This window comes from Eurosta solidaginis, chromosome X, assembly GCF_040869045.1.
Source record: "Eurosta solidaginis isolate ZX-2024a chromosome X, ASM4086904v1, whole genome shotgun sequence".
Lineage (NCBI taxonomy): Eukaryota > Metazoa > Arthropoda > Insecta > Diptera > Tephritidae > Eurosta > Eurosta solidaginis.
The window spans coordinates 97,127,506-97,189,879 of NC_090324.1; the positions used below are offsets into that span (position 1 = coordinate 97,127,506).

The 62,374-nt window shown below is 39.4% G+C and overlaps 1 pseudogene; it reads right to left on the minus strand.

The window, feature by feature from the left end:
- Nucleotides 1-54,887: 54,887 nt before the first annotated feature.
- LOC137235610 (U6 spliceosomal RNA) lies at nt 54,888-54,981 on the minus strand (annotated as a pseudogene).
- Between the last annotated feature and the right edge of the window lie 7,393 nt (nt 54,982-62,374).

A 62,374-nucleotide genomic window follows, 5' to 3' on the forward strand; every position in this document is an offset into this window, starting at 1 on the left:
ACACGCACACACGGCTGGAGATATTAGGCGGGCAGCAGCTTTCCGTTGCAAGATGACGAGGTGGCGGAGCGGCGGCTAACGGTCGTTGGAATAGAGGAGGTTCGGTAGGGCGGTTGAACGGTCGGGTAACGGACGGGTTGGTACGCCGGCCAACGGTCGTCGTAGCAGCGGCAGGACGGCGGTAGGATGGCGGAGGGCCAACGCTTGTCGTAGCAGCGGCGGGACGGAAGCAGCGGCTTAACGACGGTAGGATGGCGAACGGCCAATGGTCGTCATAGCAGCGGCGGATGAATGGCAATAGGACGGCGAACGGCCAGTGGTTGGTGTGGCAGCGGCGGCACCAGCAAGACGGGATGGGCACGGCGGTAGTAAGGCGGACAAGCAACGGTCGGCGTAGCAGAGGCGGGATGGAAGCAGCGGCGGCACCAGAGGGGCGACGTTGCGACGGCAGTGGTGTTGTGCTACCGAGCGCGTACCAGGGTCGTGGTAAGGGGGGAAGTAGGCTGGCGATGTTGTTTACCTGGACAGCGACGGCTCGTTCCGGGCGGGGTCGGTAGGCGGTAGCGGCGGGATCGGATTGATCGGTAGTCCGCGGGGTCGGCCACCTGGGGAAGAGACTGCGAGGACTGAATTGCAAAAATGCAAATTCGCAGTTTATATGGGTGGTGCCGCAAACTGGTTGAGAAACCAATACACCATTATTGTGACTTTCTTGTGTTGACGGAACACACCATTGGTTTGCTATCAGTCGTGGGTAGCGTGTGGTTATTTAACATAGTGGTTGTTGGCTATGCTATAGAGAAACAAGTACAGGGGGGTTCAGGTTTAAGTGAGTAAGGAAATAAAGGGGGGTGATGTTATTGTAACGCTACGTTACAAAAGGTATAATAATGTGCGCATTCTGTCTAAATTAAACACTTTAAATGATTTTAAAGATCAAGCATAGTTGAAGCAACTTAGTGCAATCCAAAGTGAGTTGTAAAAATGCCAATATAATAGTAGTGCTCTCACTTCAACTGAGCAAACAAAAATATGTTGTTTTAATAAGTGTACTTTGTTGTTTTTGTATTCTTTGACGCGGCAAAACAAAGGCATTACTACATTGTTTCCAATTTGACACTACACGTCGCCAATTTGATAAAATAGAGGAATGTTTTCTACAAAAAATTTTAAAATTGGAAATAAAAGAAACAAATGTAACCATAAAAATAATAGAAAAAGATTTGAAACGCATAAAAGACACGCTAATAGCGGTACTTGGAGAAGAAGATTACAGTAATATCGTAGAGACACGAGATCAATTTATAAAACACATCGGCACTGATATGGAAAAAACTCATCAAAAAAAGCTTCAAGGGCAAATATTTAGCAACATTCAAAAGTTTGGGATCCGATTCAATGAAGACTGGTTCATTAATACTACGAAAATCGAAATACCGCAAGAACATCGTTGGATACTTTCGCTAGGCTACAAATTCTCACTACCGGTTTCAAACAAAAATTTCTCACCATTGCAAGTTATCGCGGAACTGGAACAAGGAGTACAAAAAATCGAAGATGACAGAACTAAGGACAGTGTAAGAAGCCACATCGCAATGAAGATAAATAATTACCAGAGTAGGCGCAACAATAACGCAAAAGATAAACTTTTGCTAAAAACTTTTGAGAACACAAAAGAGTTCATATCTAAATACAAAGATGATATAGTTTTAACTCAGGCTGACAAAGGAAACAAGACAGTCTTGATGTACAAAAATATTTATGAGGAAAAAATGAAAAAATTGTTAGATGACCGTAATGTATACAAAAAGATACAGAAGGATCCCACACAACAGCTTATGAGAAAGAACAACCTAATTATAAATGAAATTTTTAAGCAAAACGAAATCGAGCTAAAACAGAAATTTCAATTATCTAGTGTTGCAGCCATCGCTCCTAGAATATACGGTCTTCCAAAAATACATAAGAAAAACATGCCCTTAAGGCCAATTGTATCGTCGACAAAAGTACCATGCTATAACTTATCTAAGCATATTGGAGTTGTACTGAAGAATATAATATCTGAAGAATATAATATAAAGAATTCATTTCAATTAAAAGAAAATCTCAAAAATATCCATATGGAAGATGACGAAATTCTAATATCTTTTGATGTAGTTTCATTATTTACGAACATCCCAATACATTTAGCAATACAAACAATAATGAAAAAGTGGTCAGAGTTGGAAAAACACACAAAAATTTCAAAGAAACGTTTCCAGACTATACTCGAGTTTTGTCTAAGAGAAAATAATTATTTTATGTACAACTCGAATTTTTATCAGCAAATGTACGGCATGCCCATGGGCAATCCCCTATCGCCAACCATAGCTGACATAGTTCTTGACAAAATACTTGACGACAGCATAGCTGAACTTAAAACCAATGACATATATATCAGATACATAAAAAAGTATGTAGATGATATATTCGCAATTATAAAGAAAAAGGACGCGGAAGACATCTTGAAAATATTGAACGCACAGCATACTAAAATAAAATTCACAATGGAAATAGAACAAGAAAATGAAATAGCCTTCCTAGACCTAAAAGTAATCCATAAAAATAGAAAATGTACAACGAAATGGTACACGAAAACCATTGCATCGGGGAGAATAATTAATTACCATTCGAACCATCCGTGGAAACAAAAGTTAAACACAGCGAAGAACCTAATTAGAAAATCAATATTACTCACTGACCACGAGTTTATGCCAGAAACCAAACAAAAGATTAAAAAAATTTTGTACAACAACAGCTATCCACACAAGCTTATTGACAAATTAATAGAAAATGTAACAAATAAAATTCGCGAAGATAAAAAGGAAACACAAAAATCCGATGAAATTCACCAAAAATACATCGGAGTAACATTTATCCCGGGTTTAACGGACAACCAAAATCTGCATAAAATAATGCAAATTAAAAATGTGAACTATGCACACAAGCCAAACTTCACTCTAAGAAATATTTTTACAAAAACAAAGGATCCGGTGGAAAAAGAGCAACAGAACAATGTAGTATATCAAATAAAATGTAGTGGCAAAGTGGGTGAAAAATGTGATCAATACTATATAGGCACAACAAAACGACAACTGGGTATACGGCTAAATGAACACAGAACAGATGCGAAAAATAAGAAGATGACAACGGCTCTCGCACAGCACCTTACAAAGAGTAACCATACAGCGGATTTTGACCATGCACAAATATTAGACATAGAAAAAAGAGAAAAAACACGTCTAACTTTGGAGAGCTTAAGAATACAACAAAAAATACACCAGGTTATGAATTTCAAAGAGGACGCTAACAATATAAGCAACATCTATACCGCAGTTGTACAAAGAGCAAAGAAACAAGCGCAAATCAGTGCTACTTGATAATATGTAAATATGTATGTGTGTTTTTAAACTGTGATATTACAATTAGTTAAACAATCAATGTAAGTAACAATTGTCAAGATAAAATTTTCATGTTTATTGTTGGATAAAGTAGTTAATGTTTATATATTTGATAAAAAAAAAAATATAAATGAAAGGCGCGATAACCTCCGAAGAGATCTAAGGCCGAGCTTCTCTTCCAATTTGCGTCGTGCTCCTCTTGATTTTCCCTACAAATTGGCCGGACGGGACCTACATGTTTTATGCCGAGTCCGAACGGCATCTGCAAAGCAGATGAGTTTTCACTGAGAGCTTTTCATGGCAGAAATACACCCGGAGTGCTTGCCAAACACTGCCGAGGGGCGACCCCGCTTAGAAAAATTTTCTTCTAATTGAAAAATCTTATTTCTAAAATTTTGATGTTGCTCTGCCCGGGAGTTGAACCCAGGGCATACGGTGTGATAGGCGGAGCACGCTACCATCACACCACGGTGGCCGCCATATATTTGATATATTTTCAAATAAAAACAGCTTTCTGATGATGACGCAGTAAGCGTCGAAACGCGTCAAAGAATACAAAAACAACAAAGTACACTTATTAAAACGACCATAAAAGCTCTACCCAGCAAACCATATAGTTTCAAATTGGTCTAAATAAAAAGAGTAAAAATATGTTCTGTTGCAAGTCCTCTTTCAACTGAACTTCGCATACAACGTCGCTTACATGCCCTCTGTTGCTCGGACTCAAGAAAATCAGGTGTATAGGCTGATGTTTGTAGAAGAGACAATACAAAAATAATGAAAAATGCTGCTACTCTTGTTCAAACTTCCATTCCTCCATCTTCTCATGTTCTCAAGCATCAGCAGTTGCTGATAGCGATGATAAAAAGGAAGCTTGTGAGAATCGTAAACAAGGCACACCTACTAGTACTACACGGTCTTCGCAGGCATTAAGCTCTGATGCTTCTTCTGGTGTTTCTACGGCTACTGATTCTCGCATAAAAATGCAAATACCATCACGTGTGCTAATGCTGCTGCAATAGTTTTATCTGGCAACCCCAAGCGGAAAACTGGCTCTAATAACATAAGAGTTCTCAAACCCCCATTTTTGTTGGGTAAATGACAACAACGAGCTTAATGTATTATCATAGTTTTAATGGCAACGTATTTCACCTTTCGCTAATTGACATATTATCATATGTTGCGAAGCATGCTCAAATTGATTATTATTTTAACTTGCTGTCTTCCGGTCGAGTTGTTATTTATGTGAAATGTATAGTTTACAAGTTATTTCATATTAAATTATTATGCATAGAAAACTAGCAAATTTGAAAAAATAGTTCATACGGTCTATAGCCCACTATTTCAAAACTCCATGGGGGTTTATCTTCAGCGATCCACACATTTAAGACTCGTTTTCTACTTTTTGTTGTTTTTGTTACTTACCAATGTCAATAAGGTACGCCAATCAGGTGCTATTAACTCATTAGATGAGGGTTTTTGTTGCAGCATCTATAAGTTTTCTTTCAGCCCTTGCTTTTTGACTTATTTTGTTTTGTTGATTTTCCGACAGGGTAGATTTTGGAACGATTTTCCATCATCTCTTGTCAAATTTGGTTTGGGGTTGTGCCATCATCAGTGTCGATTTTCATTCTGATCTGTTGTTCTAATTTGTTTTATATTAATAGTTCGTAGGTACATGAGCAGGTATTGTCAAAATGCGTGTTTGTGTTTATTTATGTGTATGCGCTGTGTGTTCATTCAGAACCGAGCGTGGTTTTTACTGATCGAATTGTGTGCCTGACAAAGGCAGGTAAAAGTCACAAATTCTATTCGTTTGATCTTCTTTGTTCGTTTGTTGCTTTGGTGCGTTTATTGTTTTGCGTTTATTTGTTGTTGTATGTTTGTCTGTTGTACCTGTGTGATTACTTTGTTTCTTGTAAACAAGGTTAGAAGGCTCAAACATTGTGTCAGAAATTGTGTTTATCTATTCGTTGCTATTATTATATACTGTTCTCTCCCACGAATATTTTCGAAAAAATATATATAATATGCGATACATTTTCATCTAAAAAACCCGTTTTATTTTAAGTTGGACAATTTTGTGATTCTAAATATATTAACTCATTTCTGACCTGACCTCGAGCAACTTGCTTACATTTACTTGCAGCAGGTACGTGCTGCAATTGTATACAGCCAACGCCTGCCTGTGTATGCATGCATGGCCAACTTAACTGCAACATATATACATATGTATATGTACATGTAAACAAACCTACTAATCCCTTAGCAGGTAGCTAGTGTTTGTGTTTTACCAAATCATTATTGTAGTACAATAGGCACTAGAATACAGATAAAAAATAATTTATATTTTTTTAGTTATTTTTAAAATGTATTTACATATATTATTGAAAATAAAATGGGAATGCACACTTCAAAACCGTCGTAAGAAAATATGTATATGTGTATCCGTGTTTAGATACTACATGTAACAATATAAAAATGTTCGCACTCGAAAATAGAATTTAATAATTTCTAATAATATAGGATTTAATAATTCATAATAAGTTATAAATTATAATACTTATTTTTGTAAAATTAAGATTTTACAAGTTATTTTTATATTATTATATTTTATTATTATAAGTAGAAAATGAGCAAGGTTTATTGAACGTATTCGGTCTAATATATAAACAAACTTATACAATAACAATTTTACAAAAATAACAAACTAAATGTATGATAAGTACCTAATATTTGACGAATTTAATAATATTGAAGTTAAAATACGGAAAACCATATGTGTACATGGGGGCAGCTGTCGATGTCTTACATATGAGTTCCATAAATAAATATATTGTATCTAAATTTGTATATTCAATTATTATATGTGCAATTATATACAAACCTCATTATCTTTGTTGATTTTAAATAGCTAAAGTCGGCATTTGTTGCAAATTCGTTGTTCCATCGCTTTTTTTGTTGCAGGAATATCCAGCCTCAATAAGTGGTTTTTTTTTACTTTTCTCAGAGTCCCGTAGTTTTTGGTGTTTGAGTACGGAGACAAATCAAATGCATTAAAACATTTAACTTTCGGAATTTCCCTAATAATATCTATTTAAAACTCGCAATAATAAAACAAGAACTTTCTAAATTAAGGAAATGAACGACGTCTTTACATTGAAATAAAATTTAATTCTGTTTTCTATTTACAATCTTACATCTACTTATACTAATTCTGACATAAATAATAATTTCGTAAAAATGGCTACCTGCTAAGTAATTAGTAGGTTTATTTACAAGAACATATCCATATGTATGTATGTTGTAGTTAAGCTGGCCATGCATGCATAGACATGCAGGCGTTGGCTGTATACAATTGTAGCACGTACCTGCTGCAAGTAAATGTAAGCAATTTGCTCGAGGTCAGGTCAGAAATGAGTTAATATCTTTTGAACCACAAAATTGTCCACCTTAAAATTAAACGCGTTTTTAGATGAAAGTGTATCGCATATTATATATATTGTTTCGAAAATATTCGTGGAGGAGAACAGTATGTAATAATAGCAACGAATAGATAAACACAATTTCTGACACAATATTTGAGCCTTCTAACCTTGTTTACAAGAAACAAAGTAATCACACAGGTACAACAGACAAACATACAACAACAAATAAACGCAAAACAATAAACGCACCAAAGCAACAAATGCACAAAGAAGATCAAACAAATAGAATTTGTGACTTTTACCTGCCTCTGTCAGGCACACAATTCGATCAGTAAAAACCACTCTCGGTTCTGAATGAACACACAGCGCATACACATAAATAAACACAAATACGCATTTTGACAATACCTGCTCATGTACCTACGAACTATTAATATAAAACAAATGAGAACAACAGATCAGAATGAAAATCGACACTGATGATGGCACAACCCCAAACCAAATTTGACAAGCGATGATGGAAAATCGTTCCAAAATCTACCCTGTCGGAAAATCAACAAAACAAAATAAGTCAAAAAGCAAGGGCTGAAAGAAAACTTATAGATGCTGCAACAAAAACCCTCATCTAATGAGTTAATAGCACCTGATTGGCGTACCTTATTTACATTGGTAAGCAACAAAAACAACAAAAAGTAGAAAACGAGTCTTTAATGTGTGGATCGCTGAAGATAAACCCCCATAGGGTTTTGAAATAGTGGGCTATAGACCGTATGCACTATTTTTTCAAATTTTCTAGTTTTCTATGCATAATAATTTAATATGAAATAACTTGTAAACTATACATTTCACATAAATAACAACTCGATCGGAAGACAGCAAGTTAAAATAATAATCAATTTGAACATGCTTCGCAACATATGATAATATGTCAATTAGCGAAAGATGAAATACGTTGCCATTAAAACTATGATAATACATTAAGCTCGTTGTTGTCATTTACCCAATTAAAATGGAGGTTTGAGAACTCTTATGTTATTAGAGCCAGTTTTCCGCTTGGGGTTGCCAGATAAAACTATTGCAGCAGCATTAGCACACGTGATGGTATTTGCATTTTTATGCGAGAATCAGTAGCCGTAGAAACACCAGAAGAAGCATCAGAGCTTAATGCCTGCGAAGACCGTGTAGTACTAGTAGGTGTGCCTTGTTTACGATTCTCACGAGCTTCCTTTTGATCATCGCTATCAGCAACTGCTGATGCTTGAGAACATGAGAAGATGGAGGAATGGAAGTTTGAACAAGAGTAGCAGCATTTTTCATTATTTTTGTATTGTCTCTTCTACAAACATCAGCCTATACACCTGATTTTCTTGAGTTCGAGCAACAGAAGACATGTAAGCGACGTTGTATGCAAAGTTCAGTTGAAAGAGGACTTGCAACAGAACATATTTTTATTTGCTCAGTTGAAGTGAGAGCACTACTATTATATTGGCATGTTTAGCACTCACTTTGGATTGCACTAAGTTGCTTCAACTGTGGTTGATCTTTAAAATCATTTAAAGTGTTTAATATAGACAGAATGCGCACATTATTATACCTTTTGTAACGTAGCGTTACAATAACATCACCCCTTTTATTTCCTTACTCACTTAAACCTGAACCCCCTGTACTTATTTCTCTATAGCATAGCCAACATCCACTATGGTAAATAACCACACGCTACCCACGACTGATAGCAAACCAATGGTGTGTTCCGTCAACACAAGAAAATCACAATAATGGTGTATTGGTTTCTCAACCAGTTTGCGGAACCACCCATATAAACTGCGAATTTGCATTTTTGCAATTCAGTCCTCGCAGTCTCTTCCCCAGGTGGCCGACCCCGCGGACTACCGATCAATCCGATCCCGCCGCTACCGTCTACCGACCCCGCCTGGAACGAGCCGTCGCTGTCCAGGAAACAACATCGCCAGCCTACTTCCCCCCTTGCCACGACCCTGGTACGCGCTCGGTAGCACACCGCCACTGCCATCGCAACGTCGCCCCTCTGGTGCCGCCGCTGCTTCCATCCCGCCGGTAATAAGCCGACCGTTGCTCGTCCGCCATACTACCGCCGGGCCCATCCCGCCTTGCTTGTGCCGCCGCTGCCACACCAACCACTGGCCGTTCGCCGTGCTATTGCCATTCAGCCGCCGCTGCTATGACGACCATTGGCCGTTCGCCATCCTACCGTCGTTAAGCCGCTGCTTCCGTCCCGCCGCTGCTACGACGACCGTTGGCCGCTTGCCATCCTACCGCCGATAAGCCGCTGCTTCCGTCCCGCCTCTGCTACGACAAGCGCTGGCTGTCCGCCATCCTACCGCCGTCCTGCCGCTGCTACGACGACCGTTGGCCGCTTGCCATCCTACCTCCGATAAGCCGCTGCTTCCGTCCCGCCGCTGCTACGACAAGCGTTGGCTGTCCGCCATCCTACCGCCGTCCTGCCGCTGGTACGACGACCGTTGGCCGCTTGCCATCCTACCGCCGATAAGCCGCTGCTTCCGTCCCGCCGCTGTTACAAAAAGCGTTGGCTGTCCGCCATCCTACCGCCGTCCTGCCGCTGCTACGACGACCGTTGGCCGTTCGCCATCCTACCGCCGTTAAGCCGCTGCTTCCGTCCCGCCGCTGCTACGACAAACGTTGGCTGTCCGCCATCCTACCGCCGTCCTGCCGCTGCTACGACGACCGTTGGCCGCTTGCCATCCTACCGCCGATAAGCCGCTGCTTCTACCCCGCCGCTGCTTCCGTACCACCGTACCAACCCGTTCGTTACCCGACCGTTCAACCGCCCTACCGAACCTCCTCTATTCCACCGACCGTTAGCCGCCGCTCCGCCACCTCCTCATCTTGCAACGGAAAGCTGCTGCCCGTCTAATATCTCCAGCCGTGTGTGCGTGTGTTCTTAACACATAAATATTGTGTGTTTATTCAGTAGGAGTTTGTGGGACCGTTACTCGACTCTAGATTGACTGAGCGTTACCCCAGCCTTAGACAAAACCCACCTCATACTTTCATGAAAATGAAATGGTATATTAATTTCGTCACGAATCCCAAAATTGTAAGTCCTTAAAGGAAAATAGATAGACCCATCATTAAGTATACCGAAATAATCAGAATGAAGAGCTGGGTTTGCGTTAGCCATGTCCGTCTGTCCGTTTGTATGCAAACTAGTCCCTCACTTTTTAAGATATCATGATAAAATTTGGTGAGCGGGTGTATTTGGGTGTCCGATTAGACATTTGTCGGAACCGACCGGATCGGACCACTATAGCATATATCTTCCATATAACCGATTTTTCAGAAAAAGAGGATTTTTGTCACATCTTCCTCAATTTATCAGATTGAAGCTTCAAACTTCACCATACAATTTCGTATATTGCACATATTGTTGTCTGAAAAAATTGATGAGATCGGTCGTATATATAGCATATAGACCAAAACAGATTTTTCAGATAAGAAACTTTTCGTAATTACTTCCCTATTTTAAGATCTAGAGGCTTAAAATTTCAACGAATGCTTACGTATATAGCAAATATTGTTGTCTGAGAAAATCATTAATATCAGTGGTATATATAGTATATATATGGTGGTATATATAGTATATATATTTTTTTCGCAATTCCAGCCCCATTTTAACAGCTATAAGCTTAAAATTCCACCAAATTCTTACGTATGTAGCATATATTGTTGTCTGCAAAAATTATAGAGATCGGTGGTATATATAGTATATATCTCATGCAACTGATTGTTCAGATAAGAAACTTTTCGCAATTTCTACCCCATTTTAACAGCTATAAGCTTCAAATTTCACCGATTGCCTACGTATGTAGTATATATTTTTGTGTGAAAAAATATGATGGTATATATAGTATATATATATATTTTTTTTTGCAATTTGAACCCCATTTTAACAGCTAGGGGCTTCAAATTTCACCAAATGGTTACGTGTATAGCATAAATTGTTGTCTGAAAAAATCATTGAGATCCGTGGTATACATAGTATATATCTCATACAACCGATTGTTCAGATAAGAAACTTTGCGCAATTTATTCCCCATTTTAACAGCTAGAAGCTTCAAATTTCACCAAATGCTTACGTATATAGCATATATTATTGTCTGAAAAAAATCATAGAGATCGGTGGTATATATATTGTAACGAATTTACTGCACATCCCCTTATTTGAAACCTTCTGCTAAGTTCGAATCACTAAACTCTTGAATAAATAACTCCAATATTTAATAATGCAAAATGGCCTTTTTTCAAGTTCTTTACAATAACACTATAACTGATTTTCAAAATAATACTGCTATTGCTCGACAGATAGCGTGCTTAATCTCAACTGATTTTTGATTTCCTCGTTGCATCTTCTAGGCGCTTCTATTCTAGAATCTACTAGTTGGTTATCTGCTATAATTATAACTACAAATGTACGTCTATAGCTCTCATATGCGCGTGTGTTTGTGAGCGACACTTCCACAGTTATAATTGCATATCTCAGATAAGATATCTGCATGTGTTTGTGCGTTGCTTCTCCGCTGCGTGTACGTACATATGTGTAGGAATAATGATTGATTCGTTTATGTAGATACATAATGATTGATTTATGGATGTGCATACAATGCGCTGCTTAGCATCGGCTTAGAGATGGCAGTACCCCTTAGTGGTGCTAATATTCGTAACACTGGCCCCCACCTAAGTCTGATCGTCCCGATCAGACAAATCTCCCGATCTAAACGCCGCTAGCATCTCCAAATGTACCACTCTTCTACTCCGTGGATTGCCAATGGTTTGTATGCGGTAGATGGTATCACTGATCTTCTTTACAACTTTGTACGGGCCTTAACAACTGCACCGAATCTTGGATGGAACACCTTTCCGCCGGTGAGGGTGGTATAACTGTAACAAATCTCCCGCCAAGAAACCTTCCGAATTATATTTCTCATCGTACCTGTGTTTTATCGTATTACTCATTACCCTGGTTCGTTCCTTCACACTTTGTTGTTTGGCCAATGAACTTCTTGATAGAGCTTGCGCTTGACGGATTTGCTTTGCATAATCAGTATCGTTCCGAGGCTTCACAACAGTGGTGTGTCCTGGCTTGAATCCACCCATGCATTCTTTCTGCGAAATTCTTTCCTTCGTTTTAGTGCGTCCGTTAGGGCTTTTCAATGCCAGTGTTTCTCTCACAGGTACCTACGGCTTTGATTTGTTTGACCCATTTGTTCCATCAACCCTTGCTCGATCTACTTTCCTTGACTTTCGTGGTCTCTGTCGAATCTCCTCCACCAGCACTCGCTTATTGCTGAACCCTTTTTCCAAACTGAAGTTAAGTGGCACATCCTGGTTTTTATACTGCATAATCCTTCTCTGCATATCGATCCTGATGTCATATTCAACTAGGAAATCCACTCCCAACATGACTTCATCAACGATCTCTGCCACAACGAATTTGTGTAGAACCATGACCGCCCCAATTAAGACTTCACATACCACTTCTCCCTGGACTTGTTTATACTCGCCAGTAATCGTACGCAATCTTGCTCCAGGTAATGGCTTTACTCTCCTGTTGACCAAATCAGATCGCATCAAGGAATGAGATGCGTCCGCATCGACAGTCAGTACACGTTCTTTACCATCCACATTTCCTCTGACATTAAGACTACTCGATTTTCTTCCAATTTGCGAGACAGATATCACAGGACATTCAACAGTTGGAGCTAGCTCTCGATTTTTACATCTGGCACGCTGTTGCTCATCTCCTCCTCCCCAAGTTGGAACTACCAGGACCGGAGCTGCAATGACGTGCAATGTGACTTGGGTTACCGCACTTGAGACAATTCATAACTCCGGCATTATTCTGTTGTAACCCCTTCAGTGCTTCCAAAATTGTGTCTACCCAATCTGGCCTTTCCACTACCACGCGGTGAGCTTTGTATGCGGGCTTACACAAAAGTGACGCTGTTTCCTGAGTCAGTGCATGGGATACCGTTTCAGCAAATGTTGGCTTTGGGTTCGCGTATGTGGCTCGCTTCGTTTCGACGTCCCGTATGCCGTTAATAAAGCCCTGAATCCTTACCCTTTCAGTGTATTCCACGGGTGCGTCCGCATTTGCAAGATGAGCCAATCTTTCAACATCCGAAGCAAACTCCTGTAATGTCTCATTTGCTTTTTGGTAAGGGTTTTGCAACTCAATTTGGTATATCTGTTTTCTATGCTCACTTCGCTAACGTCTCTCGACAGCGGCCATCAATGCTTCATAGTTGTTCCGCTCTCCTTCGGGAATCGTCTGTAGAATTCCGGCTGCTGGCCCCTTCAGTGCTACGAATAGAGCAGCAACTTCATCTTCAGCATTCCAGTTGTTCACTGCTGACGTCTTCCCAAATTGAAGCTTGAATACCTCGAAGGGAACAGAGCCGTCAAAAGATGGAGTTTTTACATTCGGATTCCTCGCGGGAACAGCTGGGCGATTTAGTTGTAACTGTTGCATAAGGTTTTTCAACGCTTCTATCTCGACATCAGTTTTGTCCTCGAGTTGTAAAATTTTTGCATCCTGCTCTTCCAGTTTCGCAAAGAGCTGCGATGATACCTGTTCCGAAATTTTTATCGACATTCCAGATATACGTGCCTCTTGCGCTTCCAGTTGAGATGACACATATGTCTTCTGTTCTTCCAATTGAGATGACATTTGCGACGCCATTTCAGAAATGCGTGCCTCCTGTGACTCCTGCTGAGATGCCATTGTCGATGTTTGTACAGATATTGCGCTTGTCACTGTCTGCGGTGATTCGTTTTTTTCTTCCGTTTTTGTTGTTGTTTTGTCGCTATCATAATGAAAGACATAATCCTCAGCACTGATGATTCCTTCAAATAGCATAGCTACACTTAGTCGTTTTTGTAGCTGGGATTTATCGCCAAAAGTAGCCAATCCAATGACTTCCAGTTGCTGGATCGTTAATTCACTCAACTTTGCTATGTCCAAGTTGTTTTCGAAGTCTTCGGAATTTATTCAACAATTCCTCTTCTGACACCAATTGTAACGAATTTACAGCAAATCCTCTTATTTGCAACTTTCTGTTAAGTTCGAGTACTAAACTGTTGAATAAATAACTCCAAAATGTAATAATGCAAAAGGGTCTTTATTGAAGTTCTTTACAATAACACTACAACTGATTTTCAAAATAATACTGCTATTGCTCGACAGATAGCGTGCTTAATCGAGACTGATTCTAGCGCCTCTACAGTTGCAGCCTTTTATACTCTTTGGTTTCCTCGTTGCATCTTCTACGCGCTTCTGTTCTAGAATCTACTAGTTGGTTATCTGCTATAATTATAACTACAGATGTACGTGTATAGCTCTCATATGCGCGTGTGTTTGTGAGCGACACTTCCACAATAATAATTGCATGTTTCACATAAGATATCTGCATGTGTTTGTGCGTTGCTTCTCCGCTGCTTGTACGTACATATGTGTAGACATAAGGATTGATTCGTTTATGTAGATACATAATTATTGATTTATGGATGTGCATACAAGGCGCTGCTTAGCATCGGTTTAGAGATGGCAGTACCCCTTAGTGTTGCTTATATTCATAACAATATTATATACCCCATATAAACTGTCATTTTTGCCCCTCTTTTGCGGCTAGAAACTTCAGAATTTATCAAATTTCATCAAATAGTTACGCTTACGTCATATATTGTTGAAATGCGTGAATCGCAGTCATAGTTTTTACATGCAGATCACAAAAAACGTGAAGCTTTGCATCTTCACACAAAGTACCTACCTATTTTTATAACTTTTATGAAAACAAAATGGTATATTTATTTCGTCACGAATCCCAAAATTGTAAGTCCGTAAAGGAAAATAGATAGACCCACCATTAAGTATACCGAAATAATCAGGATGAAGAACTGAGTTGATTTAGCAATGTCCTTCTGTCCGTCTGTCTGTTTGTATTCAAACTAGTCCCTCAATTTTTGAGATATCTTGACAAAATTTGGTGAGCGGGTGCATTTGGGTGTCCGTTAGGCATTTGTCGGAACCGACCGGATTGGACCACTATAGCATATATTCTCCATACAACCGATTTTTCAGAAAAAGAGGATTTTTGTCACATCTTCCTCAATTTATCAGATTGAAGCTTCAAACTTCACCATATGCTTTCGTATATTGCACATATTGTTTTCTGAAAAAATTGATGAGATCGGTCGTATACATAGTATATATCCCTACAACCGATTGTTCAGATAAGAAACTTTTCGTAATTACTGCCCTATTTTAAGAGCTAGAGGCTTCGAATTTCAACGAATGCTTACGTATATAGCATATATTGTTGTCTAAAAAATCATAAAGATCGGTGGTATATATAGTATATATAGTATATATATATATATATTTTCGCAATTTCAGCCCCATTTTAACAGCTGAAAGCTTCAAATTTCACCAAATTCTTACGTATGTAGCATATATTGTTCTCTGAAGAAATCATAGAGATCGGTGGTATATATAGTATATATCTCATTCAACCGATTTGCGAAATTTCTGTCCCATTTTAACAGCTAGAAGCTTAAAATTGCACCAAATACTTACGTATATAGCATATATTGTTGTCTGAAAAAATCGTAGAGATCGGTGGTATACATATTATATACCCCATATAAAGTGTCATTTTTGTCCCTTTTTTACGGCTAGAAGCTTCAAAATTCATCAAATTTCATCAAATAGTTACGCTTACGTCATATATTGTTGAAATACGTGATCGGCAGTTATAGTTTTTACATGCAGACCACGAAAAACGTGAAGCCTTGCATCCTCACACAGAGTACCCATTTTTATACTCAGTTGAGCAGAGCTCGCAGAGTATATTAACTTTGATTGGATAACGGTTGGTTGTACAGGTATAAAGGAATCGACATAGATATAGACTTCCATATATCAAAATCATTAGTATCGAGAAAAAAATTGATTGAGCCATGTCCGTCTGTCCGTCCGTTAACACGATAACTTGAGTAAATTTCGAGGTATCTTGATGAAATTTGGTATGCAGGTTCCTGGGCACTAATATCAGATAGCTATTTAAAATGAACGATATCGGACTATAACCACGCCCACTTTTTCGATATCGAAAATTTCGAAAAATCTAAAAAGTGCGATAATTCATTACCAAAGACGGATAAAGCGATGAAACTTGGTAGGTGAGTTGTACGTATGACGCAGAATAGAAAATTTGTAAAATTTTGCACCATGGGCGTGGACCGCCCACTTTTAAAAGAAGGTAATTTAGAAGTTTTGCAAGCTGTAATTTGGCAGTCGTTGAAGATATCATGATGAAATTTGGCAGGAACGTCACTGCTGTTTCTATATGTATGCTTAATAAAAATTTGCAAAATCGTAGAACGACCACGCTCACTTAAAACAAAAAAAATGTTTTTAAAGTCAAATGGAGAAGAATTTCTGAGCTCTAGGCCACACATATATATGAGTAATAAAAATGCAATGAATTACAATACCATATATGTTGTATTTATTTATTTTGTCGATATTTCGATTTCAATTAGAAATCATCTTCAGGGACTTGTGAATGCACCTTGTCGACATTCACAAGTCCCTGAAGATGATTTCTAATTGAAAACGAAATATCGACAAAATAATTAAATACAACATATATGTTATTGTAATACATTGCATTTTTATTACTCATATATATGTGTGGCCTAGAGCTCGGAAATTCTCCTTCATATAACTTTTGAAAGGCCGAAAATAAAAATAAAAATAAAAAATTTAAAGTCAAATTAAAAAAAAAAAGTTAATATCTTTACATAACTCAGTTCGTATTGGTATAAAAAATGGCCGGAATCCGACTATGACCACGCCCACTTTTTCGATATCGAAAATTACGAAAAATAAAAAAAACTCCCATAATTCTATACCAAATATGAAAAAAGGGATTAAACATGGTAATTGGATTGGTTTATTGACGCAAAATATAACTTAAGAAAAAAACTTTGTAAAATGGGTGTGGCACCTTCCATATTAAGTAAAATAAAATGAAAAAGTTCTGCAGGGCGAGTTCAAAAGCCCTTGGAATCTCAGCAGGAATACTCATCGTCGTATTACATATATAAATAAATTAGCGCGAAAACGCCTTCACATATACAACTACCACCACTCGCTTTTAAAACCCTCATTAATACCTTTAATTTGATGCCCATATCGTACAAACACATTATAGAGTCACCCCTGGTCCACCTTTATGGCGATATCCCGAAAAGGCATCCACCTATAGAAAAAAGGCCCACTCCCTTTTAAAATTCTCATTAACACCTTTCATTTGATACCCATATCGTACAAACTAATTCTAGAGTCACCCCTGGACCACCTTTATGGCGATATCTCGAAAAGGCGTCCACCTATAGAACTAAGGCCCACTCCCTTTTAAAATACTCATTAACACCTTTCATTTGATACCCATATCGTACAAACAAATTCTAGAGTCACCCCTGGTCTACCTTTATGGTGATATATCGAAAAATCGTCCACCTATAGAACTAAGGCCCACTCTCTTTTAAAATACTCATTGACACCTTTCATTTGATACCCATATTGCACAAACGCATTCTAGAGTCACCCCTGGCCCACCTTTATGGCGATATCTCGAAAAGGCGTCCACCTATAGAACTAAGGCCCACTCGCTTATAAAATACTCATTAACACCTTTTATTTGATACCCATATCGTACAAACAAATTCTAGAGTCACCCCAGGTCCACCTTTATGGCGATATCTCGAAAAGGCGTCTACCTATAGAACTAAGGCCCACGCCCTTTTAAAATACTCATTAACACCTTTCATTTGATACCCATATCGTACAAACAAATTCTAGAGTCACCTCTGGTCCACCTTTATGGCGATATCTCGAAAAGGCGAACACCTATAGAACTAAGGCCCACTCCCTTTTCAAATACTCATTAACACCTTTCATTTAATACCCATATTGTACAAACGCATTCTAGAGTCACCCCTAGTCCACCTTTATGGCGATATCTCGAAAAGGCGTCCACCCATAGAACTAAGGCTCGCTCCCTTTTAAAATACTCATTAGCACCTTTCGTTTGATACCCATAATATACAAAGTCATTCTAGAGTCAACCCTGGTTCACCTTTATGGCGATATCTCGAAAAGGCGTCCACCTATAGAACCATGGCCCTCTTAAAATACTCTTTAATACCATCCATTTGATATACATGTCATACAAACACATTCCAGGGTTACCCAAGGTTAATTTTCCTACATGGTGATTTTCCCTTATTTTGTCTCCATAGCTCTCAACTCAGTATGTAATGTTCGGTTACACCCGAACTTAGCCTTCCTTACTTGTCTATTTTATATTTATCTTAAAAATCGTTTAGATATGTTCAAATTTCACCAAATGCTTACGTGTATAGCATATATTGTTGTCTGAAAAAATCAGAGAGATCTGTGATATATATAGTATATATCATATACAGCCGATTGCTCAGATAAGAAACTTTGCGCAATTTCTGTTCCATGTTAACAGCTAGAAGCTTAAAATTTCACCAATTGCTTACGTATATAGCGTATATTATTGTCTGAAAAAATCATAGAGTTCGGTGGTATATATATTATATACCCCATATAAACTGTAATTTTTGCCCCTTTTTTAGGGCTAGAAGCTTCAAATTTCAAAAAATTTAATCAAATTGTTACGTTTACGTCATATATTGTCGAAATACGTGATTAATAGTCATAGTTTTTAAATGCAGACCACAAAAAACCTGAAACTTTGCATCCTCACACAAAGTGCCTACCTATTTTTTATTTTATATTTATCTTAAAAATCGTTTAGGTATGTACATCAGTTCACTATATATTTCTTATCTTATACATCCGATTATTTGGAGATTACGAACGGGATAAGATTATTGTTCAGCCCCATTCATGAAAGGTATGAAGTCTTCGGCACAGCCGAAGATAGTCCCGTCCTTACTTGTTAGCTGTAAGTTCAGCAATCTCTTTGAGCAACGAAAACCGAGTAATTGGCTGCGTGTTATTGTTATTGAAGCTGCCTTCAATATGGCTTCTTTTATCACGCATGTTATCAAAGAAAATTTAGTCAAACCAGTATTTGCACTACTGCACTCTTTGCACGCAAACAATTTGTCAACATCATTCGGACTGGGACCAATGCATTCCAAATGAAAGATGTCTTTGCAATTGTAACATTGCATATATTTACGTAATATATAAAACAAGATTCTGCTTAGCTTTGCAGGTGTGCTTACTTGATGAAACCTGTATTAAAATTTGAAGCAAAACCATTTTATAAAACCAGCCGCACCCGTGCGCATCTTGCGCAACAAAATAAAAAACAGAGTTGCGAGTTATGAAAAGATACAAATTTAATTTTTCATATATAAAAGCTATTTAAACATTGATATTAAAGATTCTCTTTACATATTTAAATATTCTTTACAATACTTCTTTGAATACAATATTAGACGAGAAAATAAATTCATTTGTTATTTTTTATTTGAATGTTTCTTGCACTGAAAGGGTAATATCCTCAAATCGCCTTACTATAGGAAAAGCTTCATATAATTGTCCGTGTGAAAATACAGGGCTAGGCGAATTAAATCCAGCTTAGTCAAAGGTTTGGCCTTGTGCTTTATTAATTGTCATAGCGAAAGCTACTTTTAAAGGTGGTAAGGGATATAGAGATTAAGAAACTCAGTTGGATAAGACTGAACATTATGAGTATCATCGGGCTTAACTGTATCGCAACTTAGATACAAATTTTCAATATATGTGCCCGGCCTATGAAAAGGAGGCTTATGACTCAAAAAAAAAACAGCTGTTAACAGCTGCTTCCGGAATTTCTTTCTTGAGTCATAAGCCACCTTTTCATAGGCAGAGTCAAATATGTATATTAAACTGACCGTATCATTTTTTTTTGGAAATCCACACATTTTCGGGTCTTAAAACATGAGGTTAGGAGTAATGAAAAACGGCGTATTTTTTAACCCGATCCGTTGATGCCTAACCGTGCCCATTATATCCCAAAGTATGAACAACTTTGATTCCAATTTATATAATTTAATTTAATTATTATATTAATTGGATGTCTTCAAACCCAAGTTTATTACTTTTGTAAAATATATATTTTACAAGTTATATTATGTTTAATTATTATACATAGAAAACGAGTAAATTAGAAAAAAAAAAACAAAGTTCATAGACCGTATAGCCGACTACTTCAAAACCCATGATGGTTTACCCCCAGCGATCCACACATTGAAGGCTTGACGTTTAGCACATCAGGACATCAATGCACTTTGCAAGTTTCTGTTTACAACTCGTTTTCTACTGTTTGTTATTTTTACTCTTTACCACTGTCAATTGAGTGCGCCAATCAGGTGCTATTATCTCATTAAACGAGAATATTTGTTACAGCTCATATGGTTTTTCTTTAAGCTCTTGCTTTTGTTAGAATTCCAGGGTGTACAAGACACACTGAGCGCACTAAATTCGGTTGACAAGCATATAAAGTTCACGATAGAGCTCGAAGAAAACGGAAACTTAGCTTATCTTGATTCAATAATCATCAGAAGACAAAATCAATTAAAATTAACGTGGTATCAAAAGCCAACCTCATCTGGACGAATCATCAGCTTCAATTCAAAGCACCCCAAAACGATGATAATGAATACAGCAATGGTCTGTATAAAACGAATGCTACAAATATCTGATGAAATATGCCTCAAAGAGATAAAAACAGAAATAAGATCATTACTAAGAGACAATAATTTTCCGAAGTCGGTTATAAATTCTCTATTAAGGCGATCTTCAACAACAACCCACCAAAATAGCTCAGAAAAAGCGAAAATGCTCAAATCATTAACATATGTACCTGAATTGTCAGAACCTGTAGCGAGAGCTGATGGTTATAATAAAGAAAAGTGAGAATAGCTCACAAACCAATAAATACTTTAAAGAATATATTTAATAGAACTAAACAGAGAATTCCAACACCCGAAAAAAGTAACGTAGTTTACAAAATTCCATGTAACGGTGAAACGTATGAGCCATGTAATTGCATATATGTGGGTACAACAAAAGGAAAGTTAAAAACCAGACTATCACAACACAAGTCAGACTACAAACAGTCCCACAGCACACACTTTCATAAAACAGCCCTTATGTCCCACTGTAAAATTACCGGGCATTCTCCCAACTTTGACAGTTCAACTATACTTGAACAAGAACAAAACTACGGGAAACATTTTACATTGGAAATGCTTCACATAATCAACGTACCTACAAACATACTGTTACGAATATTAGCAAAACTAAGGGGTGCTGCCATCTCTAAGCCGATGCTAAGCAGCGCCTGTTATTATGTCCACACATATGTAGGTACACGCAGCTGAGAGCAACGCACAAGCACAAGCAGATATCTTATCTGAAATGCTCCTAAAGGTATGCAATTGTGATTGGGGAAGTGTCGCTCACACATAGAAGCGCATGGGGTATGAGAGAAGCTATAAAAATTATACATCTGTAGTTGTAGCTGAGAAGTTTATAATTAACTAAGTAAATTCTGGAAGCGCCTAGAAGATGCCACGACGAAATCACAGAGTATAAAAGCATGAGCGGTAGAGGCGCTATGAGCAGGTTCAGTTAAGCACGCTATCTGTCGGGCAATAGATCAGTTTCACTTAAGATATCAGTCAGTTTGGTTACTAAGCAAGCTAATTGCAAAGTATAGTGGAGTTATTTATTCAACAGTTTAGTGATTCGAGCTTAGTAGAAGATTTCAATAAGGGAAATTGCAGTAAATTCATTACAATTGGTGTCAGAAGAGGAATTGTTGAATAAATTCCAGAGAACAATAAGGACATGGCAAAGTTCAGTGAATTGAAGATCCGGCAACTGAAGAAGGAGTTGGAGAGCCATGGATTGAATACAGGCGGTGTTAAACTCGAACTTCAGGCACGGCTACGAGAGGCAATGGAAGCAGAAGGAATTAACGTGGAAGAGTATGTATTTCATCTCGATGTCGACGAGACAACAACAAAAAGTGAAGAGAAAAACGAAACATCGCAGACAGCTACCAGCATAGACTTGAACACATTTTGGCTGCAATATCTGCTCATACATCGACAGTGTCATCTCAACTGGAAGAGCAGAAGACATATATGGCATCCCAGGTGGAGTCACAAGAAACGCGTATGTCAGAAATGTCGAAACAGATAACATGGAAGATTGAAGCACAATTGGATGAACAGAAAACATACATGGCGTCACAAATTGCAAAACAATTAAAAGGGCAAGAGGCACGCATTACACAACAACTCGAAGCACACGAAGAGCGTATCTCAACGAAGCTGGAGGCACAGGAAACAAAAGTCTCATCGCAGCTGGAGGCTTTTAGTGAACGACAAGATAAAATGGAGGCCGAGATGGATGCCTTGAAAGATCATATACAGGAGTTGCAACTTATTCGCCCAGCTGTTTCAGCAAGCAATCCAAAGGTAAAAACACCATCCGTTGACGGTTCTGTTCCTTTCCAGGTCTTTAAGCTTCAGTTTGAGAAGACCGCAGCAGTTAACAACTGGAATACTGAAGATAAAGTTGCAGCTCTATACGTAGCATTGAAGGGGCCAGCAGCCGAAATCCTACAGACGATTCCCGAAGGAGAGCGGAACAACTATTAAGCATTGATGGCGGCTGTCGAGAGACGTTATGGAAGCGAGCATAGAAAACAGATATTCCAAATTGAGTTGCAAAACCGTCACCAAAGAGCGAATGAGACTTTGCAGGAGTTTGCCTCGGATGTTGAAAGATTGGCTCATCTCGCAAATGCGGACGCACCCGTGGAATACACCGAGAGGGTAAAAATCCAGAGTTTTATAAATGGCATACGGGACGCGGAAACGAAGCGAGCTACATACGCAAATCCAAATCTAACATTTGCTGAAATGGTATCGAATGCACTGACTTAGGAAACAGCCTCACTTTTGAGTAAGCCATCGTACAAAGCTCATCGTGTGGATGTGGAAAGGCCAGACTGGGTAGACGCAATTTTGGAAGCATTGAAGGGTACGCAGCAGAAGAATAATGATGCCGTCAAATGCTGTAAGTGTGTAAAGCCAGGGCATATTGCGCGTTATTGCAACACCAACCCTAACAGTTCCAACAATGTGGGTGGTCGTAAACGCAAAGCTGGAGGAGATGAGCAAGAGCGAGTAAGATGTAGAGATCGAGAGCTAGATCCAGCAATTGAATGCCATGTGGTATCGGTGTTGCAAATTGGTAGAAAATCGGGCAGTCTTACCGTCAGAGGGGATGTGGATGGTAAAGAACGTGTACTGAATGTAGATACGGGCGCATCTCATTCCTAGATTCGACCTGATTTGGTCTACAGGAGAGTAAAGTCATTACCTGGAGTAAGGTTGCGTACGGTCATTGGCGAGTATAACCAAGTCCGGGGAGAAGTAATCTGTGAAGTCTCAATTGGGAAGGTCATGGTTTTACACAACTTCGTTGTGGCGGAGATTGTTAATGAAGTTATATTGGGAGTGGATAAAAACACTGGCATTGACAAACCCTAATGGACGCACTAAAATGACTGAACGAATTTTCCAGAAAGAATGCAAGGGTGGTTTCAAGCCAGCGCGCACTACTGTTGTGAAACGTCAAGACAATACTGATGATGCAAAGTCAATCCGTCAAGATCAAGCTCTGCGAAGTAGTTCTTCAATGGCCAAGCAACAGAGTGTGAGGGAACGGCCCAGGTTAATGAGAAGTAAGATGAGACACAGGTATGACAAGATCTTTAATTCGGAAGGTTTCTTGGAGGGAGATTTGGTACTGCTACAATCCTCACCGGCGGAAAGGTGTTCCATCCAAATATCGGTGCAGCTGGGAAGGCCCGTACAGAGTTGTGAAGAGGATCAGTGATGTCATCTACCGCATACAAACAACTGGGAAACCACGAAGTAGAAGAGTGGTCCATTTGGAGATGCTAGCAGCGTTTAGATCGAGAAATTTGTCTGATCGGGACGATCAGACTTAGGTGGAGGGCAGTGTTACGAATATTAGCAAAACTAAGGGGTGCTGCCATCTCTAAGCCGATGCTAAGCAGCGCCTTGCATGCACATCCATAGATCAATCATTATGTATCTACATAAACGAATCAATTATTATGTCCACACATTGTAGGTAAACGCAGCTGAGAGCAACGCACAAGCACATGCAGATATTTTATCTGAAATGCTCCTAAAGGTATGCAATTTTGATTGTGGAAGTGTCGCTAACATATTCAAGAGCATGGGGTATGAGAGAAGCTATAAAAATTATACACCTGTAGTTGTAACTGAGAAACTAATTAAATTCTGGAAGCGCCTAGAAGATGCCACGAGGAAATCACAGAGTATAAAAGCATGAGCGGTAGAGGCGCTATGAGCAGTTTCAGTTAAGCACGCTATCGGTCGGGCAATAGATCAGTTTCACTTAAGCTATCAGTCAGTTTGGTTACAAAGCAAGTTAGTTGCAAAGTATAAGTGTTATTGTGAAGTAATTTAATAAAGGCCATTTTTCCATTATTCAATATTGGAGTTACTTATTCAACAGTTTAGTGATTCGAACTTAGTAGAAGATTGCAATAAGGGAAATTGCAGTAAATTCGTTACAATACGAATGAACTATAAAACGGAAATAGACCACAGCGCACATTTGTACAGGCATTTGTTAGAGAGCAAGCGACAACACACATTAGACGGATCGGATATTTATCATGAATGTGATTTTTTGTTTACAATATTTTTATGTTGTACATTGTTCTATATTGTGATGTTTTTTATGTTGTTAATAGTGTCCTGAGGATGGTTAACGAAACGTTTGTGTTTTAATTTGGACCTTGAGCCGGCAAAAAACATAGATTAAGAAATTCATTTCTTATTTATTATTTTGATTTTTTATAATTAAATGTTTTTTAACGAAGTTATAAATTAAATATTATTACCTTCAAAATAAAACAAAAATGAATAACATACGACGAGGTGAACCAAAGATATAGCATTTTTAATGTGGGCAAGTTTGCTTACCCATTGAATCTGAGCACATGCAGATCCCCGAAAAACATTTTTTTTTTTAGGAAATCCTGATATATGTATTGACTAAAATTGGGAAAATATTCCAACAAATAAATTTTGTGCCTTTTAAAAAAGTGAAATTTTTTTTCTACAAATCCGTACGATTTGTAAAATAATTACCCTTATCCTCGCTTAGATAATGCTAAGGAGACTCTTCTAGCGGCAAATACCTACTTAGAAGACCAATCTAGCGGCAAATACCTACACAGCATGTTGTACCGAAAAGCGGAGACACAACCCTCTGTCGTATGGATGTGTATAACCTATAGCTGAATCGGTTGCGATGAATAGTGGGTACACATCATTTTTAGAAGTGATACATAGAATTAGTGTAGAGGTGAAATGTGCAGTAGTGCAAATACGGGTTTGACTAAATTTTCTTTGATAACATACGTGATAAAAGAAGCCATATTGACATAACAATAACACGCAGCAAATTGCTCGGTTTTCGTTGCTCAAAGAGATAGCTGAACTTAAAGCTAATAATGTGCACATTCTGTCTATACTAAACACTTTAAATGATTTTAAAAATCAAGCATAGTTGAAATATAAGCAACTTAGTGCAATCCAAAGTGAGTGCTAAACATGCCAATATAATAATAGTGCTCTCACTTCAATTGAGCAAATGAAAATATGTATGTTCTGTTGCAAGTCCTCTTTCAACTGAACTTTGCGTACAGCGTCGTTTAGATGCCCTCTGTTAGTCGAACTCAAGAAAATCAGGTGTATAGATTGATGTTTGTAGAAGAGCCAATACAAAAATAATGAAAAATGCTGCTACTGTTGATCAAACTTCCATTCCTCCATCTTCTCATGTTCTCAAGCATCAGCAATTGCTGGTAGTGACGAAAAAAAAGGAAGTTCGTGAGAATCGTAAACAAGGCACACCAACTAGTACTACACGGTCTTCAGAGGCATTAAGCACTGATGCTTCTTCTGGTGTTTCTGCGGCTACCGATTCTCGCATAAAAATGCAAATACCATCACGTGTGCTAATGCTGCTGCAAAAGTTTTATCTGGCAACCACAAGTGGAAAACTGGCTCTAATAACATAAGTGTTCTCATACCCCCATTTTTATTGGGTAAATGACAACAACGAGCTTAATGTATTATCATAGTTTTAATGGCAACGTATTTCATCTTTCGCTAATTGACATATTATCATATGTTGCGAAGCATGCTCAAATTGACTATTATTTTAATTTGTTGTCTTCCGGTCGAGTTGTTATTTATGTGAAATGTATATTTTACAAATTATTTCATATTAAATTATTATGCATAGAAAACTAGCAAATTTGAAAAAAATAGTTCATACGGTTTATAGCCGACTATTTCAAAACCCATGGAGGTTTATCTTCAGCGATCCACACATTCAAGACTCGTTTTCTACTTTTTATTGTTTTTAGTATTTACCAACGTCAATTAAGTGCGCCAGTCAGGTGCTATTATCTCGTTAGATGAGGATTTTTGTTGCAGCATCTATAAGTTTTCTTTCAGCCCTTGCGTTTTGACTTATTTTGTTTTGTTGATTTTCCGTCAGGGTAGATTTTGGAACGATTTTCCGTCATCTCTTGTCAAATTTGGTTTCGGGTTGTGCCATCATCAGTGTTGATTTTCGTTCTGATCTGTTGTTCTCGTTTGTCTAATATTTATAGTTCGTTTCGTGTTTATTTATGTGTATGCGCTGTGTGTTCATTCAGAACCGAGTGTGGAATTTACTGGTCGAATTGTGTGCCTGAAAGAGGCAGGTAAAAGTCAAAAATTCTAGTCGTTTGATCTTCTTTAGGCGTTTGTTGCTTTGGTGCGTTTATTGTTTTGCGTTTATTTGTTGTTGTATGTTTGTCTGTTGTACCTGTGTGATTACTTTGTTTCTTGTAAACAAGGTTAGAAGGCTCAAACATTGTGTCAGAAATTTGTGTTTATCTTTTCGATTATTATTCTACCGTCGAATATTTTCTGTTTGTAGATTTCCAGGTTTTCGATTGCGTTGAGACGTTGGGCTTTAACTTGTATGTGAAGGACGCTGACTGTTTTATGTGATGTGCTGGGTAACATTCTTTTTCGACCATGTGATTCGCGAAGTTGGACTCTGGTATAATTTGTGGATTCCGTGTTTTTTTGCTGTAATCTCGAATGTGTTCTCTCATTCTTAACCCTAGAAAGGTACAAAAGTTTTAACATACGTTGTTGGTAATATACGTAGATTTTACGTACTACACCATTTCCGTGTGTTATTTTAAATAAATGTTTAATAAAAACTTATTTGTCTTCAGTGTTCATTTTATTGAATGAAAATACAAAGTTTTTGGTTTCTTAAACTAGGTTATAGAACTTACATTTTCAGAGGCCGAATTCTGGGCGGACTCCGCGAATTTCATCAATTCCTCTTCAAAGGTATTTTCCTCGATCTCAGGAGAATAGTCTGGATCATCCAAACTATCGTCATTATCAAAATCTACTTCCTCCTCTATTATGTCATCAGTAAAGCTTTCATCGCTGTCAAAATTGTTGAAAAGAGCTTCTATTTCTGTATCCACAAGACAACGGCTTGAGCTTTCCTTTTTTTCTTTTAATTTCAACTGAAATTCACAGGGAACTTAAATTTTATCCACAAATATTTTGACATTATTAGCAATACCACGTCAAACTTACGTTCAGAATTTTACCAGTTATTAGTAAGACTACGTAAAATTTACGTGCACACTTTTTTGAAGCACCAATTAGAGCAAACCGCTAACTGACTAATTATTCACTTGTTTATTTAACACTAAAACAAAGCAAGCACTGCACAGCGCTCAAAGCGATAGGGCATAACGGTAAAATTTAACAGGACTTTTTATGCGACATGCACGTAAAATTTACGTATATTACCCTTCTAGGGTTAATTGCCGTCCTGTTTGTCCTATGTAACTGTGTTGACATCCGCAGGTAAGCTTGTATACGCTGTGGCTGCTAAACTGATCGTCTGAGTTAGCGTTAGTTCTTAGTTTTGGCCCTAGATTGTCGATGTTTTGAACGCCGTGTTAATGTTGTATTTATACTCAGTTGAGCAGAGCTCACAGAGTATATTAACTTTGATTGGATAACGGTTGGTTGTACAGGTATAAAGGAATCGAGATAGATATAGAGTTCCATATATCAAAATCATCAGTATCGAAAAAAAATTTGATTGAGCCATGTCCGTCCGTCCGTCCGTCTGTCCGTTAACACGATAACTTGAGTAAATTTTAAGGTATCTTGATGAAATTTGGTATGTAGGTTCCTGGGCACTCATCTCAGATCGGTATTTAAAATGAACGCAATCAGACTATAACCACGCCCACTTTTTCGATATCGAAAATTTCGAAAAACGGAAAAAGTGCGATAATTCATTACCAAGAACTTATGACGCAGAATAGAAAATTAGTAAAATTTTGGACAATGGGCGTAGCACCGCCCAACTTTAAAAGAAGGTAATTTAAAAGTTTTGCAAGCTGTAATTTGGCAGTCGTTGAAGATATCATGATGAAATTTAGCAGGAACGTTACTCCTACTACTACACGTGTACTAAATAAAAATTAGCAAAATCGGAGTACGAACACGCCCACTTTAAAAAAAAAAAATTTTTAAGTCTAATTTTAACAAAAAATTTTATATCTTTACAGTATATAAGTAAATTATGTCAACATTCAACTCCAGTAATGATATGGTTCAATAAAATAAAAATATAAAAGAAAATTTTAAAATGGGCGTGACTCCGCCCTTTTTCATTTAATTTGTCTAGAATACTTTTAATGCCCTAAGTTGAACAAAAATTTACAAATCCTTCTGAAATTTGGTAGGGGCATAGACCCTATGACGATAATTGTTTTTTGTGAAAATGGGCGAAATCGGTTTAAACCACGCCCAGTTTTTATACACAGCCGACCGTCTGTCCTTAGGCTCGGCCATTAACACGATAAATTGAACAAAAATCGATACATCATTACTAAACTTAGTTCACGTACTTATCTGAACTAGCTTTATCATGGCATAAAACTGGCCAAAATCCGACTATGACCACGCCCAATTTTTCGATATCGAAAATTACGAAAAATGAAAAAAATGCCATAATTCTATACCAAATATGAAAAAAGGGATGAAACATGGTAATTGGATTGGTTTATTGACTCAAAATATAACTTTAGAAAAAACTTTGTAAAATGGGTGTGACACCTACCATATTAAGTAGAAGAAAATGAAAAGTTCTGCAGGCCGAAATCAAAAGCCCTTGGAATCTTGGCAGGAATACTGTTCGTGGTATTACATATATAAATAAATTAGCGGTACCCGACAGATGATGTACTGGGTCACCCTGGCCCACATTTTGGTCGATATATCGAAGGCGCCTTCACATATAAACCCTCATTAATACCTTTCATTTGACACCCATATCGTACAAACATATTCTGGAGTCACCCCTGGTCCACCTCTATGGCGATATCTCGAAAAGGCGTCCACATATAAAACTAAGGCCCACTCCCTTTTAAAAGACTCATTAACACCTTTGATTTGTTACCCATATCCTACAAAAACATTCTGGAGTCACCCCTGGTCCACCTCTATGGCGATATCTCATAAGGCGTCCACCTATAGAACTAAGGCCCACTCCCTTTTAAAATACTCCTTAACACCTTTCATTTGATACCCATATCGTACAAACGCATTCTAGTGTCATCCCTGGTCCACCTTTATGGCGATATCTCGAAAAGGCGTCCACCTTTAAAACTAAGTCCCACACCCTTTTAAATAATCATTAACCCATTTCATTAGATACCCATATCATACAAACGCATTCTAGAGTCATATATCGTCTACCTTTATGGCGATATCTCGAAAAGGCGTCCACCTATAAAACTAAGGATCCCTCCCTTTTATAATACTCATTACCACCTTTCATTTGATACCCATATCGTATAAACACATTCTAGACTCACACCTGGTCCACCTTTGTGGCGATACCCGAAATGGCCCGTCCACCTATAGAATTATGGCACACTCCCTTTTAAAATACTCATTAATACCTTCCATTTCATACCCATGTCATACAAACACAGGTTTACCATATGTAGGTTCACTTTCCTATATGGTGATTTTCCCTTTTTTGTCTCCAAAGCTTTCAGCTGAGTATGTAATGTTCGGTTACACCCGAACTTACCCTTCCTTACTTGTTTTTACTATAGTTTGCAAATTTATATGTTCCTTTTGCAGTATATGTCATAGTCGACCAGGTGTTACTTTTTCCTTTTCATTATTTCTATTTGGTTCTCCATGCGTCCTTTTGAGCTTATCTACAATATATCCATTGTTTGTGGCAATTTATATATTATTTCAAGCTCTCTCTTATATGCTTTTTGTAAAGAGGTGTTATTTAAAGTCAATGTACCAAATGCCTTAATGCTGCATTTGTATGCTTTTGGGGGTGATTTCAGTTATTATGTATTATTGTGTCGGTTCTCTATATATGTCGTAGTTAAATATTTTGGCAACTTTATCAATATTTATCGAGAGGTCTAGATAGTTGATTGAATTTTATGTTCCTGTGCTGCTTGTTGAGGTACTCCAGTACGTATCTAGCGTGAAATGGTACGCCTAGTTTGGAATTCAGTTCCTGTATGTACTTTTCTTCCAGATTTTTCATTAACACTTCCATAAGAATGGCTGATGTGGGGCTTGTTGAATTGAAAACATTTATTTATTTAAAAGAGAAAAAATTATGAATAATTATTCCACTTACAAACTAAAGCGCTGGCTGCCAGGGCCCTCGGCTTACGATTAAGTTAACAGGTTACTAAATATTAAGTTTTATAGTATATACGGGTTAAGCTTATGTATATATGAATATATATACCCATATACACATACATATGGATATGGGTATATATAAACTACAAAAGAAAGGGAAAGAAAAATGTTAGTGTACATTTGAATTTGTATATAATATGGATATAATATGGACTATATAATGTATGTATGTTATATGCTTAGATTACAAATTGATATGAATTTAGTGACGAGATCAATATTACGGTCCACTGTGTGGCTGAGGAGGCTGGATGGTTTACTGGTGCCAAATATTGAAGTTCTGTTCCGTTGCAAGTTCGGACAGCTGTCTAAAATGTGTGTTATGTTTACATCGTTGCATCGTTGCATCGAGCAGTTGGGCTTGTTTGAGCCATTCAGGAGGTGGGAATGTGTCAAGATTGTATGCCCAACACGAAGTCGCACGAATGTTTTGATTTTATTGGTGGGGCAGTTTGTTAGGTAATATGGTTTCTTGCCACTTGGATTGTAAATTTTGTAATGGTGGCTGTAATTTCTCCATTCCTCTGATTGGGTATATTCAATTGTTTTTTTAGCTAGTAGCTTTAAATCTTTATCGGTGAAGTGGTCGGATACATGTAGGGACTCGTTTGCTGCCTCCTTCGCTCTCTTGTCTGCATTTTCATTACCAGGTATACCTACATGTGCAGGCACCCACATTATTTTTATATTGTTAGTATGCTTCATTAAAGTATTGAGGATTTGCATAACTATTGGTGTGTTGTTCGATCGGTTGAAAACTGCTTCTATCACGGATTTGCTCTCTGAGCAGATAACATTCCTCTTTCCATTTATGGAGGCAAAACGTACTGCTTCAAGTATGGTAGCGGCTTCGGCTGTAAATACCGAGCAGTTTATCGGTAACGAGTAGACAGCAATAGTGGCATCTAGTTTATTTGTCACTGCAAATGTAGTACTGGTGTCGGATTTGGATCCGTCAGTGAAGATCAACTCCCAATCTTTGTTGTATGGGTGCACGGCTTCGGCGTATAGCTGACTATATTCACTGTTTTTTGTAAAGCGTTTGGAATGATTCTGTGAAATATTAATAAGTGATCCTTAATTGAAGCGCGGGCGGGGCGATCTCAGTTTCAACTAAAGCTGGCGTTGCTGGAATTTGTAATTTCACAGCCATGTTTGAGTAAGAGCTCGTTTTTGCAATGGAATAATTTAGGTATGAGCATCATTGTACTACGAGCAACTCTTTTGGATATTTCTGGCATGCCAGCTTCCGATAAAATTGCCTTCGTTGGAGATGTGGGGAAGGCACGAAAACTCCTCTTAACTGCCATGTTGTAAGGTGCTTCTAAAAGCAGTATGTGGCTTTTCGCACAGTGACCGTAAATTGCTAGGCCGTAATCGATTTTTGACAATAATAATGCTTTATGACATTTAAAAGTGTGTTAGGATGAGATAAACAATGCTTAGAAGATAAAAATGTAATTATATTCAATCTATTGCTTAAGCTTAACTTTACATATTTACAGTGTTCTCTATAGGTGAGCGTTTTATCGAAAATTAAGCCAAGTATTTTTACTGTGTTAGAATGTGGGATTTGGGTTTAGAAAAGGAAAGGGTGGGAAATGAACATTTATGTTTTTTACAGATGTGGAACGTTGAGCATTTGTTAGTTGAAATATTGGCACCAGAAGTTTCAGACAATTTTTTTATTTCGTTCAGGATTTGCATGAAAAGGTCTTGGACTTTCTTCATATTTTTAATTTTTGTAAATATTAGGACATCGTCAGCGTAAACAAAATGTTGGACAAGAGGATGAGAATTTATTATATCACTGATTTTGGTAAAGGCTAAAGTAAAAAGGGTCACCGATAGTGGGGATCCTTGATGAATCCCATTATGTAAATTGATTATTTGGGAGTTGTGTCCGTTTACGCAGACTGTAAATTTTCGGTTACATAGAAAAGATTTTACTATGTTGAACATTTTGGTGCCAATTTTCCATCGTTTTAGTGCGCTAAGTACGATGTGAACCCCAATCCTATCAAATGCTTTTTCAAAGTCTAGACTTAAGACAGAAACATGGTTACGTGTTGCGATCGCAGTTGAAGAGAAGTGTTCGAAAAAAAAGGGGATCCATAATTCCTAATCTTTTTGAAAACCAAATTGGTGAGACGAAATAAGTTTATTGGTTTTGGCGTACCACATAAGACGGACAGCAATCATCTTTTCTAGTATTTTGGACATACAGGGCAGGAGAGATATGGCTCGATAGTTGCTAATGTAGGTATTGGGTTTGGTGGGTTTGCGAACGGGGATGATTGTGGCCACCTTCCACTGTTGGAGATATATTCCAGTGTTAAAGATTTTATTGTATAGGTTTAGGAGTCTGGTTTTTAAAGTGATGGAAATATTTTTTAAGATAGGGTAGGATATTTTATCCGCGCCTGGGGGTTTTCCTTTCAAGGTGGATATTGTGAAGTCTAGTTCGTTTAGTGTGAGGTCAACTTCAATTAGATGGGCTGAAGGTGTGGGTAACGAGTTTATATATTTTTCGGCAATGATTGCGTTCCTTGAATTGATGAAGCTTGTATGGAAATTGGAGTTATTGGAGTAGGCAGACCAAGTATCAGCGAACTTTTGGGATATGTCTTGAGGGGAATAGAGAGCGCCTTCTTCAGTGTGTATTTGGGAAATAGAGGTCCGTTGGTTTGATCCTGTAAGTGTCTTTATATCTGACCAGATCTTCCTATGGTTAGAAGATGGATTTATCTTAGAAGTTATAAGCTCTAGTGAATGTCTCTTGGCAGACTTCAGTTCTTTCTTGAAAGCTGCGTTGGCCTTTTTATATTCAATGAGATTAAGGTTATTTCTGTTATGTTAGAAGTTGGACTATAACGCCTTCTTTTTATTCCTAAGGATTGTGAGAAGATTTGACTAGTAGTACAATTTACGGGTATTGGTTTGGGGTATTGATGAGTGGGCTGCAGGGCGAATAATATACTTTATTGCCGAGGCTTCAGCATTTATATTCGGGTGGGGAGGTTTATTATTGGACAGCGAAGTGGAGAGGGAGCAAAAGTTAGGCCAGTCTGCTTTTTCCGTTAAGAATTTAGCTCTAGGTTTGATATGATATGGTTTGGGGATGGTGAGGGTGGTGATGATTGGAAAATGGTCGCTTTTGTGAAGATCATCTATTGTACAGGAGGAAACCTTGGCAGCTATTGAAGCACAAGCTAGGACAACATCAGGATGGGTAAAGGTACCATGGGTAGAAAAATGTGTTGAAGCACCGTCGTTAAGAACGATGAGGTCATTTGAAAGAACTAGGTCTTCAATTTGTTCCCCTCTTTTATTTGTAGTAGGGGAGCCCCACAGGGGACTCCATGCATTAAAGTCGCCCATTAGAACCACTGGGGTGGAAAATCTTTGCAATATATGCGAAATATAGCTAGTATTGAATGGTTGGTGGGGTGGGATGTAGCAGTTTCTTATAGTTATGGCGAAGCCAATGTCTACTTCGACTGCTGTGCACGAGATATTGGAAACTATTCGATTATATTTGTTATTAATTGATTTCTTTACAAATACAGCCACTCCTTGCTCACAAGAAGTGTTTTGGGTGCTATTGTGAAAGAAGCTGTGGTATTTATTTGGGGCATATGCTGTTTTATTAAAGGGAATATGCGTTTCTTGCAGAGATATAATCTCAGGGAAATTTTCATTATTAAAATATTTAAGTCTGGGTAGTTATTTATTTGCAATTATCGCAAGCAGGAGTTTTTGTGCATCGTTTGGCAATTTTTGCATCTCATTGGATTTGCGTAGTATGGCCTCACCTTGGTAGTATACCAAGAAACTTCAATCTTCTCAGGTAAATGGTACATATCAAAAGTGAGTAGCACTACGCCACTGAGAACTTGTTTAGTGAATTTATAAATTGACACTACACCCTTTCCTCCCAAATTATCAAAAATTTCATTGTCTGGTACTTCGTTAAAGCATGGGGCGAAAATTGTGCCTTTTGAATTGTTAAGGTTATTATGTAATCTTAACTTCACAAATTCCAAATAGCTTTTTTGTTGTTAAAATCTTTTGGGCGATTTGTTCGTCTTTTAAAAATAAGAGAAGATTACAATCTCTAAGTTCAGAAATATTGAGGATTTCGGAACTTACGCCTTTTAGTGCTTTATGCACGGCGAATCACGAATATTTATTTAATGGCTTATGTGAATTCACAGCACTTACCACCAAATACTTTGGGTTTTGTTGTTTTTTCTTGGGTTGTAAGGGTGGATAAGAATCAATGTCATTCAGACATAGAGGTTGAGGGTTTTGCATTTCTTTTCGCTTGGACTTGGGGCTTGGGGATAACAGATCGAACCTGTTATCCTCAAGGGGGGGGGGGGGGGGGGAGGGGGGTCCCAGCTGGGACATTTCTTTCAAAGTTTAAAGTTTTAATTTGTATACACTTGCTTGCACCTGCTTAATTGAAAGCAGTTCTTTCGCACGTTTATTAGTTAACCGAAGGTGTAAAGGAGAGTACAAGAAAATTCACTGAGCGCACTTTAGACACAACCGTTCACGATGAATATCAGTCGATGACTGTGAAAGGAAAATAGTTTTGACATAAAATGCTTCTTAGCGTATTTGTGATTTGCATACTTTTCAATTAGTTTTTTGTATTATGAACTATTGTTGAGCTAACAATGTCCAATGTTCCGATGGTAGTATGATGGGTATAAATCTTTTATGTCAAAAGATAAAAATTTGCTGCTCTTTGCTAGCTCTACGGTCTCAAGCTTCTATTAGCTCTGTTGTGTTAGCTATTGCATATTCGTTCCTTCGCTCCAGAGTATCTTCCAATATCGTTTTTAAATATTTGGACAGTTTGCGACATGGTGACGATTTAAAATTAATGATGGGCCTCATTGCAGAGTCTGGCTTGAGGATTTTTGGTAGCGCAATCAGTGGAGGAGCCGAAGGGTTCATTTGGACCAATCTATGTATTTGCAATTTTAGAATCTACTATATTTCTTGCATTTTTTATAACAACTCTGTGATCATAATTGGCGATAGCCATCCTGCCGGGTCGAAAAGTTTCGCTACCGCTGACAGAATAGGCCTTTTCGTTCGCGAATTATTCGACGGACTGGCGTCGTAGGAGTACATGAAGGAATCTGTAAGGGCATTCCATCTTATTCCAAGCGTCTTGGTGGAGCTGGAGTCCTGGAATTTGAGGAAATCTATGTCCAAGAGATCTGAGTGGGATATGCCTTCGAGAAGTTTTGGTTGTTTGGCCGTTATTTTTCTGAGAGGGAAACCTCCCGATTTGAGTGCTTCGATGACTTGGGTCATGGAGTCGAGTGTGGACTGTATTTCATATCCGCCGATGAGGATGTCATCTACATATGTTTCATGCAGAAGTACATTGTTGGCGAGCGGGTATTCTTCTTTAGTGTCTTCTGCGAATTGGCGGAGTGTTTTTAAATTGAAATCTTCAAGCTTGGAGTTAGAAGATCTACGAAAGAGGATTTGTTGATAATCTTGATCTTCTGGGTAGACGGTAATCTGGCGCTACATTTTTTCTATGTCACCGCTGGAAACAAATTTATAGAGGCGCCACTGTAGGATTATCAGCATTAAGTCATTTTGAAGTGTGGGACCGGTGTGTAATATCTCATTCAACGAGTTTCCGGAGTGAGTTGGTTTGGAGGCATTGAAGACTACTCGTACCTTTGTGGTTTACTATCGGGTTTTTTAACCACGTGGTGAGCCAAATAGAAGGAGAAGTATTTGCCTTTGTTAATAACTTCGCGAGGTGAAGTTGGCTCCATGTGGTCCAGAGTTAAGTATTCTTCTAACACTTCAGAGTACTTTTCTCTTAACTCTGGCTTTTTTCCCTAGGGTTCTTTCTACGCTGATATATTGCTGCTGGGCTGCGGGTCGAGAGTGGCCGAGAGCTATAGTTTCGGGAAAACCTTGCTTGAAGGGGAGTTTGACCATGTATCTACCGTCTCCTTTCCGAGCGGTGGTTTTTTTGTACAGCTCCTCGCAAAATATATCATCGTCTGTTATGGATGAGGAAGCTCTCTCTCTTCTTGTTCCCAGAATCTTTTTAGCAGTTCATTTAGAGAATTATCTGGATTATCAATTACGTGGGTGGAGAATGCCGAAATTTGTTCGTTAACCGGACCACTTAGTATCCATCCAAATATTGTTTGTCCTGCGATAAGAGTTCCTGCCACGTTAGTTTCCAGGCCGTTTATCAGAATTTGAGGGATTACATCACTACCAAGCACCATGTCAATTCTTGCTGGGGAGAAGCAATTGGGGTCTGCCAGAGATAGTGAAGAGAACTTCTGTAAGTCCACGTTTTTGGTTTTGAATGATGGCAAGAAGTGAGTTAATTGCTGCAGGATTATCGCATGAGTTGGGATTTGAGTTGCTAAGTCGTCTGAGCAAATAGTCATCAGTCAAGTCTTATTTGAATACTGGACTACGCGTCCGCCCATCCCTGATATTTGGTAACTGCTTTTTTGTGTGGGTAGACCAAGTAGCTTTTGTATACGTGAGGACACAAAAGTTTTTTCGGAGCCTTGGTCTATTAGTGCGCGGAGCATGAATATTTCTCCTCGGTGGAGAATGGGAACCATCGCGGTTGGCAGTTGGGTTTTTTCCTTGCTGCTAGCGAAGTGAGAGTGAACATTGTTCTCATTTTGAGACGTTGAGGCTTGATTTTGTGCTGCCTTATTTTGGAGCTTTGCGGCTTGTGCGGAGGTAGAGGGAGCCTCGTTGATGTTTAGCTTTTGAGTTTTAACCCTTGTTTGGTTATTACGTGACCAGGGACGGTGATTGTTGGAGTTGACCGATGGAGTGGTCTGATAGTGGAAGAGAGAGTGGTGTCTCTTTTGGCAATATACACATTTTAAGTTGCTCTTGCACTCGGACTCCAGATGAGAAAATGCTAAGCAGTTTTTGCAATAATGATTTTGTTTAACAAAATTGTTCCGCTCCGCGACACTGAGTTGTTTAAATTTTATGCAATTCATCATAGAAGGATTCGAATTGCACAGCTTACAGGATGTCTGTCGAGTCGATTCGCTATGATATGAGTGGGACTTATTTTTGAAGTTATTCGGCTGATTTTGGGGTGTTGAAGCTCGGTTGTTGAAGCTCGCATTTGGGTGGCGAGGCTTGCTTAGCCGATACCTACCGAGCGGTTCAACTACTTCACAGCGCGTCGTTAGGAACTTGTCCATTTCCAACCAGAGTGGGAGCTCTTTCCTGGACTCTAGCGATTGTTCCCATAAGGCGAGAGTTCCATTGTGGAGCTAAGAGGCGCATAAATATATAAGGATGGGATCCCAGTTGTTGGTGGGGACGTTGTTTAAATTTAGATTTGAGATGCAGTTATTTATCGTAGTTTGGCTCTCTTGGATCCTTTCACCATTTTCATAAAACACGGGTTGCATATTAAATAGAGTTTTTAATTGGCTATCTACGAGAATTCTACGATTCTCGTATCTGGACTTGAGTGCCCCCCAGGCTAGCTCGAAATTTTGACCATTGAGGGGATATTTTTGGATTATTAGGGCCACTTTACCACGGGTTTTTTGTCTCAAGTGGTACAGTTTTTGTGCAGGGGATAATTTAGGGTGGTTTATGTAAACCGCTGTAAACATATCCCTAAATGACGGCCATGTTTCGTAGCCCCCGTGGAACACTTCAGTATCGCATGCAGGAACTTTGAGATAAGGTTCAGGCCTGGGCATTATCAGTGGCACCATGGGTTGTCCTTGGCTGATGGGGTTCGGCTCCAGTTGCTCGAGCAGCTCGTTCATCCTGGTCCTTGTGTTCAGTGTGGTCTCCATCACTTTGTCATAATTTTCGTCCAGTGTTGACATGGCGCTGGCATCTGTGACGTTCATATGTGCTGCTTCGTATGACCGTTCTACTGCGATTACGAATCTGTTGAGTTCCTCCATATATGTCTGCAAACCGGGTTTGGTGTGATCTGCCTCAGAGATATTCCACCATTTGTCGCATGTCCTGTCGAGTTTTCCTATTTCGAAAAGGGATTTCCTCAAGAATTCTTCTTCTTCTGTCTGGGACCTGCTCCGAGTCTTGGTACCCTTGGGTAGAGCTAGTTTCTCTGTTTTGTCGTCAGTCATTCCGATGCTGAGGGTTTTTGCTCAAAATACAAAAACTCGTTGCGAAACTTTTTGATTTGGGAGGTCAAAGCTAATGATCGCTTATGTATGCGACAGCAAGTATATCATAGGTACACGAGAGGGTATTTTCGAGATGTGTATTTGGAGTACACAAAAAATATTACTGTTGAAGCAGACTAGTTTATAAATTAATACCTGAAAATGAAATGTAAATAAAATGAAATGTAATTAAATAATGAAGTTAAATAGAAATAATTATGTACTTACCTAAATACTTAAAATAGAGTTACCTTATACTTACCTTATATTTTTCTATTACCTACCTTATACTTGCCTTATAATTAACTTACACTTGCCTTATTTTCCCTTTTAATGATTTTAATTACTTACCAATTTACTTACCGTAACCTTTTAGCACCACCCTAATGTAAGTAAATGCATGATTACACTCTGTATTCGACTGTACCTATGTGCATGCGGTGTGTGTATACCTACTAACAAGCGCGGCTTTTCCACGCTCTCTTGTACATATACACACATACGTAGGCTCATAGGTACAGGCGAAGAACTTACCGCTTATTGGAATTGGAAGTTGACAAACTGTAAATTAGATTTAAGAAAATATTATAAAAAGAGGAAAATTAATTATTAAAGTTACAGTCAATTAGTAATCGACAACGGCGGTGTTTCTTGTGCGGATTTAATGAAACAGGCAATAGTATAAAGTTTGATTTGTGCTCCCCTAAAATGAATACTTTCGTAATTGCCCAGTGAATATAAAATACTTACTTGGCGAAAGTAAAGTTTCTTACTAAAAAATCTTAGTAAATTTTCAATTACTATGCGAAAGCTTGTTTATTATATAAAATATATTGAGGGATATATTTCTATAATTGTTTTAGGGGTTGGGGTCTATTTTGAAAAAATTAATACACAATTTTTCCTTCGCTTTTATGTGTTTTTGTCCCACTGTATTTTTGATAAAAATTTTATTTGCTGTGGCCCACTGTGGGAATTTTGTTAGCGGCACTTATTTCAGTGACTATATATATGTATGTACAAGTATATTGGTGCACTTAATTGCAGTTAACGGGGGTGGGTTCATGCACTTGTCTCAGCGCTTCTGAGTCCAAATGTATGTACGTATATATGTATGTTACAATTATGGAGTTGAGCGGAATTGCTATGCTAATGGTGGTGAGGTTATTTACATGTCTCAGCGCTTCTGAGCACAAATGAATATATGTAATATATATGTGTATAAATTTTATGTAGTTTAACAATGGTAAAATTATGTACTTGTCACAGCGCTTCTGAGTACCAATAAAAATATGTAAGTAAATTATTTTTTTTTCTTTTGAAGCTACTGAGGCAAGAGTGTTATTAGGCGAATATTATTGAACCGAATTTAAGTCTTTGGTAAATGCATGCATACATATGTAAGTATGCGAAAATTTTGGCTGTTGCTGGGCTAGAATGATGTGAAAAACTAACGGTGCTATGTACGGGTGAGTTAATAATTTGTTGAGGTAAATAAAGGGTTTTTAATCATTTCTTTTCAGGGGCATTCAAGGGAAGGCAGGGGGGTATATACGTGGTTTATATATGTATATAAATATATATGTAAGTTTTTGAAACTGTGTGATTTATATATCTTAGCGGATTAGAGGCTTGTGTTGGGGATTAAGAGATTTTTTTGAGTTTATATTTTATATGGCAAATATGAGATCATAAGAGGTTTCTCGAGAAATGCTTTAGAGGTCCGCTAGGTTATATAAATCTGTGTATGTGTAGTAGGAAAATTTTTTCTGCACTTACTTTTTGCCTGGGATACCTTCTATTTACCGTACGCTGCTGTTTCCAGATTTTGCTGGTGTTGGTAATGGGGAAATGCTGCTGGTGCTGTTAGCGGGATCTGCTGCTGATGCTGGAAACTGATCCGCTGCTTGTGTGGATAGCGGGTTCTTCTGCCTTTGCTGGTAACTTTTCCTGCTGCTTGTGGACTGTACCTTCTTGATGTTCGAAGATTTTTTTTGTAATGTCTATATTTTTATTTTTCAGGTTCGGCACCCTACTTTTTGTTTTCACGGTCTAAATTAAAAATGTCTTATACTTTCACCTCTTTTATGATGTATTTGTTCACTTTCAGGTTTGAGGATCGCTTTTTGTGCTAAATTTTGATTTATTTTTTCCTCAGGTTTTCGAGCGCTAAAATATTTTCCTCTTATTTTCAAGTGTTCACAGTTCACCTTATTTTTCTTTCAGGTTTTTTACGGAGCACCTTATTAAACTCTTTTCTATATATTTTCAGGTTTTTTACGCGCACCTTACTTTTAATAAAATTTTCTTTTCTTTTTCAGGTTTTGGAGTACCCTTTTTTCCTGTTTCAGATTACGAAGACCGAACTTCAGATTTTTCGTAGCACCTTACTGTTTAATTTAAAATTTGGTTTTGTTTTTCAGATTTCATAACACAGCTTGGTTTTCTTTTTCAATTCAAAATTTGCTTTTCTTTTTCCGATTTCTTAACGCAGTTTTTGGTTTTCTTTCTCAATTTAAAATTTGCTTTTCTTTTTCAGATTTATAGGTATTCTTCAGCACTTTAGTTTTTTGGCACTCTTTCAGGTTTTCGGAGCACCTTACTGTTCAATTTAAAAATTTTTTTTTCTTTTTCCGATTATTCAACATCGCTTTTTTCAGTTTTATATTGTTCACCACTTTAGTTTTTTGGCACTTTTCGCTTACTTTCAGCCTTTTTATTTAAAAAAAACCTTTCTTCTAGCAAACTATTGCCTTTTCTCTTGATTCTATTTCTTTAAATTTAATTTTGTTTATTCACAATTTTCGGCTGGCGAGAGGACCATATTTAAAGTTCACTAGCCACTCGAATGTGCCTACGGAGGGCAACTTACTGTCTGGGTTGACTACTTACGCCTTTTTATCACCTTTCACTAAATAATTAACACGGGACACGATTTTAAATAATAAAAGGGTTTATAATATTTATTTAATATTAATACGTTCACAACTAACTTTCTTTGGAAGAATAATTTTCTTGGTTTAAATTTAAACTTCAAAGTGCACAAACCGAATTAACAAGCGTTTAGGGAGTACAAAAAAATATAAAGGTTTCACCGCGCGCTCAACGACAACTGACTAACAGCCCTATTCTGTGCACTTGACAAATTCACCATCTTGCTTATTTGTCAAGTTTGATAATTTATCAAGTAATTGCTATTCGATGTAAAAAATGAAAAGCATTTTCGCTGACAAATTGTCAATAAGTCAAACGCTCTTGATAATTTAATTTATACGGATAAACTTAAATTAGAATCTGTTATTGTGCGATCGAGAGAAAATGGAAGATTTATTACTTTTGCTATTATTGTGGGAAGATCCTCTGGGGATTTTGGAGGTAATTTCAGGACGGTTTTGGGGACTCCCTCGGGGTCATTTGGGGGACATTCCGGGATGGTTTTGGGATTTCCATTGGGTGCTCCCGGGGTCATTTGGGGGTCGTTCCTGTATAGTTTGGGGACTCCCTCGTGGTCATTTGGGGATCATTCCGGTACAGTTTTGGCGACTACCTCGGTGTATTTGGGGGTCGTTTCGGGATGTTTATGGGGACTCTCTCGGGGTCGTTTAGGGGTAATTTTGGCATGGCTTTGGGGACTCCCGCGGGGTCATTTGGGGATTATTACGGGGAGGTTTTGAGGATTCCCTCGGGGTCATTTGGGGATCATTCCGGGACGGTTTTGGGGAATCCCTCGGGGGCATTTGGGAGACATTCCGGGATGGTTTTGGGGACTCCATCTGGTCCTCCCGGCGTCATTTAGGGTTCGTTCCGGTATCTTTTCGGGGACTCTCCTGAGGTCATTCCGGAATGGTTTTGGGGACTCCCAAGAGTGTCTCCAAAAAGATCTCGGAACGACCCCTAAATGACCCCGGGAGGACCCGATTGAGTCTCCAAAACCATCCCGGAATGGCCCCCAAATGACTCCGACGGAGTCCCTAAAAACATCCCGGCACGACCCCAATTCAACCTGGGAAGACCCCGAGGGAGTCGCCAAAACCACCTTGGAAAGACCCCGAGGGAGTCCCCATAAACATCCCGGAACGACCCCTAAATGACCCCGATGGAGTCCCCAAAATCATCCCGGAAGACACCCAAATTTTCCCGAGAATCCCCAAAAAGATCCCGGAACGACCCCCAAATGCACCCGATGGGACCCCAAAACAATCCGCAATGTCCCCCAAATGACCCAGAGGGAAACCCCAAATGCGCCGAGGGAGTCCCCAAAGCCATGCCGAAATGACCCCCAAAAAACCCAGCGGATTATTTTTTCCTATTCCAATTTCGGGGTTAGAAGCATAAAATGAGACATATCGCTCCAATTGCTCATGCGTAGCACGTTCCACTTTTGATTTCTTTGAAAAAACTATGATTTTAAAATATTTGTTACAAAAAATTAAGAACAATATTTAACTCTTACGTTTTTTCCATTTCACGATTGTTGCACTAAACCGTTGATTTAAATGACAATAAAATACAGTCCATTAAAATGACAATTTATAAAATAAAAAAAAATAATAATAAATATTTGAACCCGCAACCCCAAACGTGTGAGCCGGGTACGTCGCCCACTGTGCCACGACTCACACACCTACTAGCATATCAAATTACTCCCTTATAACTCACATTATACTGCTCGCCCTCAACTGCCCCACGCTTAGCTAATTTAGTTCATATGGTGAAAAGCACAGGTCGTACAGCTTTTTAGAGTTGTTAAGCTATGCACAGAATAGAAATATTTGTCAACTTGATAAAAATCTTGATTACTTGTCAACTTATTGACAATTTGTCAAGTACACAGAATAACCCCGTAACTCCGTTTTGCCGCTGACAGTTGAGCCTTTGGTTTTTTACTTCTTTACGTATGTATATGTACAGATGTATACTTAAGGTACGTACATGACAAAGAAGCGGTATTCTTCCAATTTGATTTAATAGATTTTACATTAGGGCGTTCGAATATAAAATGATATAAAATTTTTTTTTAAATGAATTTACGGGTGAGTATGAGTTTAAGGTAACTATATATATATATGTATTTTACTTCATTAAAGTAGTTCATTGGCTATATATACATACATGTAGGAATAGTTAATTTTTATAGAATTCAGGTAAGTATAAGCGTAGATTTACATATATAAAATTTGAAAATAATCATATTTTACAATTCAATTAAATTTTCTTCCTTCATGTCTTCAACATGGCGCCGGGCCTGCGAAGTGGACGAATGCAGGAGTTCTTGAAGCTAATCGAGCGTATTCTTCGCTTGGTTGACTAACTTCCTCAGATGACGTTGGTTGGCGCTGCGGCTGTGTAGGCGCGCCGCTGGTCGTTCAATTGCATGCTGCCTGGTTCTTCCACGTCGACCACCACGCCTATGGCGTATGGGTGATGGAGGTGTCGGACGTCGATTACGTGTTGCTGTTGCAATATGAGGCCGATGCAACAGCGTGTGATGAGCTCTGCCACAGTGGCGGCAGCTGCCGGTGGAAGTGCACGCCCCTGAGGTGTGAGATGTGGCTAAGCAGTTTATGCAGTAGCGATGGACGCGTGCAGACTCATATCGCTCTGCTGGAGTCATGGCCAAAAACGGATGGCAATGGCGCAAAGAGTGGGGGCAGCAGCACAGCCTGCATCTTCCGCGCTCCAATATGAGCTCTGTGGGGAAATTTGAGAGAAAAGAAAAAATAAAACGAAAACAGAAGAATTAGCTGTGATATTAAAAGAGAAGGGTGGCCAGGGGATTTGGAGGGATAGGGCACAGGGCGTGTGTGAGAGGGGGGCTATGACATGGGTAATAAACATATCTTTGTAATGTTGCGCCTAATTGTGCCGTTCTGGGCGTGAATGTGAAGCGAACATTCTCGGCAGGTCCGACCTGTAGGTTTGAAATTCGACCTAGTCGCCATTCGTTGGGGGGCAGGAGGTCGTCTTTGATGACGACTAGGTCCCCTACCTTGACGTTGGGTTCTTGGGCCCTCCATTTTTGATGCTTATGCAATTCCTTTAAATACTCATTTTTCCAGCGATTGCTGAACTGATGGTGAAGGACTTTCAGTTTCTGCCATCGGTGGAGGAGGCTAAGATTGTCGGGATTGGGTTCTGGGAGAGACAGCAGGGGGGCTCCCCGCAAAAAGTGGCCTGGGGTTAAGACGTGTAAATCATGGGGGTCTTCGGACATTGGAGAGAGCGGTCTAGAATTGAGGACCACTTCAATTCGAACTAGAATTGTCGAGAACTCTTCAAACGAGAATTTATGGTTTCCGGCAACCTTGTGGAAGTGTATTTTGAAGCTCTTCACTTCTGCTTCCCAGTGACCGCCAATGTGAGGAGCGTACAGGGGGGATGAACTGCCAAGGGAGGCCATGCAGAGCGTATTTGTCGGCTATGTCCGAGGCGGCTTCACTTAGAAAAGACGATAGTTCTTTCTGAATTGCTCGTTGAGCTCCAACGAACGTTTTTAATTATCTGACATCATCATATGAGGCAGACCGCGGCGACCGGCAAAGCGAGCAAAAGCGGCTCTAAAAGCTTCCGTTGTTAGGTCCGAACAGGCTTCTAGGTGTTAGCCTTGGTGAAGAAGCAGACAGACACACAGACGTAAGCCTTTGTGTGGGAGGCTCGACGTAGTGGGGATGTTTTGACGAGAAACGGGCCGGCAAAATCGACACCTATTGTGTGAAAGGGTAAGGTATATGTCGTCCTTTCCGCTGGTAGAGCAGCCATTATCTGCGACTTCATCTTTTGCTTGTACACCGTACATGGTTTGCAATTAGAAATACAGGATTTTATTTTGAGCTTTAATTTAGGGATGTAGTATTCTTGTTGTACCCTTCGGACCATGAGTTGTTTTTCTGCATGGAGAAGCGTTGAGTGTAGGAAATTGAGAAACAGTATGCAGAACCTGGAAGTTTCCGGAATTATTATAGGGTAACATTCTTGTCGCTCATAGGCGCCTTACTGAGCCGCCCATTCACGCGTAGGAGGCCCCTGGCGTCGAGCTTGGGATTCAGGGATAAGAGAGAGCATTTTTTACTTATGTGTTTCGATGCTTTTAATAGTGAAATTGTGTCTCCATAATGCATTTGTTGCGCTTGGAAGATGAGGCGTTCCTTTGTGTGTTAATTCTGCGTGAGAATTCGGGATTGTCGGGGGGATTGGGAGTCCCTTTGCCTTATGAAAGAATTGGTAGACGAAGGACATTACCCGAAGCGCACGAGCATAGGAGGAGAAACCTTCCAGCAGATCGATGCTTTCTGTGGTATGAAGAGTGACGATGGGTTTTTGTTCTAGGGGGGGAGTCGGTTAAGGTGTGGTGTTTGGCCAGATCTGGGAGGGTTTGGCTAACCAATCTGGTCCGTTCCACCAGAGTGGGCAGTCGACTAAGTCTTGGGCCGACATCCTCGAGTTCCTAGATCAGCTGGTGGTGAGAGGTGCGGGTTGCAACGTAGGTTTTCCACACTTTTCTAGCCATGCTAACACTATTGAAGAATCCGTCCATAGCGTTAGTTCGTGAGGTGGTAGTTTTAGCTGGAGTCGAACTTGTTTTATTAATTTAGAGAGAAGAACTGCTCCGCAAAGTTCCAATCGAGGGAGACTGACCGTTTGTAAGGGAGCGACTTTGCCCTCACCATCTTGCGACGGAAAGCTGCTGCCCGTCTAATATCTCCAGTCGTGTGTGCGTGTGTTCGTAACACATAAATATTGTGTATTTATTCAGTAAGGGTTTGTGGGACCTTTACTCGACTCTGGATTAACTGAGCGTTACCCCAGCCTTAGACAAAACCCACCTCATAAATGGCGCAGATGACCGTTGAAAAACAACTACAACCACCACCAACAATGCCGGGGCAGGTTCAACGAACACACCGCTAGAAACAACACACACACCAGTTCCGGAAGGCACGCTGCTGAACACCGACTCTCTCAATGGGATCTACCTGGGAGAAGCTGGTCGAGGAGTGTAAGGAACACCGAATCGACGTGGAAGGCCAAACCTTAGCCGAGCTGCGTCGCGCACTGAGTACTTACGTGCGAGCGAAACGCGCCAGAAAATCCAGTGAAGACCTGCTGAAAGAGCAGGAACGAGAAGTGAACGAGGAAGAGGGGAAGTCCGCTATGCTACATCAGCCATCAACAAAGCCGAATCCAGATCCACAGCCAACAGACGCACGGAGGAAAAAGAGAGAACGCATCACCGAAACGAGACGAAATGATCGACGGTGAACTTATGAATAGCGTTCGCCGCTGGGATTTGCTCTTTTCGGGAGAGGAGTCAGTGCACGAATTTCTTGAGAGGATAGAGGAGCTCGCCGAATGCTACCGCATCCCCGTCGACCGGCTCCTCCCACCGCTGCCGGAGCTTCTACGCGGGAAAGCACTGCAATGGTACCGCGTCCGTAACCAACACATACACCGCTGGAGCTATCTGCGGAGGGAGTGTAGAAAGGTCCCTAATGCAATTAAAACAAAGAAGACTTCACTGCTTGAATTATCAATGTCGAATTGTCTTTATTCAAATAATTCAGCCTATTTTTATTAGATTATTCTAAACATATTCTTACATATCTATTTACATTTAAGCTTACATACTTACATACATAACTACCTTAAACATACATACTTACATACCTACATACTACTCGACACAAAATATGTACCTACATATATGAGCTGCAAATTTATGGGAAATGCTAACCTTGCAAGTTGCAGGAATGCAAATTGCTGGGATTCAAATTCGTTTGGTTGTGTGTTGTACACGTCTGTTTATTAACGGCTGTGTCAGCATTAATTCTCAAATGCATTTTTATGTGTTGATGAACATTTAGACTATTTTTGTAGCAGGTTAGAATATTAGACTGATTTAAATATTTTGGATTAAATTGAATTGTTGGTTGCTTACACTACATCTCCCTTTTTTTTTTTAGAATGCTTATGCATTTGGGGAATGCATGAGTATTCTATTTTTGTAAATTAATTCTACTTTTGTATTTTAATGTTTGTAGGTTGAACATCTTCTTATTCTACTAATTTAAGTCTATTTTTGTGTATTTTTATTTTCCTATTCTCTATGTTACTACTAAATTTTTGCTTATCCTCATTTCCTATTCCAGATGGGATTAAGGTGTCATAATTTTTATTATTAGTATTTTCTTCTTCATCGATTTCTTCTACCTTATAGGGGATTAATGTAAAATTTTGTTTTCATCGATGTTTACTACTCTAAAGGGCCCTTTATATCTATTATCTAACTTATGTCCTGATTCATTTTTTACACACACTACATCGCCTATTTTTATTTCCTTATAGTGAATATTCTTATCATAACTAATCTTTTGTTTTTCTTTAGCCTCTTTTACTAATTTAAAGGCTCTATCCTGTGCTATTTGTAACCTATATTTAATTTCTTTTATCGTAAGCCTCATAATTGTACAATGGGCTTACCGTATTTTCTTGTAGAAATTCGTAAGTCTGGGGTTTTTTGCCAAAGATCAATTCGAATGGACAATAATTATGGACTGTAGACGGGGTAGTATTGTAACAGTATGCAAAATATTTGAGATATTCAACCCAATCATCTTTGTTTATGGATATGTATGAGCGCACATATTCATTGAAAGTTCTATGACTACGTTCAACCGTGCCTAAAGTTTGGTGGTGATACGGCGTAGATGTTTTGTGCTCAATATTGAGAAGTTTACTTAGTTCTTCAAACAGGCTATTTTTATATTCAGATCCCATATCCGTTATTATTGTTTTCATACATCCATAAATTAATATGAAATTCTCGAATATGGCTCTGGCTACTGTTTTTGCATGTTTGCTTTGTATAGGAATTGCTACTAAGTATTTAGTTAAATCACATATTAGAGTGACAGCGTATTCGTTTCCATTTAATGATCTTGGAAAAGGTCCAATTGTATCTATTTGTACTGTTTCGAACGCCTTTGGTGGTGTTTCAGTTAAAATCATTGGTTCTTTTAAATTTTTATAAATTTTATTTTTATTGCAATTAACGCATTTCTTTATGTATCTTCTGATATCATTTTTCATATTTTTCCAGTAATATATTTGTCTTATTTTATTAGTTGTACGATTGATTCCTGGGTGGCCACCATTAACAGGATCATCGTGATATTTTTGAAGAATCTTTTTAATTTTATCGTTTTCCGTCACATGCGCAGCCCCCGGAGTTAATGCAATAGTTAAATTTTTGAGAACTTTGGTACCTATTTCTTTAAATGTGTCTACCCGGGCATAATTATCTTTAAACAATTTGTCTCCTAAGGACAACTGTATTTTCTTAATTCCCAAATTGCCGGCTTTTTCCATAAGCCTGGTAAAGAATTGGCCTAAGTTAATCTTCGCCTCAACAATTTGATTTATTTCACTACAAATTTTCTTTCCTTTTTTGAAATGTAATTTCGGAGGATCGAAAACGAGCTGGACTAGTCTTTTTACTTCACATTTATTAAGCGCTTCGTATATTATAGGGTTCTCTTTGTGATTTTTCTGCTCTTCATTTTTATAACTGTTATTACTGGAATTCTTTTTAGTTTGCGATCTTGTCGTTACTTTCATTATTTTACATGCCTGTACTGACATTTCTTTCACCTCATTGATATCTATTCGTGACAGAGCGTCTGCCACGTAATTTTCTTTTCCAGCTATGTACTCCACCCCAAAGTCATACTCTTCCAAATCTAGCCTGATTCTAGTTAATTTAGATGAAGGGTTCTTCATTGAGAATAAATACGTTAAAGGTCGATGATCCGTTTTCACTGTGAATTTTCTGCCATAGACATATGGTCTGAAATATACAATTGCCCAATGTATGGCCGCTAATTCTTTTTCGATCGTGGCTTTGTTTATTTCACCTTTTGTAAATGATCTTGAGGCATAGGCAATGGGCAATTGTTTTCCCTCATATTCTTGGCTTAGCACAGCACCGCAAGCATAACCACTTGCGTCGGTTGTAATAAAGAACTCTTCATCAAAATTGGGGTATTGTAGGATATTTGGACTAACTAGTGCATTTTTTAGGTAATTAAAAGATTTCTCGCAGTCGTCTGTCCAATTGAAAATTACATCTTTCTTACTAAGTCTTGTTAGTATCCTGGCGTATTCCGCGAAATTTGGTATGAATCTTCTATAATAATTACAAAATGCGACAAATCTTTTTGCTTCATCGGCATTTTTGGGAGTTGGGTAATTTTGAACAATTTTAAATTTGCTTGGGTCTGGTAAAATTCCAGTACTTGTGCATTTATGTCCAAGATAAGTGACTTCTTGGCTGAAAAATAGGCATTTGTCCGGATGTAATTTTAAATTATATTTCAGGGATGCACATTAACGTTAAGCTAATCGTTTATCAAAAAATTTCCACCGTTTCCGTTGAAACACTTCGAAATATTATCGATAAAGAAATTATCAAGATAAATTGTATCTCGTTTTTAACCGAAACGAAAAGCTTTCGTTAACGTTAAAAACGTTAACAAAAACGTGATACTTTATGTTTGAATTGTGCTGGCAATGCTATAGCCATGGTGAAGCCGTAAGGTGGCAACAACGAGCGCACATACACACACAAACTCTATGTAATTTGTTTGTGTAATTCGTTGGTGGTAATGTCAAAAATACTCTGAGAAATGTTTGTACTGTCAAAATTCATGAGAAAAGTTGCAATCAGCTTGGCTAATGCTTTCACCTTTAATGACTCCGCCATCAATCAGCTTTGCCAGCATAGTTTGAAATTAATAATCAACATAAACGATTTGATTTCGTTTTGATATGGCAGAAAACGAAACGAAATCATTTCGTTAATTTGACGATCTTAACGTTAATAAACGAAACGAAATGACTTCGTTTCGTTTATTAACGTTGATTATCGTAACGAAATGATATCGTTTCGTTGGTTAAGCATGCCTGTTATATTTCCTACATGTGGAGAATACATCCCGTAAATTTTTAATCATATGTTTTTCAGAGCATCCCAACACCACTAAATCGTCCATGTACAAGAATGCTTGTGATGGTTTTAGACCTGCGAATGCCAATGTCATCATCCTCTGGAATGAGTTTGGCGCTACTTTGAAGCCATAAGGTAATCTCTTGAACCGATAAGTACCGTTGTCTGCTGTAAAGGATGTTATATCTCTTGATTCTGGGTTGAGTTCTATTTGGTGAAATCCTGACATTAAATCTAGGCATGAGAAATATTTTGCTCTTCCCAATTGATCCAGAACATCATCTATTCTAGGGAAAGGGAATTTATCAGCCGTTAATTTTTTATTTATTTGTCTGAAATCGACCACTAATCTCATCCTTTTTTCTTCTTTGCCCGGAAGAGATTTTTTAGGTACTAATAGAATAGGGCTGTTGTACTCTGAGGTTGATAGTTCAATAATATCATCTTGAATTAGTTTATTTACTTGTTTATTTATTTCATTCTTATGTGCTTGGGGTAGTCTATAATTTTTAATGTATACAAGAGTGTTATCCTTCAAATGCAACTTTTGTTTGTAGAAGTTGTTGGTCGTAATTGGTTCTGTTTCTAATGAGAATATATCAATGAATTCTGAGCATAATGTGTTGAGTGATTTACTAGCGAATGGTGGGAAATTTTTATTTAATCTTTCTAAATTTTCTTTACTATTATCTTTACATTGAGGTGTATTTTCAATTATTACGTAATCCTCTAAACTTTCTGTTTTGATCTCATAATCTTGAATGATTGCATGTTTATCTGTTGTATTTATTATTTTTATTAAAGCTTGATTTGAGTTAACTATCGTGTTGGCTACAAAAATGCCCTTAGTCAATTCTTGATTAGGCACTAATAGTTTCTTATTGTGACTATTGCTTTGAACCTGTCTAGCTACTTCAGCTCTAGCGGGTATTGTAATGTTATTAATTGTTGGTTTATTTGTCATTTGTATAACTATATCTTCTGGGTAGTCACATGGTCTTAATATTAGGCTGTCCCCAATCTTATTATAATCTAATATGCAATTATATTTTTTAATGAAGACGAGTCCCAAAATTCCATCACATGGGATTGGGAAATTTTCTTCTATTATGTGAAACTTATGTCGTATTAAAAGACTATCATCTGTTAGATCTGTTTTTACTGTTCCAAGTGTGCGTGTTATGCCTCGGCCTATACCTTTTAAATCTGTGATTTGTGAGTTATTTATTGTGACATTACTGTCAATTTGACCCTTCTTTATTATTGAGATATCCGATCCTGTATCTATCAGGAACGTCGAAGTTGACTTATTTAGGGTAGTATTGGAAGATATGTAGCTGTTTAGATGCAAGTTGAATGTGCATATTTTATTACCGTTAGAATTTACTGTTGGGGTGGAGTTGGCTGGTTTTCCTGTTGGTTTATATTACGGAGGTTCCTTGTGTTACCCTGATTGGATGATCTTGACTGACCTCCAAAATTACGTCTTTGGATATTATTATTTTGTCTATTATTATTTTTGTTGCTATATCTGTTAGTGTTACCGTAATATCTTCGGTTTTGGTTACTTCTATAATTATTATTTTGGTAGCTTCTTCGGAAGTTACCTAGGTAATTGCTTTACGAGCGCGTCAAGCATAACACTGTATTTGGGTTACCCGTGACTTCAGTGCAGCTATTCGTGAATTTTGAAATAGCCTCGTTCATAGATGTGAACATTCCTGCCTGCATTATTAGTTTTACTCTTTCGTTAGCCGAGTTTTTATACATGGCTTTTACAGCTGATTGTGTGGCATATTTGGTTGCCACATCAGGTGCAAGTCCGTCTGATATGTAAGCACCTTCTAACGATTTTGTTAATTTTTCTATTTCTGCAGTCTACTGGTTAGCTGTTTTACTGCGCTGTTGAATGTTTAGGAGTTTTGCTGTCAAAACCTCTACAGATTCACCTTTAATTGCTGAACTCAACTTTTGCCTTATTTCTAGTATTGAGTTTTCGGTGCTCAAAAGGTTTCTAGCTGTTCCCTTGAGCTTTGTTTTTATTATGGAGACTGCTATGGTGTCGTGAGTATCCTTAATTTGTTCTAGGATATCCAGTGCATCTAAGAAGCTATGTAAGTTCTCATGTTTACCATCAAACTCAGGCAGGATTGACGAAGCCGTTTTAAGAATTCTACTGTGGTTTGAGCCATTTTGTCTTTTCTTGTTTGGTAGTTTGGCGTCTCTGTTAAACTTTCTTTTTGTTCCTGTTTTTCTTTTTCTTTTTGTTCTACTTTTGATTCTTCTTCTAAATCAGATGCTGACTCCAGAAGGAATGTGTTATAGTCTATTTCTATTTCTTTCTTAAAACTCGTTGGTACTATGAAGTCAATATCATATATTGCCAGTGAGGACACTCTAATGCTGGAAAAAATTTGATATGCTTGGTCTTTTCGATTGCTGTCGAATTTACCATTTAACTGTTGAATTATTTTTCCTATTTTGTTAAACGATTCAACTATTATTTTAAAATGCTTTACTACCGTTTCTGCCTTAATTTTTTGTATTTTAATTAATACATTTGTAAGATTTTTCTCCTATCGTTTTTTCTTCTATGAGTAGTTTAACGATATCTTCCCATTTGCCCATTGGGGATGGCAGTTAAAATTTTGTTAAGCCTTATCTAAACCGTCTGCGCGGCTAGCATATCGCTTTTTTAGGAATTTATTATGGGTTGAGTAGAGTTTCAGAAACAAACTTATGCAACAGACTACGCAAATTATTAGAAGCATGATTTGATAGTATATAGTGCTTCAGTATGGTCTACTACATGGACTGAGTTTACAACGTTTGCCGTTGGTTTTTTCTATTTTCGATTCTTGGCCTCCCATCGTAAAAAAAAATAATATGAAGACAAAAAAAATTTTTTTTGTGGTTTTTTTTTTCTTTTTTTTTTTTTAAATTTTTCCAATATTTTAATCTGTTCTTCCCATAAATTTTACTTCCCATCTATATATCTATTCAGCTGCTGTTGCGAGTTGGTTCCTAACATTCCATATAGTTTCCAATGACTTTTCAACCAAATCATCTACAATTTTAATTTCATTTGTAAGGTCCTCAAGTGGGCCTTTTACATAAGTTTTAATCTTTCTTGGTCTTTCCATAATTTAAAATTAATAGTTTTACAAAATTATACTTTTTTTTTTTTTTTTTTTTTTTTTTCAACACCCTAATATTTACATTGTTGGATTCGGTTTTTTATGTTTGTAGCTATTGTTTCTTAATTCCTTAATATCTTTTTTTAGTTGAATTTTCTCTGCCTGATTAGTGCTTAAGTTTATTTTTTCATAGATCGTGGCTATTGATTTTCGTATGCCAAATTGCTCTCCTCCTCTTTTTCTTTTTAATTTGACCGGCTTTGGAACTTTAGGTTCCTCAATTTTTTGAATTTTTTTCCTCTTTCTATACTTTTCAATTGTTATTGGCTTAGGGCCTTGGTTTATTTTCTCGGGTGTTTTCTTTTCACCTTCTAGGAAATTTAAATTTTGTTTAGCTAGTTTATAAAAAATTTGGTCAAACTGACTTTGATTTTTATGTCCCCTTCTGGGAACATAATTCAATAAGCAGTAAACAAATTTTTTTTACAGCAAAAATATAATTTTTGCTTATCAATAGGCAGCCGCTAGGTTGCCCGAATATTTTTTTTTTGTTTTTTTTTTTTTTTTTTAAATAATGGTTAAAGAAATGACTTCATACTTAAGCTAGTGTATTTATTATACTTACAAATATCATGCTCCTCTTGTGTATCACCATTGAAAACGCGGTACGCTTCACGAGATCAGTGTCATTCTTGCTCTGGGGCTATGCTAATATCGTTCCAATTTTAATGTATTTTCCGTTGAAGTAATTGCCACAATATGCTAATCTTCGTGTATTTTTCGTTGAAGTAATTGCCACAATATGCCAATCTTCGTGGTATTTTCCGTTGGACGTAATTGCCACAATATGCTAATCTTCGTGTATTTTCCGTTGACGTAATTGCCACAATATGCGAATCTTCGTGTATTTTCCGTTGAAGTAATTGCCTCAATTTTTATTATTGGTGCCCGACTTTAACACCTTCTCTTTTTTTTTCTTTTTACAAGGTTTAGGCTGTAATCAGCCAGAAAAATCATGCCGGCTATGACATTAGGCTGAAAAATCAGCCAGTAGCATCATAGTCAGGATCGCCATGTAGAAGGTCCCTAACGCAACTAAAACAAAGAAGACTTCACTGCTTGAATTATGAATGTCGAAATGTCTTTATTCAAATAATTCAGCCTATTTATATTAGATTATTCTAAACATATTCTTACATATCTATTTACATTTAAGCTTACATACTTACATACATAACTACCTTAAACATACATACTTACATACCTACATACTACTCGGCACAAAATATGTACCTACATATATGAGCTGCAAATTTATGGGAAATGCTAACCTTCCAAGTTGCAGGAATGCAAATTGCTGGGATTCAAATTCGTTTGGTTGTGTGTTGTACACGTCTGTTTATTAATGGCTGTGTCAGCATTAATTCTCAAATGCATTTTTATGTGTTGATGAACATTTAGACTATTTTTGTATCAGGTTAGAATATTAGACTGATTTAAATATTTTGGATTAAATTGAATTGTTGGCTGCTTACACTACAGGAGGTGCAAATTTTTTTTCTACCTAAGCGACACATACGACATTTGGAAGAGGCCATCCGACAACGCAAACAGCAAGGCCGTGAGAAGGCCAATGACTACATCCTCGCACTGGAAACGCTGATCCGCCAGCACCCGACGATGTGCGAAGAGAATCACCTCGAACGGATCTACGATGGTCTACGCGTGGAATACCGCCTTTTCGTCAAGCGCAGCGAGTTTAGGACGATCGAGGAGCTCCTGGAGCTAACGGAAGAGTATGAGCTGTTAAGAGGCGAGGAAGCAAAACAGGGAAAAATGGTGGTCCACAGTCTATACCACCTACCCAGGGAATACGACAGCAAGGAGTGCTGTTGGCGGTGCAAGGAACACGGACACCACCGTTTCCAATTTAAGGGCCCCTGGAGAAAGTTCTGCTCCCGGTGTGGCCAAGACAACATCCTCTCCAGGGACTGCCCATGCCCTCCGACTAGCCCAATTACCGAGAATGCATCCAGGATGCCGTCAAGTTATGTGGGAGGAAGCCGCCAAGCATTATTTGTGCGGCCACAGAAGCCTATTGAACCACCAGCCTGCGATCCCGCTGCCGAAATGCAAGTAGATAACCGTTTCTATATACCGATAACCATCGAGGGCATGAGCGTGCGCGCGCTATTGGACACCGGCGCCACCCTTTCATACGTCGATGAGTCAATACGAAATCAACTGGAGAGAGGCAACATCAAACCACGTCTTAACAGGCGGAGCATCCAATTGGCAGACCAGACGTGTGTCTATAGTTCGAATTCCTACACAGCAAGGATTACGTACCAAGGACGAACGACCAACACAATGATGCCCGTCATCCCGAACCTGGCAGAACGGATGATCTTGAGAATGGATTTTTACGGGAAAGGGGAATCACCCTCACGCTAGATGGCCAGCCGAACCAGAAGATCAGCAGAGTTAGACACACTATGTGCAATGACCAGCCGGGAACACGTGAACAATGGTAAAAATCCGGAGCGCCACCAGAAGCGATTGAGCAAAACCGTCATCCCAAACTTGGCCGAACAGGTAATCCTCGGAATGGACTTCCTAAGAAAAAGGCGAATCATCCTCACGCTGGATGGTCAGCCGCTTGAGGCCACCGTCACCAAGAGAGCACCTGAACTGGATACGCTATGTGCATTGACGAGCCGAGAACACCTGAGCGACGACCAAAGCACGGAACTGGGAAACTTCCTGGCACATCAGCAAGAGCGGTTTGGCGAAATCATCGGACCAAGCACTGCAGCCGAGCATACGATTCGTCTCAAACACAACCGACCGCTGAAGCAACGATACTACCCCCCCCCCCCCCCCACACGGCCATGCAACAAGTCATCAACGAAGAGGTAGACGAGTTATTAGCATGAGGAAGAATAGAACCATCACGAAGCGCGTACAGCTCGCCAATCGTGCTAGTCCGCAAAAAACAGGGCACTTGGAGGATGTGCATAGATTCAGCTCAACGGCGCCAGCGAACCAGACGCCTACCCGTTGCCGCAAATTGGATCCATTCTCGACCAGCTGAAAGAGGCAAAATTCATCTCTACTATCGACTTGAAGAACGGCTACTGGCAGATCCCGCTCGCCAGAGCATCTCGACCATACACCGCATTTACACTTCCTGGCAGTGGATTGTTCCAGTGGAAAGTCATGCCATTTGGCCTACACTCTGCTCCGGCTACATTTCAACGCGCTCTGGATTCGATACTTGGGTCCGAACTCCAACCAAAAGTTTTCACCTACCTGGACGATATCATCGTTTTGGGAGATACCTTCGAAGAACACTTGGCGATCTTGGGGGAAGTGTTCGAGCGCCTACAATGACACAAGATGCAAGTAAACTTCGAAAAGTGCAGCTTCGTCCAGCAACAACTCCATTACCTAGGACACATCATCAGTTCGAAAGGAATTCACACCGATTCAGCAAAAGTATCCGCTGTACAGGAGATGCCCGCACCGAAAACGCTCAAAGAGCTCCGCCGTTTTCTTGGACTCGCGTCCTGGTACCGCCGCTTCGTGACAGACTTCTCTACGCTCGCCGCGCCGCTTAACCCACTGCTGAAAAGGGACAAATCTGGAAATGGGAGGCGCACCAAAATCACGCTTTCAAAGCACTCAAGGATAAGCTTTCCAGCACGCCAATACTTTGTTGTCCAGACTTCTCTCGACCGTTTTTCTCCAGACCGACGCGAGCGGAGAGGGCCTGGGCGTCGTGCTCTATCAACGCCATTCCGACCACGAGAATGTACTAGCTTACGCCAGCCGAAGCCTAACCCAGCTGGAAAAGCGATACTCGGCCACCGAACAAGAATGCCTCGCCGTGCTATGGGGCATCCGTAAGATGAGACCGTATCTGGAGTGGTATCACTTCACTATCATCACCGACCACCACTCACTAAAATGGCTGCACTCGCTCCAAAACCCCTCTGGACGTCTGGCAAGATGGGCACTGGAATTACAACAATATAACTTCGAGATAGAATACAGAAAAGGAGCACACAATGTAGTAGCCGACGCGCTCTCCCGCTGCCCGATACAACACGCCGAAGACGACATTTTGTATACCATAACCAACGGAACAAACGACTGGCACGAGAGGAAAGCAAGACAGGTACGAGAGAAACCGCAGGCACATCCAGATTACTAGATCGTCGATAACCGACTCTTCCGCCACATTTCCCCGAGAAATCAACTTTCGCGGTCACTACATTGGAAGCTGTGCGTCCCAGCCGCCCGACGAAAGGACGTACTACAGGAAGTCCACGACGCCGCCGCCGCCGCCGCCGGACATCTCGGGGTTAAGAAGAAGACGCTCAAGCGAGCGCAACAGAACTATTACTGGCCCGGGATGTTCCGCGATGTTCTCAAACACGAACGGAAGTGTATCAGATGCGCAGAATACAAAGTCGAGCAAAGACGCCCAGCAGGATTGATGGCAACCATGCAATCATCACGACCGGGGGAAATAGTAACCGCTGACTTCATGGGACCACTCCCCGTTCCAAGCAAGGAAATACTTGTCTCCTCGTCATGGTGAATAAATTCTCCAAGTGGGTGGAGTTGATCCCAGCGCGCCAAGCGACAATGGCAAGCGTAATCAAAGCACTCCAGGAAAGAGTCATATACCGATTTGGCTGTACAAAAACCTTCCTCACCCACAATGGGAAACAATTTGTCGGGAAGGCATTAGCCACGTTTTTGAACGACCACCGCATCGAGCAAAAGTTTACAGCAGCCTACGTACCCCACGAAAACCCCACTGAGCGAACCAACCGAGTCGTGAAGACCATGATAGCTCAGCGATGCAAGGACGACCACCGCACCTGGGACCAGGAGATTCCGCAAATAGCATTCGCGATAAACACGGCTAGCCACGAATCTACAACAGCATCGGCAGCCGAAATCAACTTATTGTTGTTGTTGTTGTAGCAGTGCTCGCCCCACCTAATAGCCCCGACCGATCACAAATTGTCATCAATATCCTCTAACGGGAGTCCAAGGAAACTTGCCGTTTCAACAGGGGTGGACCATAAGGAAAGGGGTGTTAGAGGCGTTGGTTCCACATTACAATTGAAGAGATGGTTGGTGTCATGTGGGGACACATTGCAAGCGGGGCATACATTTTGTATGTCGGGGTTGATTCTGGATAGGTAGGAGTTTAACCTGTTACAGTATCCAGAACGAAGTTGAGCAAGAGTGACACGCGTTTCCCTGGGGAGTATGCGTTCCTCTTCCGCAAGTTTTGGATAATTTTCGTTAAGTACTGGATTCACCGGGCAATTCCCGGCATAAAGGTCCGACGCCTGTTTATGGAGTTCACCAAGGACCTGGTTGTGTTTTTTCACTTCATACGGCTGGGTTCTCAGGTGCCGTATTTCCTCAAAATGCTTACGGATATGACTCCTTAATCTACTAGGCGGTGCTGGTTCATCAATCAGATGTCTGTTGGGATGCCCAGGTTTCTGGGTATTCAACAGGAACTGTTTGGTCAGCATCTCATTTCTCACCCTGATGGGGAGAATTCTCGTCTCATTATGCAGATGGTGTTCTGGGGACATAAGAAGACAGCCCGTGGTGATTCTGAGAGCAGTATTTTGGCAGGCCTGTAGTTTCTTCCAATGGGTGATTTTTAGGCTTGGCGACCATATGGGTGACGCGTAGCACGTAATCGGCTGGCTAATTGCTTTGTATGTAGTCATGAGCGTTTCTTTATCTTTTCCCCAAGTACTGCCAGCGAGGGATTTGAGGATTTTGTTACGGCTCTGAATTTTCGGAACAATTGCGGCTGCGTGCTCACCAAGTTGTAGATCCTGATCGAACGTCACACCCAAGATTTTGGAGTGTAGGACAGTCGGTAGCGTAGTGCCATCGACGTGGATGTTGAAAATGGTCCACATTTGGGACGTCCATGTTATAAATAAGGTCGCGGAAGATTTAGTCGGTGATAATGCCAGGTTTCGCGAGGCGAAAAAACTCGAGAGATCAGGGAGGTAGCCGTTTATTTTATTGCATAGCGCATCGATATTTGGGCCTGGGCCTGTGGCCATTATTGTGCAGTCATCGGCGTAGGAAACGATTGTGACTCCTTCCGGTGGTGAAAGTAGCTTAGATATGTAGAAATTAAACAAAAGTGGGGATAGGACACCACCCTGTGGCACCCCTTGTTTAATTCTCCTTGGTTTTGATGTTTCGTTTCTAAATTGCACCGATGCCTGCCGACCACCCAGATAATTTGCGGTCCACCTTTTAAGACATGGGGGAAGGGTAGACCCTTCCAGGTCTTGCAGTAACGAGCCATGGTTGACGGTATCAAAAGCTTTTGATAGGTCTAGCGCTACGAGTACTGTTCTATGGTGGGGGTTTTGATTTAAACCGCAATTTATCTGGGTGCTTATGGCATTTAGCGCGGTGGTAGTGCTATGGAGTTTTCTGAAGCTATGCTGATGAGGGGCTAGCTGCAAATTTGCTTGGAAATAAGGGAGCAAAATTGCTTCAAGCGTCTTTGCCACTGGTGATAGGAGAGATATCGGACGATACGACTCACCTATGTTAGCTAGTTTCCCAGGCTTTAGTAGCGGGACCACCTTGGCCCTTTTCCATTTCTCAGGTATGACAAAGGTGGAAAGAGAAAGGTTGAAGACGTGCGCTAAATATTTGAAACCCTCTTTCCCTAGGCTTTTAAGCATCGGCATGGCTATGCCGTCTGGGCCCACTGCTTTGGATGGTTTAGCACGACCAATGGCGTCCTCAACCTCTTTAGCGGTGATGGTGATTGGTGACGCGCTGAATTTGCGTTTATGTGCGCGTCTATTGGCTCTCCGTCTATCTTTGTCGACCATAGGCTGCATTATATATTGTCGGCAGAAAGCGCTCGCGCACTTTTTCGTGCCCGAAAGCACTTTGTCGCCAAAGGCGATGGAAACTTTGTCTTTGTGCTTAGTCGGATTCGATAGGGGACTTTACGGTGGACCAAAGTTTACCCACACCGGTAGAGAGGTTACAACCTCTTAGGTGCTCCTCCCATTTCGCCCCGCTTGTGTTCATCCACAAGCAATCTGATGCGTTGGTTTATGTCCCTTATTTGGGGGTCGCCTGGATCAAGATGTCTTATAAGGTCACGTCCTCTCGCTAAGTTTGCGGCCTCCGCCGGGAAGTGGGGCCGGATTTCGGGAATTCTCCTGACGGGAATGAAATGTGCCGAGGCGGATTTAATGACCTTACGGAAGGTTCGCTCTCCTTGGCGGGCATCAGTCGGAATAGGGAGGGCAGCAAAGCGGCTGTCTGTAAAGGATTTATATTCTTCCCACTTTCCTTTTTGAAGTTTATTGAAGTGCGTTTTTCAGTGACGATGAAGTCGGGGGTACGCTCAAGCCAAAAAAGTATGGGCAGGTGGTCGGATGCCAATGTTACCATCGGCTGCAAGTTGACGCAGTTTACGAGTTCTGCGCTCACGATTGAGATATCTGGCGAGCTCTGACAGCTTCCTACCATACGCGTAGGGGCGTCCTCCGTTTTATTGTGCAGAACGTCGTTTCTTCTATTTGATCCGCCAACATCTCACCCCTACTGTCCGTCCGAAAGTTTGAATGCCATAGATCATGATGGGGCATTGAAATCGCCTAAGATAATGCGATTGTTGCCAGTGGAGTAAGGGCCCTGATATTAGGGCGGTATCCACTGGGGCAACAGATGGCAGGAGGGATTGTAGATGTTGATGATTTCAAGGTTTGCATCGCCTGACCGGACAGATAGGCCTTGACGTTCTAAGACATTGTCCCTGCGGTCGATGCCAGGATCAAATATATAATATTGCACAGAGTGGTGTATGATAAACGCGAGACCGCCTCCATTTCCGCTCTCGCGGTCTTTCCTGTGGGACATTATACCCAGAGCAGGTCTGCAATTGCAGATCTTGCTGTGAGTTTAGTCTCTTGTATCGCAGCAATGCGGATGTTGTGCCGCTTCATGAAATCGACTATCTCCGTAATCTTCCCAGTTAGTCCATTACAGTTTAACTCTGAAGTGCATAAGGGGAGACGTCGCCACTCTGGGGGTAAGTGACGGGTGACTACAC